The sequence below is a fragment of the Diadema setosum genome, unplaced genomic scaffold (genome assembly GCF_964275005.1).
Source record: "Diadema setosum unplaced genomic scaffold, eeDiaSeto1 scaffold_71, whole genome shotgun sequence".
In the NCBI taxonomy this organism is placed as follows: domain Eukaryota; kingdom Metazoa; phylum Echinodermata; class Echinoidea; order Diadematoida; family Diadematidae; genus Diadema; species Diadema setosum.
Genome location: NW_027307697.1, coordinates 2,745 through 74,833, shown reverse-complemented (window position 1 = coordinate 74,833; position 72,089 = coordinate 2,745). Strand labels below are relative to the sequence as shown.

The 72,089-nt window shown below is 37.8% G+C and overlaps 1 protein-coding gene across 1 annotated transcript; it reads right to left on the bottom strand.

Annotated features, from left to right (window-relative positions):
- Positions 1-18,353: 18,353 nt before the first annotated feature.
- LOC140245939 (uncharacterized) lies at positions 18,354-40,131 on the bottom strand. Its single transcript, XM_072325403.1, has 9 exons — positions 39,753-40,131; positions 38,152-38,326; positions 32,098-32,172; positions 29,648-30,138; positions 28,942-29,177; positions 26,862-27,177; positions 23,773-23,853; positions 19,503-19,568; positions 18,354-18,647 (listed from the first exon to the last, which is right to left on the bottom strand). Exons 1-9 carry the CDS (start codon positions 39,891-39,893, stop codon positions 18,354-18,356), a joined length of 1,875 nt encoding a protein of 624 aa, XP_072181504.1. The 5' UTR covers positions 39,894-40,131.
- Positions 40,132-72,089: the final 31,958 nt, after the last annotated feature.

Below are 72,089 nucleotides of genomic sequence, written 5' to 3'. Positions count from 1 at the left end.
AGAATACCTCAACTTGAGTGTTATCTTTTATTTGAGGGGTTGAAGGAGGGGAAATGGATTTAACTTGCATGAACAGTGCCTTCAGGTAAAGATTGCAGGTCCTGCAAATTAACCTCCATTATTCCATTAAAATTCGTTCATGTAAACATTGAAATTTCATGGACAATGCAAATGTGAAAATAGCTCAATAATTTTCCTTAATACTTCTTCTTTTCTTTAAATTCAACATAATTGTGATACAGTTGTACATTGTGTGATCTGAGAATAGCTACATGTCATTATTTGATGGAAAGATGCATGATACCATGATTAATAGTGTCCACTTTGTTTAAAGTAATAGTCTTACAAATCAAATGCCATTATTGATTCTGAAGGCAAATGCAGATACACCTATATTCTGATCTTTAATTCAAACCATGAACTGTAATTCCATTATTGTAGCAATCTTCTGCAACAACACAGTTAAAGGAATCAGAAAGAGAAATGATATGAAGAGATCAATACTATTTAACACATATAATCCAAATCAAGCATCTACATGTACGTATCATGAGAGATGCACATCTCTTTAGCCTAATTAGGTGGAGGGGAAGACTGCACCTCCCTGTGAGCAATTCAGCAAGAGCTTTGAAACACAAAGAGATGTAATACATCATATAGTTTTTTTATAGTCATCACTTTTTTCTAAGATCCTGCAACTCAAAATGGAGGTATGGTTTGGGGTTTCATCAGATTTTCCATGACAACCCTCCTCAAAAAAAAAAGAAAGAAAGAAAGAAAGAAAGAAAGAAAGAAAAAGCTGCTTCCAATGATTTGTGGGTACATAGGGAAAACTGAATCAATTATATATACATGTACATGTATATTAAGGTAAAGTACATGAACACCGCTATTCAATGAGTTCTCAGTAATACCAAGGACATTTTTTGCGGTTTCAACTTTCCTTCCACACCAGGCTGAGTACGACGCTACTGGTACTCTTGTAGCAAGATCAGAAATTATGGATAACTACAATTGTACTATAACAGGATGAATCTTGTGAGTTCCAAACAAAGAAAACATGCTAATTAAACCTCTTATATAGTGAGGCAAAACTTTGCTTAACCTTCACAGTCATGTTCTAAGATTCTTCAGCTGGATGTCACACATCTGTGTCTCATAATTATGTTCTACATCACACCAGAGTTGGATAGCACTCAGTTGTTGATAGCACTGCATGTTGTTTGCCTAAACCACGTGTCAACGGTGTGTATACACACACGTATACACATGCAAAGTTTGTATCTGTTAGGTTTGAATTATTTGTAACAGATATGAATATTCTACACACTACACAGCACACTTACAGAACATGACATCAGATACCAATTCACAATCATGACATGACGGTCTTTATATTGACTGTAAACTGTAAGAATGCGTGGAATAGTTAAAAAGCACATTTCAAACAGCCCTCAAAACCTTATTTCACAGGCAAACATCAATGAAAAATAAAACACCTTTTTGTAATGAGAAGTGCTGTCTAAAAAACATTTTGTGCTTGGATTGCCTCAGATAACATCGCCTGTGACTATCATCAAACATTTATGGTAACAATCAATGAATGGAAACATGGATACACAAAACTACACAAGACATTGAAAAAAAAATACTTGAAAGTTATCTTGCCACTCATGTTGTATTCTTTGATTATTCAGTACAGTGATAACCACAAGAAGCTACATGGTACATATCAATTTGGATACCAAATTGCAATGAACACTTGATATTCAAACATGAAAATCAAACAGTGATTTTCTTTTCTAGCTTAATTTTGACATTTGAATTGCCAGACTCACAAAACAGGCCACAAAATGAGGAAAACATTCACAGAAGGGCAAGATAAAAATTAGAGGAACATTAATTTGACTGAATAACAGTTCAATTATTGATATACAGCATCAGGAATGAATATATTCTAGCATTATAATGTATGAGATCATACATGGAACAATCCAATTCACTGCACTTATTTCCAGTAAGAGTACAATTGAGCCACAAAAATTGACACATTTTATGCTTTATAAACTGTTTGCAAGCCGCACAGCACATATTCTGACATCATACAGTGACCTTGATTTATTCCTATAAACCTACAGTGAGAATTACAAGTCATACATCTTGTAAAATACTTTGGTACAGGATTTTTCATGATGGCAGTTACATGTAGATGTCTACACACTGTTGAAATACAATGGGATGGTACTTTTTACTTCTGTTGTAGTATTACACCTAAAAGATAGAAGTTGTTTGCATTGTCAAACATGTATAGAAAATGATTACTTAGGATTCGGTTAAAGTACAATGAACAAGAAAAATAGTATTTATGAATAAGGTGAATCATACATTTCTGGAAAGCTTAAGTCTCTAGAAATATGAATAATTTAGGTTCTCAGAAGGTGAAATTGTCTCTAGAATGATGTACAGATAATGTTTTGAGACCCTTTTTAGACCATGTGAACCCAATCTGACAGAAAAATTTGGGTGACTGAAATTATGACGTCACGCAAGGAACAATCGAGCCCGGCACTGATCTGTTGCTGCTACTCTTTGCTGTGGTTCAAAGGGTGAATTCTGCATTCGTAGACACATTTTAGCGAGATATCTTCCTAAAGAAGGAGGTACATGAACTTTGTTGCATATAATTTTCCCAGATTTTTACTATTGAATCTATCTTGCTAAGAACTTATAGAAGAATATAGCTGTATTTTTAGACTTTTACTTCTGCTTTTGTGCCTTATACATCCCAGGTAACATGCCCATATGGGACCCATATGGGCATACTCCGGGCCACGTGGGCCATCTGGGTTAGGGTGAATCCCATATGTATTTAGCATCAGACCCATATGGGATAACCCATATGGGTTTTTTAATGGGACTGCCCATGTGGGCTTCATAATGGAAATGAACTGGGCAAACCCATCTGGGTAAGATTGTTAAATGCCCATGTGGGTTACACATGTGAAAAAAATGGGTAGACCCATCTGGGTGAGATATGTAAATACCCATATGGGTCTCATATGGGTATAAAATGGGCAAAGCTACCTGGGTAAAATATGCAATGCCCATATGCATACCATATGGGAATCTACTGGGTGAACCCATCTGGGTAATAAATGTAAATAATCCATATGGGCTTCATATGGGAATGAGCTGGGCATACCCATCTGGGTAAAATAAGTAAATGCCCATGTGGGTTTCGTGTGGGAAATAAATGGGCAAACCTATCTGGGTGAGATATGTAAATATCTACATGGGTTTCACATGGGAATAAGCTGGGCAAACCCATCTGGGTAAAATAAGTAAATGTCCATATGGGTTACACATGTGAACAAAATGGGTAAACCCATCTGGGTGAGATGTATGTAAATGCCCATATGGGTTTCATATGGGTATAAATTGGGCAAAGCTATCTGGGTAAAATATGCAAAGCCCATATGCATACCACATGGGAATCTACTGGGTGAACCCATCTGGGTAATAAATATAAATATCCATATGGGCTTCATATGGGAATGAGCTGGGCATACCCATCTGGGTAAAATAAGTGAATGCCCATATGGGTTTCGTGTGGGAATAAAATGGGCAAACCCATCTGGGTGAGATATGTAAATATCTATATGGGTTTCATATGGGAATAAGCTGGGGAAACCCATCTGGGTAAAACAAGTAAATGCCTATATGGGTTACACATGTGAAATAAATGGGCAAACCCATCTGGGTGAGATATGTAAATATTTATATGGGTTTCATATGGGAATGAGCTGGGCAAACCCATCTGGGTAAAATAAGTAAATGACCATACGGGTTTCACATGGGAAATGAATGGGGAAAACCGTCTGGGCAGTACATGTAAATGCCCATATGGACTCCATATGGGAAGTAAATGGGTTAACCCACCTGTGTAATACATGTAGCCTATATGCCCATATGTGCTCCGTATGGGCATGGAACGAGCAAACCCATATGGATGAGATATACAAATGCCCATATGCATACCATATGGGATACAACTGGGCAAACCGATCTGTGTGAGATCTGTCAATTTACATATGGGTTTCATATGGATATGAAGTGGGTAAACCCATCTGGGTAAGAGCTGAACATATCTTTTTTGGTAACATATGGGAAAGAACTTGGCAAACCCATCTGGGTGACGGATGAACCTATCTATGTGGGTACCATATGGGAATAAAGTGAGCAAACCCATCTTGGTAAGAGCTGACCATATCTTTTTGGGAACCTTATGAAAAAAAAAAAAAACCAGGCAAACCCATCTGGGTAATAGATGAACATATCTATACCATATTAGAGCGAACTGGTCGACCCATCTGGGCAAGAGATGAACAAAATCATGTGGGTACCATATGAGCATAAATTTGGCAAACCCATCTGGGTAGGAGATAAACATATCTATTTGGGTACCATATGGGAATGAACTGAGCACAAATCTGGGTAGGAGATAAACATATCTATGTGGTACCATGTTGGAATGAACTGGGCAAAATCTTGAGTAAGAGCTGAACATATCTTTTTGGCTACCATTTGGGAAAGAATTGGGCAAACCCATCTGGGTAATAGATGAACATATCTATGTGGGTATTATTATTGGAATGAACTGGGCAACCAATCTGGGTAAGAGATGAACATATCTATGTGGGTGCCATACGGGAATGAACTTGGTAAACCCATCTGGGTTAGAGATGGACATTATCTATTTGGATACCTTATGGGAATGAACTGGGCAAACCCATTTGGGCAGGAGATCAACATATTTATGTGGGTAAAATATTGGAATAAACTGGGCAAACCCATTTGGGTAGGAGATGATGTGGGTACCATACTGGAATGAACTGGGCAAACCCATCTGGGGAATAGATGAGCATATCTATTTGGGTATCATAGGGGAACGACCTGGGCTAACCCATCTGAGGAATAGATGTAAATGCTTATATGGGTTTCATATGGGGTCAACCTGGGTAGAACCATCTGGGTAAGATATGCAAATGCCCATATGGGATTTGCATGGGAATGAACTGGGTAAACCCACCTGCTCATCATAACACCCCTACTTGAAAATGGAACTGACCCAGAATTTGAAAAGAGGGTCCGGTTCATGCACGTTATGCAGTGCAGTATATGCATTGGCATTAGGACTGATTGATCTCCTTCAGTACAGTCAGAGCTTGGTGATCATCTGTCTTCGCCTCATTTTAGGTAAGTAAATAAACTTATTTTTGTCAGCATGTTGTATTTAAGGTACCTAAGATGTTGATTGCAAGTTATTGAAAAAGCTAATCCCAAGTCGGTAAGCTATAAAGGCAATAACAAATATGTAAGTTGGGATGGTATGTGAGCATGTTGCCTCCATGGATCATCCATAGAATATTATACATGGTGATAGGTGTATTCAAAGGTTGTAGGCCTGCTATGTTATATGATTTTGTTTAATTCTAAATATTGCTTTATAGATTTGATTTGGGGTTTAATCTCATACTCTATGTATAGAAATTAATGCTGTTTAGCATTATTTCATTTTCATTTCAATACTTCATATCATTGAGTTTCATTTAAACAAAATGGAGTAACAGTATTTGAGAAAACATTTACGCATACAGAATTTTACAAATAATTGCAATAAGGGAAAACACTAGCTGTGAGATGTATTGAAACAAAGGGAGCTGATGAAAGCACTCGATCAGTGATTGTAATTGCAGTTCACTCATAGTTTAAAGTGTGCATTATGATGATATCAAATCAAAAATTACGTTTTTACATGGAAACAATAACTATAGGATAACTAGACTCGCTATTTCCGGGTTCACCACGAAAGCCCAAGTGGAGAATTAAGTTTATGCGCAGTACTGTGTAATGGTTTGGTATGAACACGTCCCACACAGTATTGGTAGTATACAGCTTTTTAGTATTGCAATCCTGAACCATCTAAACACACCCACACCGTACGGTACTTAGTATGAGGAGCTTGCAAGGTCATTCAACCTCCCCAACTCCACAGCATCTCTGCAGAAGGCTGTGGTCAGTTGTTTGGGTTATAAAGTCACAAAGGTCACATTCCATCAGGGAGACTCGCCTCCCTGATTCCATAAGAAAACACCAATTCTCAAATGAGTGGACAACATGCATATTACCTAAAGCTTGGCTCTATTAATGTACGTCCTGACAACTGGAAAGCACAAGTATTTTTGCAGTTACCATAACCAAATACTTAGCGTGTGAGAAAGAGTCTGAATTAGCTTCTGAAATATTGCAATTAGTTTTACTGTGACATGCATAAAATGTATAGGAGGAGATCTGAGTGAGTGAAGCCTAACTGCGATTTTCATGCTCCTGTATTATCAGAGATGTGTATATACAACGTGTACGTAACACTTTAAATAAACACACGTATATAGGCCTACGTTTCACAGTAGTAATCAGTATAGCAGTGGCATTTGGAAATAATTATATGAACAGAAGTATATACATATAGGCCTACTGATATTTGTGTCATCATAGCTCTAGTTGGCATATTTTTTTCTATCTACTGTAAATATGTTTTAATAGTTTATGTTGTTAAAGTTGTATTACTCCTTCTCAAAAGAGGTAATTGATAAGCATAATTTTCCCTCTTATGATAGAAGTACAATTGTAAGATAGTTTGGGGGTTTAAAGGCTATCTAGTGTATTGTTATGTCTCAAATTCCTTCTAAGAAATAAGTCATGTATAGGTTTATAAATCATACCAGATTATGAGCTTAAATAGATTTAATTTATAGGCCCTACTGGTAGTCAATATCGAGTAAATAACAATCAATTGTAGGTTTAACTTCATATCGTTTGTCCAAAATATTTATTGACCACTCGCAATCTTTTTTTTATGTGTACACATATTCCTTTCTCCGTGTCTGCCTTTCTGTTCACTTAATCAAATTATACTCAAAATTTACTCAAATTATAGCTTCTTCTAAATCTTCATTATAGCTTCTTCTAAATCTTAATTGTCATTTACTGTTTAATGGATAATCAAAACTTGTCCTTTGATCTTCCTGGGTTTGTTTTAAAATCAAATGAATTAAACGATTCATTCAAAAAAAAATCTTCGTAATGAGATGAGGTGTAAGTTGATATCTTTCTACTCACCCTCAAGCAGTAACTTATTTTGCAATGTTCTAAGTCGTTTATCCTAATTCGTAATTGTTCCAATTTCCTTTGCTCTGGATGTATTACAACTATATTTATCCCTTGACTGATTTTGTTTTCTTGTTTCACAATCAAATGAAGATTGAAATACAGCATTTGCAAAATATTCTCTAGTGTATAATTCGATATTATTTCCATTATATGAAAATGAAAACCAATGGTAATACATGTACACCGAAAATATTTCTGTCCCTCTCTTCCTCTTTCTCTCTCTCTTTCCCTTTGAGGCTTATTCATTTTGATAGTTTTAAACTACGTATATGACCCTCTAGTTATGAAGAAAGTTGAACAAATCCTGTAAGAGTAGGCTAACAATGGTATACTGAATTTTTTAAACCCATGTAACTATGCATTCCTTTTTAGTACAGTCATGTATTCAAATACTGTAAAATGTAATGTTGCATGCCTGTATCTCTCAATAATTGAATCTAGCAATATTTCTGATGAATAACATGTGTAACACATTTTATATGAAGATTGTAATTCCATGAATATATTTCTCCCTCTGTCATTGCAGATCTGGTGAAGAGAAAAGATGGACAAACACAGCAAGACTTCACGCAGCACACATTTTAAGGTCTACACAATAAGAAATCAGAACAGTGGAATAGAATAGCTGGATGGACAAAAACAGAGGCGGTTTGCAGCACAGGTTCAGAGAGAATTAAATGGCAACACCTAAATTTCAAAAGTGCATAAATTTTGACAGAATTGTGCAATTTTCTTCAAATCTTACTGAACTGTTCTTTTCATATTGCTGCATTCACTCAACGTTTAGTTTGGGTATTCCCCTTACAGAAGCTGTTAAAAAGATCTCACCATTTCTAGCTTTGACGCTTGTCTATCAGGTAATATTATATGAATGCCTATATTCAGCTGAGGGACACAGGACAACAGATTTCAATTAGAACAATGCACAAATATATCCACTTTGAGAATAAGATACTTGATCTATTGAGTACATACATTCAAGAGTGAATTGAGGGGAACAATACTTCTCTATGTGAAGGTCATTGGTGGTGGTGGATGTACAGTGTATACACAGTATGTTTACATGGTATTTAGGTTGCTTTCGAAGATGTGCCACCTTACTAGGGCTGTTCATCGAAGAATTAAACAAACATTCTACACGCTAAGTGGACTGCTCATAAAAGAGGTTTGATGTCAGTTTTCCATCAACTCAGTGTGCCAGTGTCTCCTGCCATTGCTGCTGGGCAAGCTGTGGTTAATCATAATGAGGTAGGCCTATTCACAATATGGTAAACTCACCGTTGGCAAAAATATTAGCCACGTTACCCAGATGGGACCCACGGTGTACCTATATGTGCTATCTTGGAGCCCCCATATAGGTCCCATGTATATCTTGGGTGCAAATTCCTAGGGGCCCCATATATGCATACCCATGTGGGACCCATGCTAAAACCCCATCTGAAGCCCATATGGGAAACCCACATGGTGCCCACATATTTACCACATACATTACCAAGATGGGTCCCATTTGGAACCAATATGGGTCATTTTGGATTGCCCATATGGGTCCCATGTAAATCTAGGGTGCAAAATCCTAGGGGGCCCGTATGGGCATACCCATGTGGGACCCATGATGAAACTCCACACAAAGCCCATATGGGATAACCCACACAGTGCCCACATATTTACCACATACGTTGCCCAGATGGGTCCCACAAGGAACCCATATGTGTCATTTGGGATCGCCCATATGGGTCCCATGTAAATCTTGGGTGCAAAACCCTAGGGGCCCCATATGGGCATACCAATGTGGGACCCATGATGAAAACCCACACAAAGCCCATATGGGATAACCCACACAGTGCCCACATATTTACCACATACGTTGCCCAGATGGGTCCCACAAGGAACCCATATGTGTCATTTGGGATTGCCCATATGGGTCCCATGTAAATCTTGGGTGCAAAGTCCTAGGGGCCCCATATGGGCATACCCATGTGGGACCCATGATGATTTCCCAGCTAAAGCCCATATGGGAAAACCCTCATAGTGCCCACATATTTACCACATACATTACCCACATGGGCCCCATCGGGAACTCATATGGGCCATCTGGGATAGCCCATATGGGTCCCATGTAAATCTTGGGTGCAAAATCCTAGGGGTCCCATATGGGCATACCCATGTGGGACCCATATTCAAACCCATATTGGGCCCATATGCAACCCATATGGGCATGTTACCTGGGATGTTGTAGTCTAGACTCTGGAACAGTCATTACCTGCTAACTCGTGGTTGAACTAGAAGCAGGACGGGGGACGCCGTACTTTGCACTGCACGGTTGTCCACGGTCGGGCTGGTAATCCCCTTGAAATTTTGCACATCCATCTTCGTCTGTAGATCTAACATGTTATATACATCTTTAGGTAGAGCTAACATTAGAGATCTAGACTAGCATTACTCCTACAAGAGTCCTAAAAAGAGTGTTCCCAAGACACCATCGACACAGTGGAGATTTTAGGATTCTAGCTAAATATCTGATTCGAATCCCAGATATACGATATTTTACCTTGGGTTTGGCTCTAGTCCGTATAAGTGTGTCTGCATGGAGCAAGAAATATGTAGGCTTAAATGAGACTTTAGAGGTGTAGAGGTTTAGCTACTGCAGAGTGGACTGATACTTTTGTGAGACATATTTGTAGGCCCTGCATCTAAAACATGCCTTGAGTCCTAAAAGGCATCTGCTGCTAGAATGGATCCACTGAACAAGCTTTATTTAAGAGCAGGGAGGTGTAAGAAAAGGAGAGACAACTCTTCGTAATTCATGCAAACTCATGTTTGGGTTCAAAGCATTACAATGGGATTTCTAGCATTCCACTAAACGATTTGAAGTCATGCTTGGCACCGCTCTAGTTGCAAGGCAAAGTTCGGAGACGAAGGATGCATTTAACCTTTCATTGAAATACAAGCTTATTTCCCCGTAAAATTTTAGGTATGATACTCAAAATGATTAAGAGTAGTTTAGGAAAGAATGCAATATCCTAAACATGAATTTCTAGTTTTTTCGTAATGTGCAAATCAAAATGAAATCAAACTTAGGCCCTCTTAAAAACCTAATATTTTACTATAATGCGCACATTTCTGCATGTAAGATTTCTATCCTTTAATCTGGGATATTTTGATCTTTCAAATAGTTTTCTACTAAAGTGTGCTTCAGCGTGCTTTTAAACTATTTGCTGTTAAAATTGTCAGTGACTGCATTTTGATTCGCTGATCCAATTCAAGGTACACAAATTCAGTGTTGCCATCACATTGAGAGAGAGAGAGTGAAATGCAGTAGGGGCAAGTATTTCTAGATGTGAAAGCGCTTTCTCGATTATTGATGCTCTCTTTTGTCAAAGCACCTGATTTCCACCTGTAGTTAAGCGCATAAATTCTCAGCAGTGCCGTGCATCCTTCAAAGAAGAGCAGGAGTTGTCTCTCTTTTTCTTACACCTCCCTGATAAGAGCTAGCTAGTACGGTCCTTTCATCCGCGGTGCTCATAACCCTAGCTGCACAGCTCAGGTGTGTACTAAGTAATATAAGAACCCACATACTAAGTACTTATAACCGAAGAGATGGTTGTGAGAGTATGTTTACACCAAGCATGGTAACAGCAATCGTCATGATTTGTGCTATGGTGCTCCAAAGGGAATTATGTCTGGTTCTGTTGAGAAAAATAGTATTTCGGCACAAAATCATCCAAGATTTTATTCTAATGTCAAACTCAACAGCAACAATCAATTACCTGTAGAAGTTTAATTTTGTAACAAAATTATCAGTACAGAAGTGATACTGAAACAGAACCAGACATGGTTCCTTTTGGTGCACATTAGCAAAAACCCGCCCATACCTTGCTCGTTATAAACACACCATAACAGTTCAATGAGTGCTGCAGCTTTGAAGCACTGAGATATCAACATGAACATACAGTGTAAAAGCAAAAAAAAAAAAAAAATGTAATCACCATACTCCATCATCGCATTGCCCTTGCTTCTTCTATCTACAATTGTACTTGACTTCGTCCCTGTTGCTCTCAGTGTCATTTGTTACTGTCATCACTCCATTCACCCTCAACATCAAACTTAAAGGCTTTCAGTACAATGTAAGGTGAGAACCGGTCATTTTAATGGCTCATTTGCTCGCCTGGAAATACATACTTTATGAATGACGGCCTCGATGTCCCGCTGCACTTGCAAAGGGTTTTGAGCCTTTCGTGACGTCATAATTCAGGGCTAAAAAAAAGACAGCCGTTTCTGGGCAAAAATCAAGGAAGTGAATTCTCAATGACAAATATCCTTTTATTAGTCATCATGATAATCTGATTCAGGACATATTTCCCTCTGTTTTTATACCTTTCTTCATATGATTTTCCTAATTTGAATCTCTTGTTCATTGTACATTAAGTTCCCTATTCCAAGGGTTGATTTCTTACGGTAAGTTTGTTACTTCAAGGCTCCTCATTCCAAAGTTTCACCATTCCTGGGAGTCCGAAGGTTTGTTCATTTGAAACTTTGCTCTTCTGAAGACTTGTTATTCCGAAAATTCATAATTTAGATAGAAATATATTGTTTGTTTTCCAGAGGTTCATTGATGGGGAAATGAAATGAGGTTCTTCATTCTGAAGGTTTATATTTCATTTCTGAATCAACAGACATTTAAGTGTATCAGAATCTGTGTGTTTTGTCATTAAGAACCTTCAGAACAATGAAACCAATCTTATTTACATTTTCAGCTGATTGTATAACAATAATACAAGTTCCCCTCAGAAACTGTGGATGACACATGGAGGAAACACATGGTGATGTGAAGCATTCTCCCATGCAGATACACTATAAATGCTTGTTCCACTACCTACTGTATTTTCAAAAGTAATAAAATTATAATGGAGCACATTCTTTTGTTTTTCTTTTGTCAGTGGCGCTCGGAAAAGACTTTGTCATAACAAAAATTTTACTATAACTGTGTTAAAAGCAAATATTGTAGCATGGAATTTAATGGAAATAATTTTGGGACCAGAAGTTTTACTTCATTATAATGCAATTTCGTTCTAACTGTGTTTGTTATAATGGGAGTACACTGTACAGTGTGTCCCAGAAAAAACAAAACTGAGTTTCATTGCAATTCTTTGCGATCATAATCATATATTTGCTCTATGAGATGTACATCGATTGAAAGATACTCTTCTCTTCTTTCATTTGATGCACAACACATTGTTCATAATTCATGCCTGACTGAGTTAGAACAATAGACAGTGGTGCTACTAAATTTTCAGTTGCATGAGCAAATGGTGACTTTGAAAGAATTTTTCAGTCTTTTTCAGCAATCTTTTGCAAAAAATAAAATCATAGCTTTAACATCCATTCTTTCATATGATATCCCATGCATAAAAAATGATCAACGCCTGCTCGAGAAAACTTAATTTGAAAATATCCTTACATTTTACCAAGATAGAAAAAAGGAGCAGTTAGCTTTCCCGACGCCTGCCCGACTTGGCAGATAACAATGGCCTTCATGCTTCAATGAATTTACACAAACATGAAGGGAGGGGGTAAAAGGGAATGTTACAGATGGTTCGGTTGTGAATAGGGTCGTAAATTAGCTTGTGATCATGAGCTTGCCTGACCATGTAGCTAAAGGCGGTGTCACACCTGTCCGGGCAAGCTACGCGGGCTTGTGGCGAGGAGGTAGTTTAAAGCACGTAGAAGATTTTCCGCGGGCGGACAAGAATGTTTGCAATTTTCGCACTTGTTTCTTACTTACTAGACGCGTCCTACTTAGCTTCTACTTGCGTGCGTTCCGTGTGACTCGCGTGAGAGGTTTGAAACCGATCCATTTTCTGTTACGAGAGACTTACGGGGATTGCGAAGTACCTGCTTTGGAGTTGCCTGTGAGGTGCTACGGGTAAGGGTTTCCTACTTGTGTTCTGCGCGTACCTCTACGGGCAACTCCCGTGACTCTTCCGGAACAAGTTTTGAGCATGCTCAAGGCCTTGTCATACCGTATCTGGGGAAGTTTTGCGGCTTGACTTGCGGGGAAACAAATTTGCTACCCGGAGCTCTCCGCAGTTGGCCCGAACTTGACAGTACCTAGCACTTATCTTGTCCTTAGTTGCCCGAAGGTGCGCACGCTAGTCCAATTTTCCCGCAGCAAAGTTTTGAGCATGACCAAAACTATTTCCGGATGAATCGTGACGATTGCCCGAAGAGTTCCACGCAGAACACCCGTAGGAGGGCCGTAGCCGCCGCAATTCACAGGCATTTGACCCACTTGAAGTAGGTAAGTTGTCCGCTGATCTATGCCTATATGAAGGGAGTGCGTGCCATTTGTGGGCTCATTCTCTTCTTTGTCCTCTGTCCTCTGTGGCGTCGAGGACTACCTGGTCCCTTTCGGACAGGACTTCATCCGCCGAATGGACTTCAGCAGCAATATGATGCATTTGCTGTTAATCTTCCGGGCTTTGTGGCTGTCCATCCACTGGACGTTCTCTGCCCTTGTGCACTTTCCGTCTACGGGGCATCTTTACTTCTTGAAAGCTAGTTGACAAATGATTGTTTGCCCATCCACTCGAACCAGCCTATTGTTCAGGCTAGCACTCACCTCGCAGGCGACTACTACGCAGATACCACGCAGTTGTGGCGCAGGTACTTCGCAGAGCCCGTATGTCGCCCGTAACTGACATAAAAGAAGCTATCACGAAGCTATCACGTGACACCCACGCGCCTAACATGCAGTTCAACGGAATACACGCAAGAAGAACTTAGGTATCACGCGTTTATCATATAATACCCACGCCAAACTCGCCCTAAACCTTGTCCGGCCGCAGAAATTATTCTGCGTGCTGAAAAATCCCCATACGCAATAAGCCCGCTTAGCTGGTGTGACAGGGCCTTTTTTGGCAGCGGGTAAATAGAGCCAGCGTGCGCACCTCCGGGTAACTACTTTTGAGATACATGCTAGGTACTGTCATGTGCGGGTCATCTGCGGGGACCTCCGGATAGCAAAAATGTTCTTCGGAAGTCGCACGCAAGGCTGGTGTGACACGGCCTTAAAGGCCGTGTCACACCTTTCCGGGCAAGCCACGCAGGCTTGCGGCGAGGAGGTAGTTTCCAGCACATCTGAAGATTTTCTGCGGGCGAATAATAATGTTTGCAATTTTCGCACTTGTTACTTACTTACTAGACGCGTGCTACGTAACTTCTACTTGCGTGCATTCCGTGTGACCTGCGTGAGAGCTTTGAAACCGATCCGTTTTCTGTTATGAGCGACTTATGTGTACTGAGAAGCACCTGTGTTGGAGTTGCCTGCGAGGTGCTGCCGGTAAGGGTCTCCTACTGGTGATCTGTGTGTACCTCTGCGAGTGAACCCCCATGACTCACTCGGAACAAGTTTTGAGCGTGCCCTAGGCCTTGTCATACCGTATCTGGGGAAGTTTTGCGGCTTGACTTGCGGGCAAACAAATTTGCTACCCAGAGCTCTCAGTAGTTGGTCCGCACCTGACAGTATACCTAGCGCGTATCTCACCTGTAGTTGCCCGGAGGTGCTCACGCAAGTCCGATTTAACTGCAGCACAGTTTTGAGCATGACCAAAACTTTTTCTGGGTGAGTCGCGGGGATGCCCGGAGAGGTCGACGCAGAATGCCTGTAGGAGGTCCTTAGCGGCAGCACTTTGCAGGCAACACCCACGGTGCACACAGGTACTTCGCAGTCCCCGTATGCAGCCAAGATAATGACATTCCGTGGGACTTTAGTCATTCCTTCAGAGGAATTCCTTCACTGAGTTGTCAGCCCCTATGCGACTGATACAAAGGTCACATAGTATACCCGCAAAGAGAATTTAAGTAAAACGCGTCCAGCACTGACACGCCCAAATCCTTGTTCGCCCTCAGAAATTTCCGGTATGCTGGAAAATCCCTACACGCAACAAGCCTGCATATCCTGTCCGGAAAGGTGTGACAGGACCTAAACATGGCTGCAGGTAAAAAGATTTGCGTGCACACCTCCAGGTGACTATGGGTGAGATACGTGCTAGGTACTGTCCTGTGTGACCCATTCCGGGGACCTCCGGGTAGTAAAAATTGTTCTTCATAAGTCGCGCACAAGGCTTGCCCGGAAAGGTGTGACCTGGCCTTAACCACAGAGCAAAGGGTGTTCATCAGCGGAATGTTTGGGAAGGTGGGGTGGGAGTAACGGACCGAAAAAAAAACCTTCCGACCCCCCCCCCCAAAAAAAAAGAAAGAAAGAAACTAGAAATGTCGCTATGGCGACTGATGCCTCCGCCATAATGCATGATTCTCCAAACAGGTGTATGGTACACTGTCTTCACAATGTGTGATGACTGACAAAATATTGAAACGTCAGGTTTGTCCGAAATATCTTGAATGTTCACATTCCTTGAACTAGATTTGCTATAATTGTCTACGAGTGCAGGTACACGCATTTAGGGAAGTGAGGATTTTTACTTGACTTCTGACCGACCTTTTTGTAAGTTTATACATTGAGTAATTTTCAAGGTATGAAGAAAGAGCATAATTACAGTATAACATAGATTTTTTTTTTTGTTGCATTTAAACCTGGCCTTTGACCTTTGAGAGAATCTACATTAGGTAATACATGTATATATCAAGTTTAAAAATGATAATGCAAGCATTGCATATAATATTATATACCTCATTTCTAGAATCCTCTCATCTGATTGGTTAAAAGGGGAGTCATGAAGTGAGGACTGTGAGGACTGTGCCCTATTTTGGAGTTACTGTGACCGCGCGGTAAATAGGTTTGGAGACAGTCGCGACCCCATACACATAGATCGCTCATATGTACGCACCAATGATACGACCGCCGCGCATTCAATCAGCATGCTGTAAAAGAGACTAGCGGACTGGTTTGGAGACAATCACAACCCTGTAGTACACGTAACATACAATGTACACATAGATGCTTACAGTATGCACCAATGATACGACCGCCGCGCTGTCGATCAGCATTGATTACGAGTGCTGTAAAAGAGGCTAGAATCTATATTTTCGGTATCTATATTTCGGAATCTATATTTTAACTGTGCCCCTCATAGCAGTCATTATTTGTTTAACATACCGAAAATATAGATTCCGAAATATAGATACCGAAAATATAGATTCTAGTCTCTTTTACAGCACTCTTTTACAGCACTCTTTTACAGCACTCTTTTACACAAGAGACTAGAATCTATATTTTCGGTATGTAAAACAAATAATGACTGCTATGAGGGGCACAGTTAAAATTATGTAGGCCCCCGGTGATGTGAAAACCATTACGGTTTTCACATTACCTTGGGCCCATAATTTTAACTGTGCCCCTCATAGCAGTCATTATTCGTATTAGTTAATGAGGGAAATACACATAGTAAAATTTTGAGTTGACCTTGACCTTTGACCCCTGACTATGGACCCATGACCCGTACATTCCCGAGATAATCCCTGCCAGTCAGTACATGCGTATGTACCAAGTTCCATGAGGATACATTGAACCATTTCCAAGAAAGTGAAATTGTAACATTTTCACCTAACCTTTGACCTTTTGACCTTTGACCTTATGACATGAAACTCTTTCTGGAGAATCTTTACGCAGTAGTACATGTCTACACTAAATAAAAAAAAAACCTTTGGACATTGCATGGATATGAGTAAATAGCAACATTATTAGCATTTGACCTTGACCTTGCGACCTTTGACCTCTTGCTAATGTCACTAAAATCAACTCAACTAATTGTCCCATCATACATCATCCTTGGACCAAATTTGGTGAAAACTGCTTCATCCAGTTTTGAGTTATTACGTAAACAGTTAAATTTTAGGATTTGACCTAGACCTTTTGACCTTTGACCTCTTGCAAATGTCACTAAAATCAACTCAACTAATTGCCCCATCATACATCATCCTTGGATCAAATTTGGTGAAAGCTGCTTCGTCCAGTTTTGAGTTATCACTTAAACAATTAAATTTTAGTAGTTGACCTTGATCTTTGACCTTTGACCTCTGTCCAATTTCACTCAAAAACTAATCAAATAATTGTCCCATCATACATCATCCTTGGACAAAGCTTGGTGAAATTTGCTTGATCCAGTCTTGAGTTATCGCGTAAACGGATAGAATTTCATGATTTGACCTTGACCTTTGAACTTTGGCGGATTTCACCCCAAATCTAATCAACTAATTGCCCCATCATACTTTATACTTGGACCAAGTTTGGTAGAATTCAAGTCAATATTACTCAAGTTATCGCGTAAACATAAGCGGACGGACGTACAGACGTACGTACGGACGGACGGACGGACGGACAGCCCGAAAACATAATGCCTCCGGCACCACTTCGTGGCGGAGCCATAATAAAAACAGTGATATAAATTTCAGGTATTAAATCATTAAAATGTGTATCACTGTTGTAATGTTGATTTCCTGTAGCCATTGGACTGCATGCAGCCTGAGAATACTCACCATATTAGTCTTCAATTATTGGTTGTGTCTCATAGCTTCTTCTAAATAAATGACAACAAAGGGCTGTCCGTCTCATACAGCATTCTTTGTAAATCTCCCCCCCCCCCTCGAACAACATTCACTGTAGCATTGCGGTTGTTTTGTGTGAATTCAATGGTGCAGATGAGCCCATTGTCTAATGCTAAGTTGGGAGAGCTGAATGCTTGTTTCCTTCGACTATCCGTAGAATTGGTAGAAATGAAGTATGTTTTCATACAAATTTTTCTCAAGCATGCGTTATTCATATTTGATGCGTAAGGTCTCATATGAAAGAAGAAAATATGAATATTTGGGTTATGAACTTTGTTTTTTGACAACATAATGCTAAAAGTTTGAAAAATTAACTTAAAGTCACCATTTGCCCGTGAAAATGAAAATTTGGTAGCACCACTTTTCATTGTTCTAACTCAGTCATGCATGAACAATGAACATTTAGTTGTACATCAAATGAAAGAAGAAAAGTTTATCTTTCCATTGATGTATATCTCATAAAGAAAATGTATGATTTCGATTGTAAAAAAGTTGCATGGAAATCCAGTTTGTTTGTTTTTTCTGGGACACGCTGTATAGCAAACTAAGCATGATGAGATTTACATATATGTCTTTATGTACAAATCTGTGTCTCTTTTAATGTCTTGCTGGACACTGCGGGGAATGGAAATGATGTCTTTCTGAATATCGTGCTGTACGGCCACGGGACATATTAAAAATCTGCTGTGCACTTCTTGAATATCCCTTTTATTTAACTTGTTACCCTTCAAGAAGTGCACAGTGGCAGTGTCGACAGAGGATATGGCGGCCACTCTTCCAACGGATGCTTTTCGGCCGTACAAGACTGCCACCCACTGTCCCTGGCGGCACGTTTTTCCGTTGGGCATGGAGAGCTACAATGTTTGGAATAGGAATACAAATTAAGTAGATTCTAGCCAAAGGTCTTTTGTTTCTACACATAATGAATCAAAAAGTTATCTGAAGGAGAAGTTCATCTTCACTGTAAATGAAGTACATATCCAACATTCAAATTGCTACCTTCATGACCATTTATATTTTATATTAAGACCACACTTTCATTTCAGACTAATATAATGACCAAACTATTTCTGATCATGTTAAATCATTAAGATAGCGAGGTCACAAAAAATACCGTCATACTGCCAAGGCATAATTTGCTATTTGCAGATTTAACAAAAACCCAGTATACTGCTTCAAAATAATTCTAAAATGCGATTTAGGGATATAAACAACGAATGTACAAATTTGATCAATATAATCGATAAGTATTGTTAAATAGACAAAATGTGGACAAGAATAGTAACAATTTTTTTTTTCCAGACTAAACAGTTTGCAGTAATGGTTTAATGAGAAATATAGTGATATCTCCTTATATTTTTGACTTTATTGCAACAAATTTATATGGTAGGATGTTTTGTGATTCAATTGATCTATGCATAATATCATGCTTTAAAAAAAAAAAAAAGATATATCCAGAAAATGTTTCAAAATCGTTGCTACCAATGGTGAATGGGACATTTAAGGCGACATGAAAAACAACAAATGACAGTCCCTTTCTCACAAAGATGGCTGAATAGGTTACAACCGAGCAAGAAAACATTTTGAAATGAGAAAAGCTTGAATTATGTGGATGGTAAGTTTTGACAAGGCTGTGTGTTAAAAGAAATTAAACATGTATGTTTTTTATCAATCTTTAAAAAGACTGCACAAAATTGTTATATCTTTACCTCCTGTGGCACCATTGTTGATGATTCTGTGGCATGGTCCTCTTGTTTCCCACTGCTGCCAAGTTCCTGATAAGAAGGAAAACATTAAAAACATAAAACCTGGGAACTTACACTCACCTGAATATGGAGTAGATAGGGGGGGGGGGGTGCTTGAGGCCTTCTGTGAAAGCATGGTGTCCATTTGCACACTTTTTAACACAGGAAAAACACTTGTCAAGAAATGCATTAAATATGGATCAGATTGGTGTGTGACCATGCAAGAATCTTTGTCAACAGTCTTGTAAAATTGCACCGTGATGACAATAAGATATTAGGACAAAAATAAGCTAAAATCTAAAGCTAAAAACAGGTCGAGTTCCACTCTCTCTACAAACTAAGTAGACCATGCTTATTTTCAAGTTTTTATTGTAACAAACAACATTCCACTGGTCTATCTCATAAAGTTTGTTGTGATAGCCTCTAAATCTAAGATGGCATCCAAGATAGCCACCATATTTACTGAATTTGTTATTTGAATGATAGAATTCGAGAGGAACATCAGATTTCAAGAAATGTGATGTCATGTGAAAGAGAATAACATTTTCTACAAGTTGATACCATATTTGTGGGCTATTGTGATAAGTGGATTGAGATTTTAAGGAAAAAACACTATTCTTTTTTTTTCTGAAAAAAGGTAAAACATGAAATGCTTGATTCAGCATAACTCAGAGAAAGACTGAAGGATTATCTTGAAACGTTTTAAGAATTTTGTGTGACATATAACTAATATTTGGAGAAAATTATGGGTCAGTACCATTTTTGGTTCAGGAGTATGTCTCAAACTTAAAAACTCACTATGTAAAAATGGCCACTTTAGTTGTGCCCAAGACCTTGTTGGTCATAAAAAGGTATGTGCACGTCAAGACTAGTCTTGGCGAATGCAGACATTTTCTTTGACAAACAAGGGTTTGTGCCTGCAAACTAACTTTTCATACTAAGTGGTAGCTCAGGTGACACTGATCTCTATTATTTCGAAGTAGATTGTTCTGAAGCAGATGAGATGAAGCAAAAAATATTTTTCAAATAGAGGTAGTAACTTGAAACTTGGCACCAATCTAATTCTTGTTATAGATAGTTTAAGACAGAATTTAGATCAACCACTCAAAAAATAAATACGTACTGTATAAAGATGGTAGCCATCAAAGTTGACATACTGTATTGTGCCAAATTAAAAGTATTATTTCAATTTTGATACATTTGTCTGTTGTGCTATTGTAAACCGCCTTAGGTTTTTATGGACACATTTTTACAACCAGTGATGTTCTACTCCCTGAAAAAGATAAAAAACTGAGTGGAAGTTTTTACATTTGACGGAGTGAATAACAGAAAACAGTGAATTTAGAGTAAAATTGGAGTGACTTTTGAGTTAAAATGTTCATTTTCACTCATTTTAGAGTGACCTTAGGCAGGGCTCCACACTAACTTTTAGTTTTGGTGGCCCAAAGGCAAATATCCAACCTTTTTTGGTGGCCCGATCAGGCTTCCAAATTCTTAAGTTTTGAAATTTTGGTGGCCCAACATACATTTTCGGTGGCCGTTAGTGTTGAGACGTGCCTTAGGAATCACTCATCACTCTTCGAGTGATCCCTGAGGTCACTCTAAAATGAATGAAAAGGAACATTTTCACTGTCAAGTGATCCTGATATCTAATATGGAAAAGCATCTACCAATGGCATAAGTTCAGATCAATTGTGACACTATAACCCACATGAAATCAGCCTAAAAACAATGTAAGAAAAATCTAATAACAGTAGCTTGATACAGTTTCAGCATGCTTCTTTGTGAATTAATGTGAATATACAGCACAAATAATCAATTTGGACAGTTTTATTCAAACTATATACTGACAACACATTTAAAAGCAAATCTGAGAAATTGCTGCCATGTCAGATTTTTCGGGGGGGGGGGGGGGTTCGGATCAGAAGGGCTTTCAAGGACATCTATGGATCAGACATTATTACACATGTACGTGTACCATCTTCATTCACATTTGTACAACAGCAGAGTAACATATACAAGTAAAAAAGCATATCTTTGATACAGAAGCATTTCTTTTTTATCAAAGATTGGGCCTCACCCAAATACTGGAATGAGCTCCACCCCCACCCCCACAAAAAAAAAAAAGACCCTCAATATGGTTTACACTTGTAAAATATCGTTTGGATGTATATAAGAAACATGTAATAGATAGCAATATAAGAAGATTAAAAAAATATATCTAATTATAAGTTTTAAGTTAAGATCAAACTTTGATGCAACACACTAAAGGTATTGTTTACCATTGGGAGAGATAGTCACATTTGATTTATATGTGAAGGTTAGTTGTATCACAAAACATTCTACCGTGTGAAAGAAAATTATAATAAAGCCTAAAACATAAGGATATATGACCATTTCTTTTCAAGAAACCATAACCATGATGACTGTTGACAGCGTAGTATAAAAAAAAATAATCTTATCTGATCTATTTAGTATTTCTAACAATACATGTATTTAGCATTTATTATACTGACTTAAGTTTGTACATTAGTTGTTCTATCCCTAACTCAGAGCTTAGAACTTGTTTGAGGAATTAACTAAAGCTGGGTTTTTGATTTTTACGTGCACTCTTGGTAAATAATGCTTTGAACGACAACCTCGATTAATTACTGCCATCTTGAATTTTGTGTGGATACTATATTTGTCACTAAATATGACACACTGGCAAAATTTGTTCCAAATTCCAAGCTACTTTCTCTTTTTGGAAAATACTTTCTGTTCAATCTTATCCGCCTCAGAACAATCTGCTGTGATGAAATGTTACAGTAATAGTGACCAGCGTCGTAACACTTGGCATGAAAAGTTAGTTTGCAGGTTCTTACAAGTCACTAGACCATTACAGTATTACATGTGACCAAGTAAACACATCGTATGCAAAATTTATCATGCATAAATATGTTTTTTTTTTCTTTCAAGTCTTAGATTTTAATTTCTCAACAGTGTTTGACATTGCCTGTAATTCCATAAATATGAATTATGCCTCAAGCTCAATAAATCTCAATCTCAATCGCAGGTTTCAAAATAATTCTTCAGTTCTTCTTTGATGAATACTAAATCATGCATTTTTAAATTTCTTCCTTTTTTCAAAAAATATAATAAACAAACAATTATGATAATAATAATTGACAGTGCTTATACAAATGTATAGCGCATAACTCAAAGTGATAACGTCCCTTTGTGCTGAAAAAAAATGAAAAGATTATACAAAAACATACAATTCCAATTACTGTGATGTGGATTTCCTCCCCCCCCCCCCCCCAAAGGAAAAAAAAAATTATCACAATACACATTTCAAGCTGTATCAACTTTTGGGAAGTTTTACTCTCATTCATATGACGTCAAGTTTATTGCAATTCAATGTCTCTATCAAATTTTATATTTGAAATGTTAAATTCAATAAAAATGGCAGCCCTGTCGGACCGCATCTATACTTTGGAGGTTTTTGCAACAAATCTACTGAGTTGTACTCACGGAACATTGCTTAGTACGCTTAATATTACATATGTATGGTCTTGTTTATAGAGAAAGTGGAACTAGAAAAGTAAGCACGATCTCGGATTTGATCCTCTGTGACATCTTTGGGAACAGATGCGTGCAAATACATATTATGTAAAATGTGATAGTTTGAGACATTGTAACTCCTGAACCAAATACAATACTGGCACCTTTAATTTTCTCCAAATATTGATTATATGGGAAAGATATCAATTTCTACATGGTTTTCATAAACATTTTTAAATCTATCTATTTTTTTTTATAGAGAAATATTCATGGTGCATTCTGAAAAATGTCTCCATAAAAGCCTATTATGGTTCAAAATAGCATTACAATGTTCAGAATATATAAAAACCATCATAGACAGCAAAACAGATGAAAGCTTCACCTCAAGCTTCTACCTCTATTTGAAAAATATTTTTTGCTTCATCTCATCTGCTTCAGAACAATCTGCTTTGAAATAATAGCGATCAGCATCACCTGAGCTACCACTTGTTATTAAAAGTTAGTTTGCAGGCACAAACCCTTGTTTGTCAAAGAAAAGGTCTGCGTTTGCCAAGACTACTACACGCACCACTGGCACTGCTACAAGTGCAAAAAAAAAAAAATGATAAAAATTAAATGGTAATGGATAAACTAAAACATCTTTTTATGTAACACACAATATCAGGGTTTCAGAATATCAGAGACTTCTTACCTTGTTAGAGTCCTGCTTATTTGAGGTTCTTACAGGAGGTATGGATGTAGTTTCCATTCCATTGGCATCATCATCTACTTCCTATGAGAAAGATAATATAAACACAATTCTATCCACTTTGAAAGTCACACAAACATGCAATCTTCATGCCTTGATTAAATCACACTGTCCCATTAAAGAAGTAGACCTATACCAGCGACTTCCAGATTGCACTATGACAAAAAGCACATGGATGTGAAACAAGACCATTTTCATGTATGACTGCAAAGAAAACTAAAATTCATTGCACATTCATTACACAGCATACAATAGGTCCTATTGGTTCTACACCAACAAAAAAGAAACAAAAAAATCTATAATCTCTACTATATGGAAATATGAGCTGAAGAGAAACATGGGCTGAAGGAGGGCCTGTTCAGAGCTACCAAGTCTCACGCATTGTGAGTGAGACTCAAGCATTTCGGGTCTGTCTCACGATCTCACACATGACACCCATATTTCTCACGCATTGGGAGCATTTTGTAGCTTAAAGGATCAAAGTAAGAGTTGCAATTGAAGGCAAATTTCCGTTTTGTCTTTCAAAATAAGTAAAAAATAGTCACTTATTAATGCACTAGCTTGCACCATAAAGAGCTAAAAAATTGAAAAAGCTCCCAACCGTGGGAGGGCGGACACTCCCCTCAGACACCCTCCCCTCACTCAATTACTTCGCTCCCTCGCTCACGCACATGCCTGTGCGCCGAGTCACGAAAATCTCACTCATAATTTTTTTTTTTAACTTGGCATTTATGGCCTGTTTTTTTTTTTTAAACATGGCCTATGGAACGCGGGGGGGGGGGGGGAACCTTCATTTTAAAGGGAACTCAAACCCCAATAGCAATGTGGATTGAAGAAAATATAAGAATTTCGCAAAATTTAATTTATCATGAAAATCATACATTCCATCAACTTGATACTGACATACCTGTACTCTATGTTAAGGGTAGCAATTATTTCCCCTGCTTTCTGAAAGCGTTTAGTCAAGTGCTCTGTCATTATGCTAGAAAGGTTAATTTTTGTGGAATTTTGTTTATATTTTCCTTATATTGTTGTCCACATACACATATGTCACAACCTCTAGTAATCTCCTTATCCAGTGGTTCCAACACCAAAAACTTTTAAAAATTCATAACTTTTGCATCGATTGTCCAATTTTCCTCAAACTTTCACTGATGTGTTCTATTAATGTTGCTTCTTTCACTCAATCCACATTGCTATGAAGCTTGGATTCCCTTTAAAGGCAGTACCCATGTGGGTATTATTAGTATGGAGGCAAGACTGCCCCATTTCTACACCATGTGGATTGGTTTACAACAGAGGGATGGCATTAATATCACTGTCATAATGATTACCTGGACATGAACTACAGCCAGCAATAAACATTAGATTCATGCACACAGTGGTAGTTGTAACTATTAAACCTAATTTTGTAAAGCCTCCCCTCCCTCTTCATGGAATGGATCATGAAACTGCCTTTGCTACTATTCATCCCTACAGCAGGCAAATGTCTCAATCCTGCATCAATCAGCTGCTGCAGGGCTTTTTACTAGGTCAACTTGGCTGAGTTTAAATTCAAACCCAAGGACCACTCACAGACATACAAGGCTCCTGTGGACACATACTTCACAAAGAAGAATGATCAGGGAGGTGAGATGAAATTGAATCCCCAGGATGATATCTGGCTTCCACAGAGTTTGTGAATGAACCCTAATCTTCCTCCAAGGTTAATAGCCCCTTGGGCATACCTGCTGTTTATCTTAAAGTGTCACCAACTCCATTCCAAATGCAGGAGCTGGAGAGCAGTTAGTCTCAATCTACAGACACACACTTATGCATCTTGTTTGAGCAGTTGTCATTTAGTTTTGTAGCTTTCGAGTGTTAAAAAAAATACTGTTGAATTCCTACACAATGTTGACCCTGAGTGGCAGAGGCCAAAAAAAGGGTGTCATTTCACATGTACTTCCACATACAATGTACTAGTAATAGTATGCATGATAAAATTCCCAAAATAAAAGCAGTGGAACATTGGTTGCAAAAAGTTCAGAATTAGGCCTATAGATGCAGTATAGACTCATAAAAGTAATGTTGAAAGTAAGGTCTAGAGTAGCCATTTGCTTCATCTCATTCTATGTTACTTGTGTTACCAAAGAGAAAATTTTTATGCTCATCCATTTTTTCAAAGACATATAACACCTATTACTGTACTAAATATCCCAATTACTGCTTGTGTACATAACTGTTCTATAACAGATGCTCTTGATACTATATAGAAGGCACTATAACTTTCATGATGTAAAACATCTGTACAAGTATGTAATGTGCACATGTAGCTACATTGTACCTTATTAAGACTTATACAAACCTGTGTGTAGGTATCTTGTTAGAGTAGACTAACCAACAAGAAGGGGCCTTCTTTTGTGATTCATCAGGGTCATAGAAGTTTGGTAAAGCGGTATACTTAGGCCCATATGTTTGCAACAGAAGTACATATGCTCTTACATTTTGTATCAGGACTGGACAAAATATTTTGAGTGTCATAAACATATCATGTATATTTGAATGAATGTTGGCAGATGTTTACAGAAGATAATAGTTGTACCTCCATGGGGGTACTTGTCTTCATAGACGACAGTATGAAGAAAAAGTGATTTATATGCCAGTCTGAGAAGAAAAGTGTCTGTTAAGTAGACTAATTTTTCATATACACTGCATGGTACCTCTAGCCTATTTAAAACCAGAGTACAGTTGGACAAAGTGTAGTGCAAAACCCTCTTTCCTAAAGCACGTATGCTACATTGCCTTAGCATAAAATCCACTGCATTAAACATATTTTTCTGTTTCTTTTTCCACTTGCCAATGTCTATAGCTATTGAAAAAGGGCACTAATTTACACATGTATACAGTAACTGAAACCAACATCAGAAAAATCTGTGAATAATAGTTATTCTGCTTTTGTGTCTCTGAGGACAAATGAATATAATCTTTTCATCAAGATGTTTTTATTACATTACTACAATTAGTATATTTTATTGATTTACAAAATTTCTTACCATTGGCATTTCTTCATTCTCATAGTAAACCTCGTGGGTCTGGTTTGTATTGTCCTTCTCTCTCTCCTCCAAATTCTTCTCACGCTCTTCAAGTTCCATCTCCTTTTTTCTGAGTTCCATCTCCCACTTTTCAAGCTCCATCTGCTTCTTGGTCAGGTCTTTCCTCTCCTTCTTAATATCCATCTCCCACTGTATTAGCTTGTTCTCTTTCTTCCTCATCGCATTTTCCTGGGACTCTTCTTTCTCCGTGCCTTCATGTGATTTGCACCCTATCTTTCTTTTCTTTGCTTCTTGCAGGTCTGGTTTGGCAGTAGATCTTTGTTTTTATGTCAGGAGAAAAAACGAGATACATGCCTCATAAATGGATCATGCTGGTATGAACCATTTGACTTACATTTCTTTGAAGATTTTTTTTTTCAATTCATAGCATATATATTTGACAATCAGCTGTAAATGACATCAAGAGTTCTCAGTTTGTTTGATTTTTCATTATATGACATACACTGTACCCTTGTAAACACAGTGTCAATCTAAGGATGTGGCCATTCAAAATTTTTATGATGTATCAAAAACCCATAAAAATCTTCTTGACTGAAATTTAAATTACTATGAGATGGTTTTGAGGCTGAAATGGCCTATTGTATAGGACCTAAATGAAATGAATGAAACCTTCCTTTTGATTAACAGAATGCTAGATTAATACAGGCAGGGCTTTTCATGTGGGAAAAACACACACTCAGGTGTTCATGTGTAGGCTTACAGCATGGACATTCAAACTTTTTCGAGAAATGGGAAGGGGGATTTTTGGAGCTCATCTAAAGTCTGCCATGAACAAACTTGAAATCATTCATAAATGTATTAACTCATAGTATCAAATAAGCTCTATCACTTCTGATTCTAGAGAAGATTTTTAAAGATTCCTATAATAATTTTGTAAGGTTTAGGTCCCTTGGGGGCCCTCCAGGTTGGATATGGTGCTAATTTTTGGATAAATTGCGATCCTATCCCCCAAGGGATGCTGCCTGCCAAGTTTGATGAAAATACATCATGAGTCTTTCAAGAAGATGAAAATGTACAATTTAGGCCCCCCTTTGAACCTCCACACCCCCTCCCTCCTGCCCCCAAGGGGGGCACCCATGGATCTGCTATGAACAAACTTGAAACCAGTCATTAATGTAGGCCTACTAACTCATAGTTACCCTTAACTTAGCTTTATCACCTTTGGTTCTAGAGAAAACCATTGTAAAAGATTCCTTAATTTGGAGGGTTTGGGCCTCCCCTGGGTGTACAAACTTTAACCCCCTAGGGATGCTACCTGCCAAGTTTGGTGAAAATAGGTCATGAGGTTTTCAAGAAGAAAATGAAGATGTGAAAAGTTAAGCACATCACATGCCGGATGCCGGCTCAGGTGAGCTAAAAAAATCATTCACATGTACAAATTATAGTGACTGATGTACAAACTTTAAAAGTGTATTTGTCATGTCAGAATCAATACGAGTTTACTTCTTTATCATCTCTCCATCTTTTTTCTCTTATTTGCAAGATGATATCTGAGCTATCTTTGATTTAGGATGAACATGACCCAGAAGCCCTACAGTGACCATAGAAAGTAAATTAGTCATCTTAGAATAGAAAATCATGTCAGTATTCCTCCCCTAGGTTAAGAGACAGATATGGCAAGTACCCTTGTTGTGTCCTTTAAACTAACATTAAAAAGTATCACAGTAGAAGTCATACCAAATTCATCTGCCACAACCTCATCAATAACAATTCCTGTGAATCTGTCAAGGGAGAATACACTTTAAGTACTAAAAAGAAATGAAAATTCTTGATGACACCTAAATTCATAATTCCAAAATGATGGATAGCAAACAATTTGATTGAATTGCCACAGGAGTCTGTATCCAAACAAAAGAACAAAGTTTCGGACTCAGATTTCCCATTAGCTTTTAAAAGATGTTCAATACAACTTACAGTTGTAGTTGTCTCCATGAAGTCAGATTATGGATAGAGTGAAACTGACAACTTTGGTGACTGTGATACACTTTTTACCTGTGAAAGTAAAATGCAATCAACTTACTTTATTTCTTCAAATGACATCTCTCCATTCAGCAGTTTCTTGAGAGTGTCTTCTGCCTCTGTCTGCTCCATCTTTTCAAGGAAGGCAAGATGAAGTGCTTTGAGGGGACCAGTTCTTTGTCCCATCAGAGTGTTCTTTTCCCATGCGTTCATGACGCCCACAATGAGGGACCAAATGTGGGTCGGTTGACTGGCCAACCAAGTATGATGCCTGTATTTATTACGCACTTGTTTCACCTGTAATGGAACGATAGGGCAGATGAATACTAAAGATATTTCCAAGATGAGGTACATGGATTAGCCAGTGAACATCATGCTCAATTATTTATTTATTTTTTTTAAACGACCATAGCGAAAACATTCTACAGTAGAAAGAAAAATCTAAGGCTGCTTTCCAAGACTGTAAACAGACACTGCAAAATTACACTTTTGAAAACCCTTGTTGATCAAAAGAGTGCTGTTCAGAAGCATAAATGCAACTCTTGAACAGTAACATGAAATTGGTTTACTGCTTCACAAGCAAGGATGACAAAATGTTCATTCAGAGTGTGCTACAAGAGTGTAACAGTGAAATTTGTAACACATGTTACCCACACAAAAAAGAAAGTTAGGTGCAGGCCTGAGATCTGCTCTTTTCTTTCACTTTAATGAACTACAAGCATGAAAAACAACAAAGATACAAATACTATACACCAAATACTACTCACATTTGCACCAAGTATTGTGGCCATTATCTGCCGCCACTTTGTCCTTGCGCTTTGGTTCAGCCCTGCATCTGGATCACCCACCAACTTTTTCCTAAAGAGGCACACCTCCTCAATAAACGTCATACTTCTAGAATGTTGGTGTACACTGTTATGTTCGTAGGCCAAGTGGAGGGCCTCATCATTTGTCAGGCCTGCATATACAGCAACTGGAACATTTTTGGTATATTGGAGGAATTGGAGGGCCTCAAATGTATGGTTCCCTCCTAACACCTCTAGGGTGTGTATCCCTTTAAGCACATCGCTTGCACTGATGTACTTCGGCAGGGTATTGGGAATGTGAGCAACAATGGTTGGTATGGGGATGTTTCCGTCCAGTCGCTTAAATGAACAAATAAGCTCTTGTACATGAGCATCATTTTTTGTCCTGACCAGGCGCTGCTTGGGTGGGGTAGAGAGTAGAGACACTGGAATTTCTAGCAGATTTGCTTCATCTGCAAGTTCAAGATATAGAGAAAATGGGAAATGAAGTAAATGGTTTGTGATACCTCAAAGGTATAGATTGAAATTTATAATCACAAAATGTTTCTCTGAAATGCTTGAAGGGCTCTTTTGATTGGCCTAAGTCAATCTTTTCTTTAGCTGTTACTATTTCAGTCATGACAACTTCATGAATTCACAGGGTTTACTGAGCAAAATTATTGTAATGGTAAGTTCTCACTATAAAAGCACTCTATCAAGTGTAGTCTCTCCTAACAATGAAACCAGGCCCCCTTTAATAAGTTCATATTTGGACACAGCCTACTCGGTGCAGATCACATCTAATATGCACCATAATTGAAAGGACAGTTAAGTAACCTCAAGAGCCCCTAATATATATTTGTACAATCAGCATTATTAGCCTGCATGGCCATGGCACATACCAAGTCTGGGCCTACTTGATGTGTGTAACCTCAAATTATGCAAAGTGTCAGATCTTCCCTAGGATATACTGCTACTTCTTTGTCCAATCATTTTTTTTTTTCATTTTGAAATACCAATTTATGGATAAATAGCAGTGGTCTAGTCAAAGGAGCTCTAAACTGAACAGCTATGTAACCTTTTTGAATATTTATCAAATGGCATTCCTTCAGTGTGCATGCTTCCAATTTCAATAGAGTAATATTTTATCTTGTTAAAGCAATTCCTTCTGACATATCATGACATCATTTTGTCGATGAAATGATCAATTTTGTAATGAAACATTCCGTGTGGCACTTGGCACTCCATGGTGTTTGTCCATTTGTACCACCTTTGTGAATTCGGGCCAATGTGTCTACAGACTGAATCAGAATTACAGAAGAGTTGTGTATTGTATGCGTAGTTGAAATAGGATACAAATTTATGCATTTGCATTTCAAAGAGTTATTTTCAATTGTTTGTTTTGCTTACTGTTATTTGAATTGACAGGAAAGGGAATAAATCACATTGATCTCAGCACTGGATGTACTTTTCAAAAACTTGGGAGTGCTTATATTTTTTCTAGCATGAATCAATCTTTTTAAGACAATTGTAGAATCAAGATGTTTAATGTACAAATGTTTGTAAGTAGATGCTGAGGTGTACAGAAACAATTCAGACAGATGCACTATGAAGAAATAACGTAACATTTGAATATTTAACCATGTCATCAGGATTGAGCAATCCAGTCACAGGGTATCATTACCAATATGAAGGCATTTCTAGCTCAAGTTTTGCTATAATGAATAATGGGAGGTACATGTAGTGGAAAGGACAGCACAGAATGTTTGAAAATGGTGGCAATATGAGGTTGAATGTCCATACAAAACTTCTCAAACTAGAAATGCACTCAGAAAGCACAGACCTCTGCAAAGGCAGCAACTAATTTCCACCCAAAGAGATATTTCCATCCTTACACGCATGCTATTTCCCAAAATAAAAGTCTTTTGTTCGGCAGAGCGCGCACTTCAGTATCTGTATCTGAACCTCCAGTAGGACGAACAACTTGAACCCCAAGTTTGTTGATGTTATATGCCAAAATATGAAAAATCTTTCAAAAAATAAATAGAAATTCTCAGATCACTACCAACATTGAATGATGTGTTCCTTGTGTCAATACTGACATTTCACGCAAGTTTCTTTTTAATCCATACACAACACTTTGAGTTATTTTGCAAACAGACCAACACCGATGATCACAAACCTCCTCCTTCTGTAGTTGTCGGAGGTAACAGTGCACAGTGCATCGTTTCTTTTTTACGACATCATTCGTGTATAATGTACTTTATATTGTATTGAAAAAAATCCTTTATCAGACGAGTGTAAGAAATATGAAAAAAAAATTGTATCACTTTGGATTATGTCAACTTTTTCTTTTCTTTTCTTTGTGATGATGGAAATAAATAAAATATTGAACTATTGAACTATAGGCCTACACTCTTAGCTCAACTTACCAAATTTCACTTGCTTTTCCTTAATTGCATCTGTGAGACATGCATGAGGATACAGATTGTCATCGTCAGTGGAATCTGCATTGTGTAGAAGAATGTCAATTTTCTAAAATGCTTTCATCTTCAGAAAATGAGAAGAGGGAGAATGTACATGAACATAAAAACATTTGGCATTCTGAATAGATTTGATTTCCCCATTATTGTATGTGAATCAATTCTTGGTAGGTAAAAAGCATAATTGGAGCATGCAATCACATTTTTCTCACTTTAAACTGTTGTACATTCCAAAAGAATGCACCATCTGACTTCAAAATTCAAATGCAGCATGCTTAGATAAGCCTACATGTGGCATTCACACAGAAGTGATGATTTTCTCACGCTAATTACTGATGATTGACAGCTAGAAAGTCCAGTAAAATACATGTAGTACATCACAGAGTGTTTTAAGAAGATATGTGAAATCATGATTTGAGGTCTGAATTTTAAGACGACCCCAAAAATACCAAATCACTGATTTTTCTCTTCTTTTTTTCTTCCTTTTTTGCATCCCTTAAGTGAAAAAACAAAACAGTGGTCAGCTCTGCTGGGGAAAAAAAAATGTTGTGAGATTAAGTCAGTCATGACAGGAGTGTACTCTGTAAAACAAGGAATGTTCGCATGCATTTTAATTTTGCGAATTTTGCGAAAGCGAAGATTAGTGAACCTAAAATGCATGTGAAAGTTCTTGTCTACACTAAATGCATTGAATGCATTTCGCGAGGCAACCTCGCAAAAATTTCATGCTGCAAAAAAGGCCACATACCACACAATATTGTGTTTTACAGTATCTGGTTTGCAGGCACAAACTCTTGTTGGTCGTAATGGAGTCTGCACCAAGACTACGACATGCACCACTGGCACTGTCCCACAGGCCCTGTACTGTCGCCGACAGTGGTGGGAATATGAAAGAGATGCTTTGACACAGACTCCTTTATGACCGACGAGGGTCTGTGTCTGCCAAGTGTAATGCTGGCTCATATCCATGACCCTGTGACCTATAGCTAACCCTGCCTATAAAGTAGCATACACACGGGACACAGCTTTTTTTCTGATTTTTATGAAAGTATTGAACGCAGACTAATCAGCCATTTTCAGTTTTTCAGCCACCTCCAAATGTTAAAGGGAAGGTAAACCCAAAAAGCAATGTGGATTGAGTGAAAGTAGCAACATTAGTAGAACACATCAGTGAAAGTTTGAGGAAAATCGGACAATCGATGAAAAAGTTATGAATTTTTAAAGTTTTGCTGTTGAAACCGCTGGATGAGGAGACTACTAGAGGATATGACGTATGAGTGGACAACAATACAAAGAAAATATAAAGGAAATTCAACAAAAATTCACTTTTCTAGAATTATGAAAGAGCAATGGACCAACCTCTTTCAGAAAGCATGGGGAATAATTGCTACCCCTAACATATGTCAATATCAAGTTGATGGAATTTGTAATTTTCATGAAAAATGGATTTTTGTAGAATTTTCTTTATATTTTCTTGGTATTGTTGTCCTCTCATACGTCATAACCTCTAGTAGTCTCCTCGTCCAGCGGTTCCAACACCAAAACTTTAAAAATTCATATCTTTTGCATCGATTGTCCGATTTTCTTCAAACTTTCACTGATGTGTTCTACTAATGTTGCTGCTTTCACTCAATCCACATTGTTCTTGGGGTTTATCTTCCCTTTAAATAAAATAAGTACAGCTGTTATTTCATATTGTCAGTGAGGTGTAGACCCTTGCTTCACAAGGTGAAAAAATTTTCTTTCAACATCCTTTTTTTTAAAACCATGAATTGTACATATGGGATATGACATGAAAAAAGGGCCCTTAGTATATAAGGGTGTAAAATACCAAAATCAAGTTTTTTTCTAATATTGTTATTTCTTTCAACAAATCAACCTTTATCAAAGAAGATGAATACTTCTTAAGGACGCCCAACATACATGGTGTAGATTACATCTGTTATCTATAGTATTCTTGAAAGTTCTCTGAACAAAATATTATGAAATGTATGAAAGTGGTTTTATCTACATTCAAAGTATTGCCTCAGAAACTTCGCATCCATTCTGATTATGGCTTTAATTAACATTTTGTAACGCCAAATACAAATTTACGCAGATGAAACACAGATGTATTTGTTGCTCACACCTGAAGCATCACTCACATAGAAATGTGTCACTTATGTACCTGAATGGATGCAGCAAAACAAACTCATGCCAAATGACAGTATGATGACTGAATTGTTGGAGAGAGGTAATCAAGCAGCTGTGAGTGCACTTTACATGTTTTATGGTACACACATTGTACACTACATTTCTTTTTTCTACCCCCATCCCTCTCATTTAAAGAGCATAGAGACACCATGGTAGTGATGTGCGCCACCATAGGCCTGAGCATTGTGTTAAATACATATCGAATATACTGTATTCACAACAGCAGGTCAATATAAAATCTCCGTTAGAGATGTAAATTTGACAAATTTTCATCCATAGGGCTTTGTCAAGTCAATACATTTGACAAATGTATTAACAAATGTATTGACAAATGTATTGACAAATGTATTGACAAATGTATTGACAAATGTATTTGACAAATGTATTGACTTGACAAAGCCCTATGGGCAAAAATTCATCTAACGGAGTTTCTATATTGACCTACTGTTGTGAATCCACACTTTCTTTTGACTTCGAGCAGAAACTAATTATTGTTGTTATATATATATATATATATATATATACACATATATACATATATATATATATATATATATATATATATATATATACACATATATATATATATATATATATATATATATATATATATTGTTATTGATTGGCTCATCCATGCAAATATCTAAACTTTCTTTTCATGGGATATCGGTTGGAAGTAATGTCATAAAAATCATCTTCCATTGTTCTTGGAGTGTGTTTTGACACACATCAGATCACAGAAACACACATCACAAATGTGTGTAAATCATCATATCATATGATATACAATCTTTTATATTTGTCAGGAAATATTTTGATAAGAATACTGTATGAGCTGAAATTTTCACGGTGGTTTTATTTTCGCGAATTGCGTGAATCGCCTTTAAACCGCGAAAATAACAACACGCGAATATAACAACGTGCTAATAGCTAAGTTCAGTTAGACCCTCGCAACCGCAAAATTAACAACACATGAAAATGTCCTCCAAGTAGCAATTCGCGAAAATATCTGTACACAAAAATTTCAGCTCGTACACTAGTAGAAACTCCTACGCAAGGCTCATTTGTAACAAACCAAGGTTCTCAAGTTGATTACTCCTTTTCTGAAAGACCTCCACTGGCCCCGATTTGTAAACGAATATTGTTTAAGATTTTGTTGCTTGTATAGTCGTAAGTCACTCATCAGTCAAGTGCCCAGATAAATGTCCGAATTATTAGTATGTAAATCTGGAGAAGATAATTTATAAAAGATTGAATGACTTTTTTGGTTCTTAATAATATTCTGATCCCCCAGCAATTTGGCTTTGGTAAAAATTGCTCCACTAGTATGGGTATTTTAAATTTAGTAAATACAATTATTAGTGCAATTGATGATGGGAAGTAATGCCTTGGTGTATGTATTTTTAGATTTGTCAAAAGCATTTGACACTATTGACCACAATATCATTAGTTATCCCCTGCTTGTTCACAAAATACGGGCAAATATCTACGGTCTGGTGCCATATTCCATGAGGTCGAAGGCCGAATGGAATATGGCACCAGACCGTAGATATTTCCCGTATTTCGTAAGAACAAGCAGGGGGTAACGATTTTATCTTTTAGTGTAAGTGCTAACCTTCTTCTCGCTGATTTCCCTTCGTGACTGATGTTGAAATCGCCGGCTGTCAGCCATGACCTTGTTGACTTATTTCTACGTCTTACGAGCTACTGTACATGCGATGCGCGCATACAAATACGTACACGTAAACGCCATAAGATACTGCAGTGCAGTAGCCAGATAGATGTTGCTGTTGTTTATCAAGCGTCTAGTGGTCTCGGGTTATGTGCACAATACGCTTGAGGACTGCGCTGTCCATTTGTTTTGTACAGGATTAGCGCGCACTTCCCTATAAGCGTCTTTGGTACACGCGCAGCTGGCTGTGTAATACAGTATCATGACGTCATATCCACGTAATACGGGATATATTAAGTGGTTGATTGACCAATAAGATTACAGAATTCACGATCACTAAAAGATAAACTCTTAAACAGGGGGAAACAGTTCTTGAAGAGTTAATACGAAAATGCAAATGGCAAAGTGAACATGTCATTTACTCACAACTTACCATACATGTATTTGTACATGAAATTTTGAAATTTTTCAGGTTTTCACTCAAATGCAATTATATGCCCAAGGCTCAAATCCTTGTATATCCAACTGATCACTATTCTGAAGTTATTCAACCAGGAATAATATTATGATTTAGACTTCAATGACTAAAACATTGAATTTTCATCATTCTTTTTTTTTTTGGACACAACCAATGGAAAATTTTACGAGTATGACATGGTTAGCTCACTCATTTGCATATTCATATCCACTGTACAACAACTGTTTTGCTAAAATCTGCAAAACTTCCAAATGTCATAACTTCGTTAGTTTTCATCCAATTTTCATGAACTTTTTACCGTTGAACTAGTAAGATTTCACTCTTTTATATTTGGACTGGATTTCATTTTTAATTTCATGGTACTGCATTTCATTGTTTACAATTTCTTCGATTTTGAGCATGACAGTCAATTTAAAGGCAAATAAATGCCATACATTCTCACTATGAATACTTTAGAATACAATGTCAATATACACAATGGCAAACCTTCAAGCAACACAAAATGTCAAAACAATTCCTATGCACTGTCTTTAGGGTGAATGGCAGATGATTTATGCCACTTCAGGCATTTTACCACCACTGTTCCATTCCCATGAATATAATGAGGTATCAGTCTGTACTCATGTCAATGCCTGTAATGAGATTACATGGGATCTTTATGTTTAAAGGGGCATTCCGGACGATTTTCATAATTTTTCATGAAGTACATAAATCAACAGCTCCATGTATAGATTCGTGAAATTTATTGTGGTCCTTGAGCAGAGAAACCAATAAATTGAAAATCTTAAACAAATTACACTGAACAGTGTTTATGACATCAGAGCCTCATATATTTCATAAATGTAGCAGTGTAATTCCATTACAATACTACTTGTTCAACAAGTTCACCTGTGAAAAATCTATGCATGCCTTTTTCTTTTGTTCTGCTTCCTTGAGCCCCAACTAATGCATTCTTATCATGCTTATGGTGAGGCTGGCATGTCATCATCCTTGTTCATTGCAATTTGTTATAAATTTTGTAAACATTCTCATTCCTTATCCCAATCACTATAAATTCTGAAACTCTGTACTCAGTTTAACTGATTTATAGCTGTTCAAATCTAAAAGTCTGAAAATCATCCGGAGGTCCCCTTTAACATCAAATTGATATATGTGTATTACAGGGAACATAAGTCATATCGAAACACAAAAAAGCAAATTTACATTTACATTTATCATTCATGAGTCTGTCTCTCTTTCCATGTTCATATGTACATGTACACATGTAAAGAGAGAGAGAGAGAGAGAGAAAAAAAAAAGAGTCCAATCATCAGTGTATAAGGATATCATTATAGTCAACATGATTTCAATATTTAGCATTTGTTTTTGGATCTTGATGATTTCCTGATCCGGGGAAGGAAGATTTCTTCAGAGCATTTGTGAATAGGCCAGACTGGGAAAAAAAAATACAATGTATTACAAATTGTGTCACCATAAGGATGATACCTGCACTGCTTTCACGACAATGAGTAAACCCTTGTGCATGACAACAAATATGTAGTCATCACAAAAGTGAGCTGACAAAAACTTTTCATTTTAAAAATGGCCTACACTGTACACAGTATGCAAACCAAAGAAGAAAACAGAGAAAAAGTCTGATTAATTTCATTTTTATACCTACCTTTAGTGGTCATGTCCTCTTCTGCATCTCTAAGTTGTTGCAAACGCTGCACAAACTCTTGGCTACCATCTAGAAAATTTGCCATCATCTTTGATAATTCATTTTTCTCCCAGCAGAACTCACTTATCTTGAAAGGTTTTTCAATTGATATGTAGTCTGGGTGGGGAACTTTCACCTGTAAGAAACAAAAAAAGAAAAAAGAGCTCCCTTGTCACTGTTTTTTCGGAAAAAACACAAACTTATAAAATGCATTGCTTTAGATTGGTGATATTGTTGAAAGAGTCAACATTTCTTAATGTGTTGCATCAAAGAAAGTCTCTTGGAAACAGGAGTGACAGTTTACATAGTTATCAGTCTGCAAATTGGATATCTTGCTTTATATTATAAAATTCTACCACTGAATAGCTGTTGAACTTACAGCAAATTCCCACTGTCTCCACTTCACAGCATTTTGAAAAAGAAGAAAAAAATCTGTGCTCATACATTTTTATTTACAAATGTATATCAATTATCCTCTGTAGCAAACTTACTTCATGGTTCATACTGTGATAAACTACAGTGATTAATAATGATTAAATAATGTCTTATTTCCAAAGGTACCCTCTTCACTGTTGCTACTACTCTACCAGAGGGCCCTGGCATTATATTAAAGTACCCCAGCATAGCCAGGTACCCAATTACAAACCCAGTTAGAGAGTTGTGGTGGATCAACACATCTTGTCCAAGGACGTAAGGCACTAGGAACCTGTGTCCTCTGATCAACTACGCCCCAGCACCACTAACGGATTGTATTTGTTATAAAGGATAGTCAGTTTACCTTCTTTCTAGAAACTAATTCCACTGATTTAATGAAGGAATAACATATATTAGTTCCCAAGTTGATGATATTTAGTATTAGTCATTTCTGGTAAAAAAAAGGCTGATGCTCCTAATAAAATGAAATATTGTAGGAATCCTCTCGATGTGACATTCACTTGATTTTTTTTTTTTTTAATTACATACCATTTGGGGAAATTTTTACTACATACTCTTTTGTTTTGTATGTGAAACCTTAGAGACAATCTTTCTTTTTTTTTACTGAAAAAGCACAATGTTTTGGCTACTTGTTCATTTGCTTCTGTTAACATAGTCACATCAATATATTATATTGTAATTGCTACTTTGGGTCTGTTTAGGCTGTTCATCAAATGTATTATTAGGTATGAGAAATGGAGACATGTGTCTTTTGTTGATCACATACAACTCTCAGTCATTGTTTAAGGTTGTTTTTTAAGACGCAGGCAAGACATGTTTTCTGAGGATACATCTCAACATAATGTAGATTTATACAAAATGTACTTTCACTGCTTGGTAGATAGTAGACATGTGATGGAAGAGCTACTGATTGTTAAATGACTGAAGGCTTCCATCTAGAAAACATACGCAATTTCTTCTTTACCATTGGCATAGGAAAATTATTCTTGATAATATATTGTAGAGGATGTGAAACCCTGGAAAAGAATGTGAACCCCTAGAGACAATCAATCATCAATGAAAAAGCACATTAAAGAGAAGTTATTCATAGTTTAGTTATCTAAACATAGATTGAGAACAGATCTTACCATTAACACATTGGAGTCTGCGGGTTCAGCCCTAATACTTTGGATTGGGAGGAGCACTTGTTTGTCATGCTTTTTTCTGTGTACAGCATACTCTCCATCTTGCTTCTCCAACCACCATTCACATATGTTGGATTCGGCCATGGGTGCAGTTTCTCACTGTTTGTATTGGTCATAATAAAATAAAGAAATTGAAAAATCATTGTCTCATATTAAGCTATTATACTGTGTACATTCCATGCAATTTTTCTTTACTGTTGAAATAACATATCTTATGGCAAAAACCATGCTTTTGATTGGCACAATGGGATGTTATCATATCAACACACATCATCAATACATGCCTTTAAGAAATAATAAAACAGCACTCTTGATATATCGTAAATACTTATTTCATCATAGAACAAAGAAAGAGTAATGCTCTCGAGAACAATCTGTATAAAATAAATGATTATAATGACTCCTTGAATTCCAAAAATGTGTACTTGCGCAGATCCTGCACATATGACATAGTTTAATATGCAGCATTTGCACAGCTAGCCTCATGCTTAAAGAAGACTGCAAGATGAGTTTTGCCATATTAAAAAGATCTATGAAAAAGTCTATGAATTGGTTATACTTGGTACAATTTCAGAATGCTAGTGTTCTGTATCAAGAATAAGAATGTTTACAAAATTTATAACAAATCAGCAGATTCCCAAGGAAATGCATTGGGTGCTTATCAAGAAAGAAAGAGAGAGAGGGGGAGAGCATGCACATTCCACTCAGGTAGACATGTTAAGCAAGTATAAAATGTATTATAATAATAGGCACTAATTGCTACATTACTGGAATATATGTGAGCCTCCAACACATTTGTCATCATCTTTGTTCAGTATATCATGTTTATAGGGTTTTCAGGGTATTGATTAACATACCTCATGGACCACAATAAATTCCACAAATCTGATCATTGCATTAATTCCCATTTTAAGTATTACATGACGTTGAATTATAAATTTTCTGCAATCACCCTTTAAGTACACATTTTCTTGTACCCAGAATGAGGCAATTAAAAGTGCTTCTGCTTTAAGACATTTCACATTTTGTATCATTTATCTATATTGTATTACAATTACAAAGGGTTGCAAAATCAGTTGGATCATAATATTATCAGTGATTATGAAACTTGAGCAGGGCTAGTTAACATGCATAAAATAAATTTAAAAAAAAATGCAATTTCAAGCATTTCGAGAATATAATATACAATTTGAATGTATTTAGTGTAAACTTACCGTAGTTTAAAGTGGAGCAGTAAAGTTACACACACAGTTGTAAGCTGGATTATCCACTTCTTGTTCCTGAAGACAATTAAGCCACCATAGTAACAGTGCGTTTGTATCACTACCCAAAATGAAGAAGTCTGCTCTCCTCCAAAGATAATATGCTGGTAGAAATCATACCCAATCATTTGTGGTGACCGACTGCACAGAATTCATATCCACAGGGACACTCTTGGCAGACAGTCAGTCGCCACCATGAATGAGTTATCATAGCTGAGTTGTCGTTGGTTTGTTGTTTGTTCCATATTCCTTTTATTCAGTAGAGTCTCCTTCCTCAATCCTACCCCCCCCCCCCCCCAGTAAGACATGTTTAATGTTCCCAGATTTTGACACCGCCAAGGTCTGTCCTTGCCACCAACATTGGCTGTGCACATGCACTTACACTTTTGTTTCTCCACGGTGAAATTCACCTTGCAGCCAATTCTCAACTCTCTATTAGGGCAGAGTGGGGTGAACTGGGATGCAGGAGAAGCAGGACACCTCTCATATCTCTAACCCCCCTTTCAGACTCGAGAGTTCTTGTTTTGGTATAGCACGTTTTTATGTGTTTGAATGCTCTTATAATATTGAGTGTCGCATCAATATACGTCGTATATCAAAACGATGGTTTGAGCATCATTTTAAATTGTTATCCTATATCCATACGGTGTATATTTGTGTCTGAATGCTCTCATATCCATACATTGTATGAGTAGGCGGAGCTTTTTCACAGCGCATGTCAAGCGCTGCAGCTCAGGTATTCATGGTGCGAACTTGTAACGGGCGGCTGACAGATTGATTGTGATGCAATAATGATCTGGCGCATACTACCACATGAATCCAAGGCAGAGCATGAATACTGCGCAAAGCCTGTGTAAATTACATAGTGCGCATATCAATGGAAGAGATTTACATATACTCAAGAAATATGGCTTGTGCACTAAGATTGAATGCTCTAGCTCATATCGAAATGTCGTATATATCCATAAGTCGTATGAATGTATGACAACTCGGTGTGTCTGGAAGTGCCATAAAGCGCTTTTTACACATTTTGCAAATTTTTGCTTAGTCTTGTACCAACAGTGGGGCTATGCAACACAGCAACACTTACAACATCTTTGTTAGTGTTGCTTTGATAACCACATTTTTACTTGGCAAAAAGCACAAAAATTGCAAACTCCCTCAGTATTTCAACATTTGAGTAAAAATTTGACACATTATAGGCCTTAAACCACTATTTCAGCGCAATTGGTAAAAAATTGTGTCACTTATGTTCCTACTCACCTAGGAGAGATAAAAAGCTCTTTCAAAATGCTCCTGTGATTTTATGTGATGCCAAGGGATATGTAAACAAAAACTGAAATCATTTCCAAGGCGAGATTATACCACTAAGCCATTGGTGGAGGGTTAAGTTCGGCCATCAGGCTTAAAAGTGCATGTCGCCAACAATGATTTTTTTAATGTTTTCTCAACTTTGTGGGACAATATGAGCATAAAGAAGAAGCTTACTCACAGTTTTAGAAAAGTAGCTTAACGTTCTATGAAAACCTTACACAACTTTTTCAGCTAACCATTCTTTAACAACAACATACCTGATGGAAATGTGTCGCCGGATCTGCTGAAACATACGTTACCATCTTTGTACTGCAAACTTGGTTATGCTATTACAGTGAGTACTACACAATTGTATTGTTTTTCTGACCAAAAGGGGTCTAAGTTTATGCTAAAAACTATTTTATTACTCAGCTTAAAGAGACACATGCTAGTCTCGCAAATATAGATTTTCAAAAGGTAGATTTAGGAGAAGTAACATACGTTACCATCTTTGTAAAAAGTATGAAGGTGCATGGCTCTGAATGATTGTTCTCGAGTTAAGACTAATGGAGTAAATTGTCCTCATACGTATGGGTAGCTTCATTAATGGGTAGATTAATTATTATGTTGCTAACTTATATGATTTAATTCACAAGTGTAACGTACGTGATGTAACTTACATTACCACTAAATAACAGAAAGCTTGTGAAAAATAGTCTCTAAAGTGACTTACACTTCGACTCAGAGACTGTATGTTTCAATATTCCACTAAAGCGCTAACCTATTCTTGAGGATCGCGCCGATATTTTCAGGGGAAAAAATGGGCATCCGAAGCCGTGCTTCAGTGCAAATGCGCCGTCAACGAATTGTGGGGAATCTGCACATGCGTCAGCGGGTCTCTCTTGTCAACGTAAACCCCTGAAGGAATTACCAAGTATAATACCTTCTAAATGTACATTTCTTGAATCTGTGCCATCAATTTGAGGTCATGGGATAGCTCAGCAAACTCTTTCACTGGCATCTTGAGCATTGGCAGTGCACAAAATACCTTTACATGATGTGTTGAAAATTGTTAATGTTATTGAAAAAGGATATTTAAAAAGGATATTTAGAGAATGTGCGTGGATAAAAATGATATCAAATTGTTCTAGATCTATTGTTGGAGGAATTCCGTAAGGAAATATGTATTTTCTGTTATATTTATCTTTGGTAATCATAAACCAATATGGTGACTTTTAATACTACTGTCCGTCCGTCCTTCCGTCCGTCCGTCCGTCCGTCCGTCCGTCCGTCCGTCCTTCCGTCCGTCCGTAATGAATTTTGTGGACAGGGTAACTACCAAAACCTTTTGAGGTATCCTAATGAAACTTGGCATGTATGTGTATTAGGGGGTGAAGTTGTGCCTATCAACTTTTGGGTGCACATGCTCAAGGTCAAAGGTCAAAAGGTCAAGATCAAATGCTTAAAATTTTACTATTTCCCCCATATCTATGCAATGCCTGAAGATATTTTCTTGAAACTTAGTGTATACATGTACTACCCAATTAAGATTCTCTGGTGAAAGTTTGGGGTCATGAGGTCCAAAGGTCAAAAGGTCAAGCAAAATGTTAAAATTTCACTTTTTTCTCTGTATCTTGGAAATTGTTCAAGGTATCTTCATGGAACATAGTATATATGCATCTACTGACTGGCAGTGGTTATCTAGGGAATTTAGGGGTCATGGGGTCAAAGGTCAGGGGTCAAAGGTCAAGGGCAATACTTTACTATTTTCCTTATATTTATGCAATGCCAGCAGGATTTTTTTTTAACTCGATGTATGCATGTATAACCCAATAGAGATTCTCTGGGATTTTTTTTTTTTTGCCAAGAACGTCAAAGGTCAAAAGGTCAAAGATCAAGTGAAAGTGCTGAACTTACTTCTTTCTCCATATCTCGGAAGTGGCTCAAGTTATCTTGAAACCTAGTACATGCTGAATTTATGTATGTTCTGCCTGACAGTGATTCTCTTATAAATCAAAGGCCAGATGAAAATGATAACAATTTACTGTTCAATACAGAAATTGCGCTTTTTCTCCATACCTTGAAAATTACTCAGTGCATAAACTTATGAAAAGGTCAATGTCAAGGTAAAGTTCTTAACTCCTATTCATCCAATTAAACATAGGTCAAGAAAGGTAAACATTCAATACATTTGTGACAAACATGTTATTTTAATATTTTGCCAATTTTGTGAAAATGTAATCACATTGTCCACATGTACTATAGACCTATTAGGAGAATCATGCATTATGGCGGAGGCATACCAGTCGCCATAGCGACATTTCTAGTTTAAAAATATTTTCGCGAACCTGGTGCTTTTTGCGAATGTAAAAACACGAGAAAATATTAACTCTCTTTCCGTATATATTTCCCCCTTCTGTAGTGTATCCCAGTACTCCACAACCACGAATTTAAGCACTCACAAAATTATTGGCAAGTCTCGATTCGCGAAAAAAAAAGACTCGCTAAATATATGGCATACACAACTGTAGTACTACCGAGGAACTGCTGATTTGGACCCCGTTTACAGTGCGGGGCCGAGCCCCGCAATTTTGTCCGTTTACCCTGCTGGGCTCGGCCGCGCTTTCGATTCAAACCTTTCAATATTTTGTCGTAGTGGCGCTCTGCTTGTAAACAAACGCAATTTGGTATTGTCTGGTTTTCAGACCCTTTGTCAACTGAATTCCGTGGCGAGTCGCCGTTTGGGCAAAGGCCTTTGCCGAAGGAAAAAATCCTTTACAAGACAAAACCACCTTAAACCATACTAGTTTTCGGCGTTGAGGGGGTTATAATATCCTGAATAGCAAAGTAGCACAGGCAGAGGGTTTGGAAGCCAGACTAAAATTGGCCGCGCATTTGGCCCAGTTTGCGTTTACACTGAGAAAATGCCGAGACCACCTCCAGGGCGTAGCCAAATGCGAGGCCATTTTGGCCTCGCATTTGGCCTTTTGCGCGTTTACTAGTACACTGCAATGAAGGTGGGCTGGGCCGCGGCTCGGCCGCGGCCGAGCCTCGCACTGTAAACGGGGTCATAGTACATTGTACGTTCCAAAGAGGTACGAAGCCCAGACTTCTCCGCTCTTTGATACAAGGAGTATCACATGCATGTGACTGATCGACTACAAAGCACCACTACAGGCACTAGGCCTGACAGCTTCTGTATTCATGGCCTAAATAACACGTAACAGACTCTATTTAAACGAAGAAATATGTGATTTCACAGGAGACTTTCACAGAAAACAATTTTATTTCATTTTTTATGACATTCTGATTAAAAAATGTCTTGGGATTTCGGGGTACGAGCCTCAACATCTCGCTCTCATCGAGAGCATACATAGGTAAGCTTAGGCTGTTGTGTGATACTTTCGGGTTTGCCCTTCAACCCATGACGTCATGGACACGCCCCAAAATAACCAGGGATCTTCTAATTGAGCATGATTCAGGAAACAATTTTTTCTAAGCAGCCGTTCTCCAAAACGCAATTTTCTAAATGTATGAATTAAAGGCCGCTGTGTTTAACATGCTCTAAGCTTGAAATGGGAAAATAATCCAACAAAATATGCGTTTCCTTTAGTATTCTGCTTTAAAGAAATGTAATTTCAACTATTACTGTGAATAACATCTTAGATCAGACTTACAGGATAATAATAATAATAATAATAATTCTAGTAATGTATGTTTCAGTAAGTTATATGTGTAAGACATTACTTTTTTTTTTCCTTCCTTCTCATTGAAGTTAATACAGTTACAATGGGGAAGAGCAGTGCTGAGATTCAAACCGCATACATGTATATAGAGAACGTATAAGCTGCAATCAGATTGGCGAAAAGCATATCTCTTATAGGCAAAGATTCAAGAAATAAAAAAAATGTACCCGCCACATAGTTGACAAAGAAAAGAAGCAAAGTCACACTTCTTTTTTTTTACCCTACCACATCAGGGTAACCATAGGGGAGGGGATTCGGGGTCCCCTGCCCCTTTGCCAGCAGTCAAAATATAAACAAAAAGAAATAAAAAGAAACTAGAAATATCGCTATACAGCGACTGGCATGCCTCCGCCATAATGCATGGTTCTCCTAATAGGTCTACAGTACAATGTCTGGGCAATGTGTGGTGACAGTTTCACACAATTGGCAAAATATTAAAATGACAGGTTTGCCACAAATGTGCTGAATGTTCACTTTCCTAGAACAGGTTCAATTGGATAAATGATTAAAACGTCAGAGTGCAGGTATTTGGGGGAACTGATGATTTTTTCTTGACTTTTGACCCTTTTGTAGGTTTGTGCATTGAGTAATTTTCAAGGTATTGAGAAAAAGTATAATTTCAGTATCAAATGGTAAAATAGTATCATCTAAACCTGGCCTTTGACCTTTGCCCTCACAGTTCCAAAGAGAATCATTGTTAGGTAGAACATGCATAGATATGTAAGTTTCATGATAATACCTTGAGTTACTTTTGAGATATGCAGGAAAAAGCAATTTAGCACTTTCACTTGACCTTTGACCTTTTGACCTTTGATTTTTGCAAGAAACTTCCCACAGAATATATATTGGGTAATACATGCATACATCAAGTTTTAAAAAAATCCTTCAGGCATTGCATAAATATAAGGAAAGAAGTGATATTTTAAGGAGTTGACCTTGACCTTTGACCCCCTGACCGTTAACCCATGACCCCCAACTTCCCTAGATAATCACTGCCCATCGGTACATGCATATACACCAAGTTCCATGAAGATACCTTGAACCATTTGCGAGATATGAAGAAAAACATGAAATGTCAACCTTTTTTTCACAAAATAACCTGTGACCTTTGACCTTTGACCATGTGAATCTGAAATCCAAAGATAGTATCATCCCCCCAGGATATAAGCTCATACCAAGTTTGATGCAAGACTACCTCACAGTTCTTGAGATATCGACAAAAACAAAACGGGACGGACGTACGGACGGACGGACGGACGACCCGAAAACATAATGCCTCCGGCCACTTCGTTGGCGGAGGCATAAAAAAATGAATCACGGAATCCCCCTCCCTGTTTGAAACGAAAAGAATACATGAAATTGGGCTTGTACTGGCAGCATAGAATTGAGCTGAAGCCTTTTTTTATATTTCTTCCATTTTCTTTTCTTTCCTTTTTTCTTGCTTGTTAGCCGATGAAACCTGGCAAAAGAAATGAAAAAGAAAAACAAGAAATGGCATGGGAGCTTTTATTTTTCTGCCTGTCAGGTGATTAAACCTAGAAGTGTTTGACTTTTTTTAAGTCTGACCCTATCCCCCACACCATAAAATCCTACTTATGGGCCTGCCTGTAATCATTATCAGTACCTTTGTTGTGCATGTATAGGAACTTGTCCTTTCACTTTCCTTTTTAAAGATTCAAAACATTTTTCCAGGAGTCAATTTTTCACAAGACAATCTCTGCTATTGCAGCAAAAATTCTTGTTACCATGGCAATGAGGTCTCCACCCACACTAAAAATAATAGGTGGCTTCGCTTTACCATAATGGACCTTTTAAAACAGGGGTGGTGTTCCTTGACCGTTTTATCTCAATTGTTGTCTATTGTAACAAATCGGTATTCTGAACACTGTTTTATCTCTGATGTAAGTCTATTGTAACAAATTGGTATTCTAAACACTGTTTTATCACTGTTGTAACTTCTATTGTAACTTCTGTTGTAACTTGTTTCTTTTTTTTTCTTGCGCTCTCTTTGCCTGTGCATACCATTGTCTTGGGGTATGCATACGCGTGTAACTTTTGGCGCAAATCTATGAACTAATTAGATTACACGGTATTCTGAAAATTATTTTATCTTCTGTTGTAACTCACACCAAACACAAACATATGCTTCTGAGATAAAGGTTAAAAACAGCATGGGAGGTGTTTGAACTCTGTTGTAACTGTCATTTAACTTCTGTTTGTATAGTCAGATTATTCATTAACTCAGTATTGTGGGATTCGAGTCCAAAATAAAAAAGAATACCGGTATACAAAATATAAAGGCAATATATGTACAGAATGGCAAAAGATAAAGCAGTTTGACAAAATGTAGACTTCTTCCACAATACAAAATTTGGTAAGAGTAACATTGCAAGTACATTCGCGTAGCATAATATGCACATATAATAGATAAACACACAAACAAATGAACTGAAAGGTTACCGGCGGTGCCGGCAGTTTGTTTTTAGCACTAAAGCACAAACTCATAAATACAAAACTTCCTATACCATGCCACAGACTTTCTTTTAAGAGGTTTCCTCTGAATTATACTTGAAGAGTTTGTTCGCAAAATCGATAAGTCCATTTATGAAGATTTTGAAGTACGGTCTCGGTCATAAAGTACAAAATAATACCTTTTAAATGACATATTGGTCCTATATGCATATAAAGGTACATTTTTGAAGTTATGGTCAAAAGAAGCAAATAGTTTCTTATTAATTTCTTTATTTTTCCTGACCTTTAATCACAAATATTTCCATTTGGCAAATATGTACTTATTGTTTTTTTGCGAACAAACTCTTCAATTAATTGTTATAAAACAGTAAAAGTTATTTACTGTATTAGCTTTATGGTATCATCTATGACCATTCATCTTTCAAATTATTAAACTTTTATGATTTCACTATCTTCACCAATAACAATTCATTTTGAGTACCTTTGGGTGTTTCAAAAGATATTTCTTAAGTGCTTGTTCTCAGAGAAATTTCAAAAAGCAGACATTGGATATTAAATTTTTTTCCAATATCAGGAAGTCAATTAGATCTAATCTTCTGAATGTCATGAGTGCCGTTAACAAACAATGAGTTAACAAAACACAATAAAGCATGATAATTTCCCATTCTTCTAATAGACAATCCTGTGCAAATAATAACTAGAGAAGCACTCTGGGAGTGCTGACCTCCACCAAGCATGCAGCCCATTTCCACCCGCACTGATCTTGTTCTTCCACAGAGATCAGTGATTTCCACCCATACGTACTGTATTGGGTGTGTTTATGCTCAATTTGCAAAAGCAGAATCAGCGTTTTGAAACGCTGATTCAAAACATCATTCACGGGAGCACTGTTTATGCTCACTTTCTTCGAGTCTTGAAAAGAGCATTTGCGATTGCTTCTCTGACCTCAGCAGAGTAAGGTCACATTGGGGCACGCCCTTTTTGTGAAGTTCTGGCCTGAGTGTGTGTCTTGTTCATGCATGTCTAATGAAATCTTGATTGCTTTAAATACTAATACACATGTACATGAACAGTAGACAATAATGGGAAATACAAGTATTTATTTCATCTACAAATTGTTGACAAAATCCGAATGCATGACATAATAGTGAGCTCTTCATGCATTAACTCTGTCACCATGTGCAGTAATGTACCAACAGTGAGCTCGAAGGATCAGCACTTGCAGCACAGTATAAGGTCGGCGTCCCTGGCGCGCAAATTTCAAGTGAACTGGAAAAGCGATGGAGATGACGTAATTTAAAACACGTTTGTGATGTGAGTTGCGTTAATTCTTTCTCTTGAACAGCGTTTCTGTAGGAACACCAATCATAAACGCACTATTTTGTGCATTTTGAAACGACGTTTTGAAACGGCGTTTACATCAAAATGAGCAAGGATGCAACCGCGTTTTGAGCTAAACACGTATCAAAGCGCTGATTCTGGCCAGAAAAGGGGAAGCATAAACATGGCCATTGTGTGCTAAAAGCCGCCCAATATCCCAAAGAATATGGAAGCCTTTGTTACATCATAAACCCTCAGCTGCACAGCACGCCTCGCCCTAGCAGAAACTAGAGCACGCATTTAGTGCGCACATGCAAACCTCAAATACGCGCAGCCTGAACTCCCAATAAGTTCATTGACCCTACCTTCCAAAATATAAAATATCCTTCATAAATTCCAAAAAAATTCTCGGATCACCACCAAAAGTTAATCATTTGTTACTTGTATCATTCTTAACATTTCCTGCAAGTTTCATGCAAATCTGTTGACTACTATTAGAGTTATTTTGCACACGGACAATCAAACTAACGAACTAAGTAACGAACAAACCAGCGGTAACGAAAATGTAACCTCCCCCCTTGGAGGAGGTAATAATAACAATAATAATGATTATAATAACAAAAATAACATGATACTGCAAGGGCATATTTTAATTTAGATGAAGTGTCTAGCTATATAGTTCTCCATAAACCATGAAATTTGCATTCCTTTCATGAACGACAAATATCTTTTTGATTTTCAAACAAAATTTGAAGTAAGGGGGGGGGGGTAGGCTGGGACGCATATTTTTTTTAGATGGCACAGATTGGGGCATGGCAGGTATTAAACCTATGGGAAACATGTTGGGTTACGGTTAGGGTTAGGGTTTGATGGTTAGGGTTAGGGTAAGGGTTAGGGTTAGGGTTATAGGGTTTGATGGTTAGGGTTAGGGTTAGGGCTAGGGTTAGGGTAAGGGTTAGGGTTAGGGCTAGGGTTAGGGTAAGGGTTAGGGTTAGGGTTATAGGGTTTGATGGTTAGGGTTAGGGCTAGGGTTAGGGTTAGGGTTAGGGTTGTAGGGTTTGATGGTTAGGGTTAGGGCTAGGGTTAGGGTAAGGGTTAGGGCTAGGGTTAGGGTTAGGGTTAGGGTTAGGGCTAGGGTTAGGGTTAGGGTTAGGGTTACGGTTGTAGGGTTTGATGGTTAGGGTTAGGGTTAGGGCTAGGGTTAGGGTTAGGGTTAGGGTTAGGATCCCCAATCTGTGCCGTCTAAAACAAGAGACCCGCGGTTCTAGCGCTCACCTGAGTATCGCAAGTTCACCTTTCACGCAGTCACTAATCTAAATTATTCACAGCTCTACCAAAATTTGACCAGGCATTCTCAAGTAGAAGATGAAAATGTACAATAAGGGCCAAATTTTTTTAAGATTCCTTAATTTGGGGGGATTGGGGCCCCCCTGGGGCCCTCTGGGTGGGGCATGGTGCCCATTTTGATAAATTGAGATCCTGACCCCCTAGGGATGCTACCTGCCAAGTTTGACAAATATCCATCATGAGGTTTTCAGGAAGAAGATGAAAATGTACATTTCAGGCCCCCATTTGGACCCTTCCAACCACTCCCCCCCCCCCCTACCCAAGAGGGGCACCCCTGGATCTCCTATGAACAAACTTGAAACTACAGTCATTAATGTACTCACTCATAGTATTATTACAGCTCTATAACTTCTGATTCTAGAGAAGATTTATAAAGATTCCTTCATTTGGGGTTTGGGACCCCTGGGGGCCCCCTGGGTGGAGCATGGTGCCCATTTTAACAAATTGAGATCCTAACCCCCTAGGGATGCTACCTGCCAAGTTTGGTGAAAATGGGTCATGGGGTTCTCAAGAAGAAGATAAAAATGTACAATTTAGGTGCCATTAGGACCCCTCCTCACCCCCTCCCCTGGGTCCCAAGGGGGGCACCCCTGATTCTGCCATGAACAAACTTGAAACTACAGTCATCAATGTACTAACTCATAGTATTAACTTAGCTCTATCACTTCTGGTTCTAGAGAAGAAGATTTTTGCGGATTCCTTAATTTTGGGGGGTTTGGGCCCCCTGGGGGCCCCCTGGGTGGGGCATGGTGCCCATTTTAACAAATTGAGTTCCTAACCCCCTAGGGATGCTACCTGCCAAGTTTGGTGAAAATGGGTCACGGGGTTCTCAAGAAGAAGATGAAAATGTACAATTTAGGCCCCATTAGAACCCTTCCCCACCCCCCTCCCCTGGGTCCCAAGGGGGGCACCCCTGATTCTGCCATGAACAAACTTGAAACTACAGTCATCAATGTACTAACTCATAGTATTAACTTAGCTCTATCACTTCTGGTTCTAGAGAAGAAGATTTTTACAGATTCCTTAATTTTGGGGGGTTTGGGGCCCCCCTGGGGGCCCCCTGGGTGGGGCATGGTGCCCATTTTAACAAATTGAGTTCCTAACCCCCTAGGGATGCTACCTGCCAAGTTTGATGAAAATCGGTCTTGGGGTTTTCAAGAAGAAGATGAAAATGTAAAAAGTTTACGCACGACGCACGACGGACGCCGGACGAAGGGCGATCGCAATAGCTCACTTGAGCCTTTGGCTCAGGTGAGCTAAAAAAACACCCGGCTGGGACACCGCAATTTGAGCTAATGGCTGCGCCCATTGCCACAAATTGTCTGCCGCCCTCAACGAACCCGAATCGGTCTATACCTGCACATACCATTGTCCTTATTTGTGCACACGCCAGAGAATGAGCGCTTATTAAAACGCACCAAGTTTAGCAAGGCGCATTTGCCCAAGGGAGCAATCTTATTGGCTAAAATGTCTTAGCTGCTACTTCTAACAATATCTATTGGATATGATCGTTGCAATATATGGGCTTGGTTTTCATGAATTACAACACCATCAAAACAGTTTTCAGAATACCGATTTACTACTGTTCAGCGGTGTTGTTACTTGCAGACTTACAACACAAGTTACAACAGAGATAAAACAGTGTCAGAATACCACCCCAGGTCCATGAATCTCACTACTGATGAGTCATACAGCCCAGGAGTTACAACACTAGGAAAATAAAGCCCATGATTTTGACACTCGGTAAAACAGTCCATGAGTTCAACAGATACATTTATCGAAATAATGGGCTGTATGACTCGTGAGCTGTATAAATCATTGGGTGTTTATGACTTGTGAGCGGTACAATGTATGACTTGTAGGCTGTAGGGCCTATGACTTGTCGATGTTGATCTCGTGATATGCATCCATATCAACTTGTGCAAAGGCAGAAGCATCATCCTTTGAAATTCAGTTCAGTTCAGTTCAGTTAAAATTTATTTCATATTTCCATTTTCTCAATGATGAGATTACCAGGTACAAAATTATTGACAACAAAACAAGAATACAAAATATATACAATCATGTCTTTTGATTGTAGAAGAAAAAGAAAAAGAAAATATACTTGACACAAATGTACATGGTCATATCGTGTGAAAATGTCACTAATAAGTATAAGAAATATGATGGGGCCTACATAAAAGCTTTAAAGCTTGTAAAACTGTAGGTTCCCGAGTTCATAGGCATACAATTGTACATGGAGAATGGATATATTTGTCTTGACTAACTAAAATTACACCAGTACAAAAAAATTGATGAGTAATAAACTAATGAACTGCATAGATATCGCACAAACCAGACTGCATACAAATCTCGCAGTGTTTGAATAACAAAAATGTTATATTATTAAAAGATGTATCGGTACCATGAAATAACTTGAATAACTTGGTGTTGCGGACAAGGACAAAAGACTGGGAGCATAAAAAGGTTGCTAAAAGCTTGGTAGTGTGTATCCACTAAGTAATAACTGTTTTAATTTGCGTTTGAAGGTGAATAAAGATAAGGAAGAAGTGATATTTAGAGATAGATAATTCCAATATCTGGGTCCAGTAAATATAATTGTTTTCTTTGCAAAAATAGTGCGAATATGGGGAAGGTGATAGGCGTCACTCTGGCGAGTGGGATAACAGTGGATAGAGCAATTCCTTTTGAACATGTGGATAAAATCAGATGGTAATTCATTAGTTGTTAGTTTATACATGAAAATTCTGAGATTGTAATAAAATAGGTCTGAATTTTCAGAATTCTGTTTTGATGGAAAAAACAACTGGTAACAGTGGTATGAGCAAAATAACCGGTGTGGTTTATTATGCTTATTGCACGCTTTTGAATACGGAGAAGGGAATCTAGTAATGAGTGAATTGCATTTCCCCAGCCCAAAATTCCATAATTAAAGTGTGGAGATATTAAACAAGAATATATACTCTGCAAAATATGAACAGGATAGAAATGTTTGAGCTTATTCAAAATTCCAATATTTGTAGACAAAATTTTACTTACAAAAGTAACATGAGTTTTCCAAGATAATTCTTGGTCAATCCAAAACCTTTAAAACTTTGTGTTATTAACCTGCTTTAAACATAAATCATTTATTTTGATATCATATTGAACAACATTCAAAGAATTACTGAATACCATATAATGAGTTTTTTCTATGTTCAAGGATAATTTGTTCGCATAAATCCAGGATTGTACGGACCTGAGCTCAGTATTCATATTTATAATGCATTAGGGTCTCGATATGAAAAAAAAAACAAGCTTGTGTCATTGGCAAAACAAATGAATGACAAAATTTGCAATGATTTTGGAAGATCATTTATGTATAAGATAAATAAAAGTGGGCCTAAGAGGGAGCCCTGCGGGACTCCACATGAAATAGGCTTTAATTTCGGATCATGGCTATTGATATTAGGTTTGATATTGGTTTGAAAGTGAAGGGTGTGTAAAGGATTTATAAGAAAAGAAAAGATGTCACTGCGACATACCTAGTCTCACTATTATACAACATGAGTATCCAGAAAAAAAAAAAAGCTGCTAAAAATGAAACTTCCCATTTGTCTCATTTTGATCCTAACTTGTAGAATTGTCGAAAAGAATTGCTTTTTCCAAAAACATACAAATTGAAATGGTTGTCTTGGTTGACCTATTTTACCTATTGAGTCCTTTTAAGTGAAACCAGGAGTGCAACTTTTTGTTAGTTTTATGCTGCACGGTCACAATTGTAAACTAATTCACAGTCAAGACTCAATTTGCTGGAGACAATTTTGCTTAAGTGACCAATGTGTTACTTCCATGACAAGTCACAATTATGTACCCTGAATGGACACAGTGCAGTCATTAGATAATGTGCTCTATTTTTAAATGTCTTTATAAACTGTATATTACAGGAAGATGAATTTGCAGAGGAGTACAGATCAGTCCTGTAAATTGGCCTTCACATAAGTAGGGACATAAAGGTCTTTCTTGATCTGTAGATTTAAACAATAATATCTGAAATATGACTGAGTCAAACAACTGGTATTCCAACTTCCATTTATGTACTTTAGATGAAGGGGAGTCTTCATAGTATACATGCCATGCAGGTCTATTTTTTGAAAGTAGCCCACAGTCTATCCTGATTTCTGAAAAGGAGAACATCTCCAGTCCAACACAGGCATGACAGAATTTAGCGTCTACGGCTGTAACCCTGGTCCGAAACAGTGCAATGATCTCAAGGGATTGCACACGATGAAAGCTAAACAGCAACTGTCAAACTTTTTGCCTGGGCAGTATCATTGGCAGTTTACCTCAGAAGGACAATAATCCTCCATCTTATGAGCTTGTCATTGACGGATGGGGAAAAATGTTATTTGTTGCTTCAAAATGAAGGATATGACCTGATAAGTGCTCCAGTGTCCCAGTGAGAATGGTCAGTGGTTCTCACTTAGATCAAAATAGTGGATTCCATTATAAGAATGTCTGTCTCTTAGCTCTGTGGTCTATAGGAAATATCTTCACTTTGGTGGTAGAGAAGTGTTTCTTTTTTTTATACAAGAATATATCATCACTGCATATCATTGTCTATGCTTGTCATAGAACATACTTTGGATTGATATTCAACCATGGCAGGAGCTTCACAAGGAGATATTCGTGACATATCTATGGATGATGTGCAATTGGACTCAAGCATTCAGTTGATACAAGATATCTCACAACTAAGCATTGATGATGCAATAGTGAACGACATATGCCCTCTTGCTTCTAGTACTCCTAAAAAATATAAAGTCATGGAAGTTGGCAATTCTGTGTATGATTTTTGTGGAGACTCAGCTGACAGCGATGGCCACTGTACCTCACCGTTATCATCCATTAGCACCAGTCTTGATGAGAGTAGTGATGCTAGTATGCTGTTATCTTTTAGTGAAGGTGAGGATGACCCTGCTCTCTTAATGCCATCATCTATTGTTTCTGCACGTTCAGTTGGTAGTACAGAAAGAAAAAGCATGAACAAGCTTTACTGCAAGAAAACTGGGAGGTGGGAGATTGAGAGTGCCCGAAGGTTTAAATGCAATTGCTTGAAACCCTGTCTCCAAAAACTGTCTAATGCAGACATTAAGTCTGCAAGAAGACTCTTCTGGGCGAAGAATGCTAATCACAGGAGGGAGTGGATTTGTTCACAGACCCTTGACTCCTCAAAAAGTGATAAAAGACTAAGAATTCCAAATGGCCCAGTGGTATGTGTACCAGCATTTTTACGCTATCTTGGTCTTTGCAGAGCATCATACTACAAAATGAAATCTCATGCCAGTAAAAGAAGTTCTTTGAGTATATCATCTGAAAGCAAGCACAAACTTAAGTCCCCAGCCTCAATCATATGCATGAACTGGTTGGAAAGCTATGTAGCAAAACGATGTGACACTATGCCGCACAAAGATGAGGTTCGACTGCCATATGGACTTGCAAAAAGAGACATTTATGCAGAGTACTTGAGAGATATGGCAGATTCAATGGACCCTGCAGTTGGAAAGTCTTCATTCTATGAGATCTGGAGGAAGCATTACCCTCATGTAAAAGTGAAAAAGGTAAGTTAGGTTATTTCATTACATTATAATTCAGTGAACCAATTTATTTAAAAGAATAAAGGTTTGCCATATAATCTTACTCACTTGTCATCAGAAGATTTTAGATGTAGTGAAAAAGGGGCCTCGATAGAGATATTACTTAATCACACTGAAAACCAATAATTTTCTGTAACAACTGCTGAAAATCCAATTTTTTATGTCTTTCATGAGTCGGAATGAAAATCACACAGAAGAATGTTCTTTGAAAAATGAAGGGAAGATGACTATGTGCCTCCATTTAACTTTTTCTAGTCCTCATGCAAAGTCAACGGGTGCAACTTTTTGGTTTTCTTTTTTTTTAATGATAGTATTACACAATGCGTCACATTATACACTTGAATGTTTCTCTTTTAAAGGGAGGATTGACTCCTCTGTTAAAAAAACAACAACATTGATCCACTGATCTTCTTTCTGATGAAAATGTAAAACATTTAATGAACTTTGAATAGAAAAGATTAATCTTTACTGTCTGAGGTATTGGTTAGAAATACTCCTTGATGTTGAATAATTTATAAACTACATTTATGTCAATTGTTGAACTTAATATTTTACCACTAACAGTCTGGTGACTTCTCCAAGTGCCAGAAATGTGTTGTGCTGCAAAGGAAGCTGGATGACGAGATGAATCAGAGTAAGAGAAAGGAGATAAAAACAGCACTGAAGATGCATAATGATCGCCAGATGTAAGTAGAGTCATTTACATACTGTGGACTAATTATTATTGACAGGATAAAGGTGTTCATGTAGAGCATTATAACATAGTATAGTACAGTACTCTCCACGTAATGGGGTATCACTTGTACGGGTACTCCGTTTAATTGGATAGCAATGTCAAAATCAGTTCCAATGCACATTAAAATTACCTGGTAATCGGGTTGCCTCTCCACATAAATGGGTAAAAAATTTTCTTCCAATCTAATTTCTACCCACATATTATCGCAGATATGACACTTCAAGAAATTATGAATGTCAAAATTTCCACGGCTGATCGCTTTTTCTGTTTAATTTGCAAAGAAGACCGATCATTTGGGGAGTGATTAAACATGAAAACACATGTAGAGCTGTACCAGTACCGACTTGCCACACGCAAACGAACATTACACATGTAGCTGGCACTGACAATTTTATGGACAGACATGAGTTGAACACACTTGCGCTCCTCCCTTGCTCAGCAACAAAATTCACAACACGAGATGTTTGCAACGAAAATCAGGCCATGCACCAGCTCCAAAATTTTGCTTTTCCCCAGTCACTTCTCGAAAAGTAACCCGACGTTGTACGTGACTAATGCACGCAAAGAGACGTGTTAATTTTGGAAACCGCCTGCATGTTGGCGAGGAGTCTGTATAGTCAAACGGCAAAGTTTACTGAAGACACATTGTCCATAAAAAGAGTGTAATGCTCGTAACTGAGCAAGTGTAAGGTATGTATAATGTGCCGTGCAAGCACGCGTGTTAAGCATACAGTGTAGATGTTTGCTGCACTGTACATGCATGTACATACACATTGTGTGTGTCAATTGTGAATGACATGTGTACTTCTGTTAACCAGGTACTCCGCTTAATTAGGTAAGAAACGCTCTGCTCGAAACTACCCGATTATGCGGAGAGTACTGTATTGCATACTCCCATTAGAAGGGACATGTGTACATGTCTTGCATCCATGTACTATCCATTTTGCACATGCTATATAAAAGGCAATATAGGCCTAGGCCTACATTTGGACAATGCCACAGTGTGGAATTAGTTTCACACCTAGGTGAAAAACAAAGAGGTACAGAATCTCATCATACAATGTACCATTGTAAATCTTCATACAGTGTACATTCACACATTCATACAGTTGTGTGTATTCATCTAAAAAAGATATTAAAAGCATTTGAAAACAAATACACATATGTGATCATACTCTTTATAATACATTGCATGATATAGTATAACTACAGATATTGACTGGTACGGGGTAAATTATAACATTCTTTGGACCGCCACGGAGTTATATTTTCCCGAGGGAAAATATGATAATGAGGGAAAATATAACTTCCTGGCATTCCAAAGATTGTTACATTCCATCCCCGACCAGTCAATATCTGTTATATTAGATGACCTTGCCCTTGATTACGCTTTACAGAAGAGTACCGGTACAGTATTAATAGTCAAGAGCTACTGTTAGGTCTACACTAACGGGTGCTGTTCGTTATTCCAAAGGTTCGCTATCGTGAAGGTTCGTTGTTTGGAAGGGTTGTTAATCCGAAACACACAAATTCCCTATACCTAAGAGGTTCATTTATCCGAAAATGCAAAAGGGTTTGTTGATCCGAAAATTTGTGGCGTTATTCCGAAGGTTCGTTATTCCGAAGATTGGTTATCCGAAAATGAAATTCGGAATATGAACCTTCGGAATAACGAATCTTAGGAATAAAGAGCCTTCAGAATAACGAGCTGTAACCACACAAACAATGTACGTATAACAGTTATGCGCTGTTAGCCCAACCAGATGATGTGTGCGCCCTGTCACAATTTTGTACAGCGACTGGGCTGTGTACCTTATGTATAGTTAGGCTCATGTCCACTAACATACCAAGTCTCACGCATTCTGAGTGAAACTCCAGGTTCCTTGTTCCGAAGGGTTGTTAATCCGAAACACACAATTCCCTATACCTAGAGGTTCATTAATCCGAAAATGAAAAAGGGTTCGTTAATCCGACTACTAGACTACTACTAGTAGTTTTAACTTGTTAGCGCCGGCCGACGGGCCAGGCCATGGCCGGGACGCTCCCGCTTGCGGCGGCCGGAAGTGACATTTTGATCGATCTTGCATTTTTGCTCCTAGATTATCAGTTACTTTTATAGTACATTATGGGAGCAAGGATTATAAGACATTCTACACAATCATACCCAAGAATATTTTGCTAAGGGTCTCTCCTACAACAAATTTTCCCCCAACAATTCTGTTATCAGTGATAAGAAACAAGCCAGATTGTTCCGAGTTAACATGGCTTGTAATTCCCCTGACCATCTATTACACCAGGAATTACAGGTATATATTAAGATTGTTGAAATTGTCATTCATTGGAATAAAGAAACCTTTCTTAATGATTTTACAGCAAACAGGAAATAAAGTGCTTTTGTTTTTAAATGTAACCTCAACCAAGTTCCATTGTGTGCTCTAGATACTAAATTTGTTGTGAAAATGGAGGGACAGATGCAGGGAAAATCAAATGTTCTACATCACTCTTGTGGTGGAGATATAACAAACATATTTATGTCCTACTGCTCAGGTTGGAAAGACAACTCTACTACAGGAAGAGAAGTGATGCAAGGAGAAACAAGGACAAATATCTATCGATGATCATTGATGGTATGGACCAGAGCAAAACAAACATCCCAAACTTTATTGGTGACAAGGCCAAGGTAAATATGAAAAGGAAAATATTTCTGAAGAAGGCATCAGCTTTTAATTCAGTGGTTATGATGGATGCGACAGAATACATGTATCTTGTATGACTTCACAATATTTGGAATTTAAGAAGTCCAATAACAGTTCTCTCATACATTGTACCCTATGTATGTAATCTTTGTTAAAGAGACTTTACAGTACTGATTGAGCTGAGGATTCAGGTTTATAACATCTTTTGGGAGGATAATGAGAAACATCTAATGAAATTTGAAAGAGCATATAATTTCAAGAAGGATTTTAAATTTGATGACAATTGGCCTTGGCATGGCCGAGATATCAAAAAAGCAATCATGACAAAACTGACTGGCTACATCTTTTATCTCTTTGTTTTGCCTTGTTTTTAAATATCTCAGTCATTTCAAAATCAATTTTTATCAAATAGACTATTGATTCTCCTTAGAATTGTATGCTGTTTAACATTTCATTGAGTGGGTATCTATGTACAGACTGTATCTCACAAAACGATAAAAAGCTGAATCTGTACCTAAACTTGGGCCCCGTTTTATCCAAAGATAAAATTGATTTTAAATTTCCTTACTACACAGTCTCCCATAGACTTACAGTTGAAATCAACTTTATACTCAATTCTAACTCTTCATAAAGCAGGGCCCCAGTACTTCACAGTCTATTTAATACAGTTAATTGAATACTGTAAAACATCACATTTTTAATAGCAGCATTAAATTTTTTTGCAAATTGGGGCTTACAACCTTTTTCACAGCATGAAATTTTCACAAAGTGCCTCTGGCATTTAATACATACACATGTAGAGTAGACAAAAGCCTTCACATGCATTTTATTTTCACAAATCCTGGCTCGTCCGAAAGTTTTGGTACCTCAAAAGTTGCCCTGAATTTCCTTGTCTACTTATAGTTTGTGTTTCAGGTTAAAGTACCTTTCATATAACTAACACTGTGAGACTTACTCGCCCCAAAGTGCTCTCATGTCTTAGTAATCATGCAATAATGGTTTCGTACCAGAGCCGTTTACTAGTATGCGATGCCATACGGCGGCGAGGTAGTACACGTATTGTACGAAACCATTATTGCATGTTATAAAATGGGTTCAAGAATGTAGCCAATAGGAAGCGCTGAAATGAGTCACATGGGCGTTGTTTATTTTAGTTCCATTGCACTTGCGTGTTATCCAATGGTAAATTGCCGATCGTCCGTGCGCACGGCTCCTTTGAATCGCATGCAATGCTTATAAATATGCAAAGGTTGATATCGCGATATTGATTGCCAGCGAAACGAACGAAAAAATGGCTGCCTCCAGCTTGGACCCGTTGCAGGCGCAGTTTGAACTGTTGAATGACAAGGAATTAGAACTGATTCGGCGAGCATGAAGCGATATCTGAAATTCGGATGGCAACTGATTTGAGGCCAATTAGTGAAATTTACCAAGACTTCGTTGACAGATATTTCCCATGAAAATTTGGATCAGCTACTGTCAGCAAAACGTAGTAACAGAGACTCCAACCCCAAGCACCTTCTCATCTGGAGATTCTCCCACCTGAAACCCCTAGCAAACAGGAGACCCAAGTTTATGTGTGCGAAGTTCCTAGGGTTATAGATGCTCTGTGGTGTATATCTAAGGCTTATTTTTGCAACATACGATAGCAATAAGTAAGAAATCCTTTCCAACGGGAGACATCGAGCCAGGGCGGGAGAGATTAAATCTCAAACGGGAGAACGGGAGATTATGCAAAAATGGGTTTTCGGCGGGAAATCTCCCGTCGAAAACGGGAGAGTTGGAGTCTCTCATAGTAATGTATTCAGACAATCAGGTATGCAGAACAGTTACACAGTACAGTGTTAGATCTACTGTTGCAGGTGAAGAACAGTACAGTGTTAGATCTACTGTTGCTGCAGGTGAAGAACATAATCACAGACCCATTTTATAAAACAAATGATGCACAGGATTATTTCGTGGCGTTAGTGAAGGTGCGGCGCACTCTATCCTGTGCATCATTTGTATAATAACTGCAGGCCCATAAACGCATACTGTAAAAGTGGATATTTTCGCGCGACTAATTTTTTGTGCTTGGCCGGGTCAGAAGAGTTTCGTATGTTTCTAATTCCGCGGAATCAAGACACTCACAGGAACGTATGGCAGGCAAAAATGTTCATGTGCTTTTATTTTCGCGCTAGTTTCTGGTTGCGCGAAATGCGCAAAAATTTCAACACCGCGAAAATTTCCACTTTTACAGTAGCCAACTGCGACCAGCAGCCCCATACGCATGGGGCTTCATATTGCAGCATTCAGGATCCTAACAGATTTAGTACTGCGGGCAAATATCAACTTAAAATCCAAAAATTTCTTCAATTTGAAGACTTACCAGTTAAGTTGAAGTATTGAAACAGGCTTTGGGCAATGTTTGGTTTTGCCAATAGTTCCTTTCTGTTCGAATTGATGACTGAATGTGACTCTGTCAAGAGGACTTTGGGAGAGCTACACCGAATTGATGGCCAGTGCATGCGCACACAGACATCTTATCCGTTCATGGATTTGAAATTTGTGCGCATGTGATGTGTGCACATGGGCTGGCCGCAGTATTCAGTGTATGTAGCTCTCCCAAGGTCCTCGGTCTCGACCGAGTCACATTCAGTCATCAATTCCAACAGAAAGGGACTATTGGCAGAACCAAACCAGAACCTAAGTTGATATTTATCCGCAATCCTAAATCTGTCATGATCCTGAATGCTACAATGCGAAGCCCCATTACGCTATGCATATGGGGCTGCTGGTCACAGTTAATTGCAAGATTACTAAGACATGAGAGCACTTTGGGGCGAGTAAGTCTCACAGTGTTAGTTATATGAAAGGTAACTTTAACCTGAAACACGAACTAAGACAAGGAAATTCTGGGAAACTTTTGAGGTAACAAAACTTTATATTTAATTATCTTTAACCTCTCAAATCAACTCTAAGTCCACTTACTCTATGATTAACTTCCAAATAAACTTCAAGTCCATTTTATCAAGAGTCCCAGAGCTGAAATCAACTCCATCTTCTTCCCAAATCAACATATAGGTTTTCTCAACCACTGCAAATCCATGATAACTTTACAGTTGATAAAATATTAACTTTAACGGTAGGGACAGTCTAAGTAGACTCAATTGTAAGGCAATTTACAGAAAAAAAAAAAAGACTGTCACACTTTCCTTGTCTACCTGGAGTGTTGTCACAAATGTTTGTCTGTAACTGCTCACTTTCTCTAACATTTAGTTGCATTTCTTTCATGTAATTATGGTCTTTTCCTTGCATGAAATTCATGATCAGCATGCAATGCTTTACGTGACTGCTGCACGCAAATGCCCTAGACAGCAGTCTCAATCCCAGCCTGCCCACCCGGCGCCTTGGCCCGGCGCCTCGGCCCGCCCGCTAGCCAATCAAGCCATACCAGCAAGGGCCTCGTAGGGCAATTATAAGTAACCGAGTAAATGGAACCGCGTCTTTGTGCAATTTTGCCACAGAACCCATATGCGAGGAAACCAGTGATTTCTGACGTGCGTAGGCCTACGTAGAGCTACATGTAGTTTGTCAATAGATACCAATTAAGAGTTCAGTAGGCGTTTACAGAAAATAAAGAGTTTAAATTAATTATAATTATAGCACCGAGTACGACAGTAACTTAAGATCTAAGTTCCTAATCAGTGGATAGGCCTTACGTTAGGCCTAAGTAACATTACAGCGAGTCGTTTGCACTTACCGTAACACTGCATGACTAGCAGCGTCTACTAGGTCTAGAATTTCAACATGTAGACTCGCGATCTATTCTTTACAATGCCGACCTGTGCCGTAGAGGTAAAAGAACAAGCTTTAACTACTGTAGTCACCATGACACACTCTCACAAGTTTTCATAATCCTACACGTACCGGTAAACACACAAGACTTGAAACAATGGCTACAAGACCTTCACCTTGGACAGTCAGTTACTGTACGTTTTTCACAACGTATCCATGTCAATGAATACCATTAGAACGTTAGATTTTAATACTGGGATCCTACGTAGTGCAGTGTGCGGGATCTTTACGGTACGCGCGTACGCAGATTTTCGTTGAGCTCGAGATGTGCTAAATCTATGGACCTACGTGCTTTCTTCAATACAACGCAAAACAACTGCATATTTTGCGGTTCTGTTGCAAACATACTGCTAATTCAGTGGCTGTAGCACTATTAATCATACTACGGCACACTAGCAGACTATGCTTCTGTGGCTGTGTTACAAGGCAAACATCTAATATACATGTATATTTGTACTGTTTTTGTTTGTTTTGCTTTATGTATTGTATTGTTTTTAAGCAGACAGTACCAGAAACCAGCCTCGTCCTGTGTTTTTTGTTTTGACTAAATCAATAATTTAGCCATGGTGATGAACTATCACTATAATCGACTATTAAATCTCTTTGTAAAACGGAAACTTAAAATTGATTTAAAGCTATATAGCGGACTTTAAGTTGGATAAAGTTAGCATTGATTTCACAATCAACGCTAAATTTATCTCAAGTGATAAAACAGGGCCCAAAACTGCTTGCCTCTTTACTTGTTATTTCAAAAGTCAATAGGTCTCATGAAATAAAGAGGTCATCAGAATATGAACTTATATGCTCATGACAAAGGCATGTTATGCAGAGTATTGACACACCAAACATTGGGAAAAATGAAATGAGTTTAACTGTTGTTGTTTTTTTTCAGATTCTATATTTCCCTATGAAAAAAGGGCAATGAATGATTTCATCTCAAATACCCGATGATGAACACTAGTTCATACTGGAATTTGATTGCCTGTACATATGTCATAATCATTTTAAAATTTAGATGCAGCATTTTATCCTCCTTTGCTCAACCGATTTTAGTGTGTTCCCAGCAGATTCATCTAAGTCAATGGTACAATAATCTAAAGGGCATTAATGCATTCATATGGAAGCTTCCATGTCCCTCCTTCAAGATCATCATTTTTATAGGAATATCAAGTACTTGTATTCACTGGGTTAGAAAACTATTTCTAGTATACTTTGGATTTAAATAAGCCTTTTACAATGCAACTGCAAAAGGTCTGTTTCAACTTCAATTTTTCTTCTTCATTTTGTCTCAATCTCCAGGGAATCAATGACACAGACCTGCTCAAAACTCATGTCACTGGTGTCGTGCTACATGGACAACAAGAAAGCCTAACATTTGTTGACATTTGCCAGCACAGCCACGACTCAAACATGACATTGAATGTCCTCATGAAAATTCTTGCTTACATATCACAGGTAATATATTACAGCACTTTTTTTTCTATTTTACACTACCAAAGAGGATACATTTTGCCAGCAATGGTTTACTTTTCTGTTTGCAAAATAATTAAAATACAAAATATATGTAAAAGGGATTTACATGAAACTTACTGAAAAGGATGATAGTGACAAAAGGTAGTGATCCAGACAATTGTCTGGATCCAGGACACTTTAAAATCACTATTTGTTACTGTTGTTGTTGTTGTTGTCGTTGTTGTTGTCAGGATTATCTTTGGCGAATAGGGGGGGGGGGGGATGAGGAATTTCAGGCTGCATTTATAGGAGGTACATAATGTATGCCTAGTGAACACTTTGAATACTCAAGGTACCATGTGCAGAGGACAGTAAGCTACTGATGCTATAGACACACACACACACACACACACACACACACACACACACACATATTCTTCTTCTTCATTGGGAAATAAGGGCTATTTGCAGCATGTGTGTATGAAATCTGCTTGGGGGAGGGTGCATTCTCAGAGTACTTTTAAAGTTAATTTTAGATTCATTCAAAATTCAAATATTCACATATGGGCCTATATAATCCTGATAATTTTATAGGTGGTCAGCCTGGGCACATACAATTATAACTCAACTTTTAGGTTGAAATACAGGTTGGAGTTGTCACTGGCATCCATATTACTTCCAACATCGAGCCCTGTTTTAGGTACAATATACCATTAATATTGTCTTCGAATATGTATGGAAGGAGACATTACAATTTCTCAATGCACATTTAATAAACTCCCTACAGGTTTCTATTGCCTACATGTACTTGTCCATGTACATACATTACGGTGTAAGCCTATCACAAAGGAAGGCTCGTGCAACTGACAATTGATGTACATGGTAACTCGTTGTCAATCGTAAACAACAATTATAGTACATCAGTACACTTGTTTGTTGCAGTAACCACCTGCTCTTCATACTTTTGCACTTTTATAGGGACAGTCTCTTCCTCCAATCTTGTACCTGCAAGCAGACAACTGCTGGCGTGAAAACAAGAACAAATTTGTTCTGGCCTTTTGTGAAATGCTTGTGGGAAAGAAGATTTTCAGTGAGGTAAAAATATCAGCTTTGTTTTGCATGTTATGCTTTAACAAAGACCTTTTAATGGAAAGTTAGATTTGTTTCAACTTTCACTCATGATGTAAGCAATAGTTCATTGTGCAGGAGCAATTGTAGATCATGAAGCAGATATGAAATGAGGAAATTTGAGAAGATACTGGACCAAGTTCATTATTTTGAATCTTCTAAAATGTGTTGTGTTTATCATTATGTAATGTTAGGGATGCAATACTGTAAGGTGGATATTTTTGTGGGAGTTATGTTTCGTGCTCGGCTGGGTGAGATGGATTTCGCATGACTTTAATTCTGCGGAATCAGGATATCAACTACTGGAACATAATCAATTTGATATGCAAAAATATGCCCATGCTTTTAATTTGGCACTAGTATCTGGTTGCGCGAATTGCATGAAAATTTCCACATCGCAAAAACTTCCACTTTTACAGTAGGGATTTTGTTGTCAAATGGCATTCCATCAAGATATATACAACAAAGAAGGTTTTTTTTTTTCTTTTTTTTACTTGTAGAATTGCTACATCAGTTATTTAAATATTCATGATCATAATATTACATATTAACATTTATGCTAACAGTACATGAGCTAACACTTTGTTCTTCACCAACAATGCTAAACAGACTGATATGAAGGAAAGGAAGTACATGTAGACTCCAATTCACTAAAATTCATCTTGGCAGCTTAAAACCAAATTTAACTTTTTTTTTTCTTATTTATCAGGTTCAGCTTTCATTTCTCTTGGTTGGACACACTCATGAGGATGTTGACCAGTTGTTTTCACAACTTGCACGGAAACTGCAGAGGAGGCCTGCAGAGACCATGCCACACCTGCTGGCTCTCCTCCCAAACAGCACAGAACTTGCTGGCCTCTTTGATTTCAAGTCATGGATGATCACTAACATGAATGCTGTGCGGGGTCATACAAAGCCTCATCATTTCAAATTTAGTATGGATGATAATGGAAAGGTGGTGGTGTCCTACAAGGGAATAAGGACACAGGAGTGGAAACATCTACATCAGAGCTTTTGGAAGCACACTACCTCGGGTAAACCTGTCTACCCTCGCGGGAAGCCTGCACTCTTGGTCCCATGCTTTGACAAGGTGAACTTGGAGAGATTGACAGAGAAAGTGGAGGATTGGAGTATGCTGTTCCAAGATGAAACCAGCCAGTATTGGTGGACAACATACTTGCTGGAGCTGGCAAAAGCAAGAGACCAGAGCAAGGCCAGGAGAGAATACATGGCCAAGAATGCTGTTTGGGCCATTCCGAGACTTGTGCACTACAATCCCCATCACCTTGAAGAGGATGAGCACACAAGTGCTGGACCGGCAATTGCTCCACAGTTGCAAGAAAAGCTAGATGATGAGCTAAAGGAACCAACGGTATGTTGAGTTAATAACACAGATCCATGCTTACTAAATATTTGACCAATTTGAAAATAATTTGCTTATGTCTGAATTACAAAGGTCAAGCGAAAATACTAAATTTTCACTTTTTTTGTCATATTTCTGGAATTCTTCAAGGTATTTTCATCTAACGTAGAGCATACATGTATACGCGTAAGCCTACTACCTGACAATTATCATCTCAAGAATATTTAGGTCATGACGTCAAAGGTCAAGGTCAACCCTTAGAATTTCAATATTGCCCACCTATCCATGCAATGCCTTGTACAAGACTGATTTTCTTGAAACTTGGTGTATACATGTATTTTACCCAATATAGAGATTTCTCTGGGATAGCTTTTGGCCAAAAGATCAAAGGTCAAGTGACAATTCTAAATTTTACTTCGTCCTCCATATCTTGGAAGTGGCTATAAGGTATAATCATAAAACTTACTAAAAAATGTATGTTTATGTAAAAATCCTCAAATCCCTAAATACCTCCTCTCCTGAACAATAATAGCCACTCATCCAACAAAACCCAGTTCAGGGAAAGCTCACATTCAGCACATTTGTGACAGACATTTCATTTTCATATCTTGCCATTTATGAAATAACACATTGTTAAGATGTACTATAGACCTAGGAGAACCATGCTCTGAAGACAGAGGCATACTAGTCACCATGGCAACATTTTTAGTTGTTGTCTTTTTCTTTTGTGTCCCTTTTACATGTGAAACCCACCTTTTTGTGGCTCTTGGTAAAGAGTGGAGCAAAATTGTGAGGTGATTCTTTGCAGGAACATACAATGATTTTAAGATGTCATTTCACTATTTGCAACTTTACTACATGTGTATAAAGCATCATAAACACATGTGAAAGTATTGAAGAGGGACATATGGACATATGGTTTTAAGTAATACTTACAACAATGAAAGGGCAGTTAAAGTTCCAGATGATGGAAGACTACATGTTTATTCACTTGAAAGGGAGTATTTTTTTTTTAAACCATGAGTAAAAAATCTCAGGTGTTGGCAGTTTAAATCGCATTTTATTTCCAATAAGAAGCAAATACAAAGAAATATGGCTACAATTAAAACAATCAATGCAATGCAAAACATTTGAACACAAATTTTAAAAGGTAAGAAAGTATGTGCATTTCAACTAAGTAAGTTTGTGATGGAACTAGAAATTGGTACATGTATGCCTGTGCCACAGTGCATGATTCTCCTAATAGGTGTATAGTACATGTTGACAATGTGTGATTACATTTCACGAAATTGGCAAAATAGTAAAATGACACGCAAGTCATAAATGTGTTGAATTTTCCATCGGATGATGCTCTGAAGAGACCTTGTACTTGCGGATTTTAGGACTTTTACTTAACCTTGACCCCTTCATAAGTTTATGCGTTGAGTTATTTTCAAGGTACAGAGAAAAAGTGCAATTTCTGTATTGAATAGTAAATTGTTACCATTTTCATCTGGCCTTTGACCCTTGACATTTGAACCTAAAATTCATAAGAGAATCATTGTCAGGCGGAACATGCATAAATACAGTGTGTATGCACTAAGTTTCAAGACAACTTGGGCCACCTCCGAGATATGGCAGACAAAAAAAAAAGAAAAAAAAAAAGAAATGAAGATTTTGACAAACACAGTAGGTGATATGCTGGTAGCGTATCACCTAATTATAAAGTCTCCAGAAAGGAGTACAGTTGAACCTCTCTTATCCGGCCTCCCTTTATCCAGATCTCTCTATTATACAGACGCAATCTCGCCGTGATTTTTTTCTTAATAATTATGGGAGGAAAGGGGGATTCCCAACTCCTTGAGAACTCCTACACAAACACACATGAATTACATATTACTTCCAACATGATTAACATGTACATTACATCAAATTTCTTTCCAAATTGCTTACCTTCAGACATTTTAACATCCCCAAACATCTCCAAATGTAACAATGAAAAGGTTGCAGTATACACATTACTACATGTGGTACTACAATGGGCTACATCAGTACATGTGTATGTATGTATATGTATGTGTATAAAGCATTGAGTCTCCAGTATCCGGCCAAATCCCTTATCCGGATGAGCCCCGGTCCCGACTTGTCCGGATACGAGAGGTTCAACTGTACTGTAAAACGAGGAATATTCGTGTGCATTTTAATTTTGCGAATTTCACGAGTGCTAAGATTCACGAAATTGAAATGAGCGTTAAAGTTCTTGTTTACACTGTATGCATTGAATGTCAGTGCCAATTGGCGAAAAATTCATGCCGCAAAAAAGGCCATCAGCTCCAATTCACAAAAAATTCATGCCGCGAATATATGCTTTACAGTACTAGTCAGAAAGCTCCCAATACCATTCTCCATTTTAAGAAATGGGAACACTCATTTGGAACATCATTTTGTAATAGTCATTATATTCCATGAACAGACCCTTTATGCAGACTTTGCACTGACTCATAGGATGCTTTACAAAAGGCAAAGAAGCTCACATTAGTTTGGTGTGAGATGAAAACAGATTTCTGGATGAAGTTAGTAAAATCATGAATTTCCAACAAAGAGCAAATGTTCATCAATCATGAAGAAATTCATGTGAGTTGATACACAACATATTACTGAGGCTTGACAAGCCAAAGTAAAAGAAATCATCTACTGAATCTTGTCTTCTGAATCATCATGTATGCTCAAATTTTTTAAACTTAATTCACTTTTGAATTTATGTTTTCTAATCAAATATGTGATTACAGGTTCATGTAGGAGGAAGGTCTGGCCAGAACAGATAGGGAAGGTCTGGCCAGAACCGATAGGAGAAGGGGAAAGAGGGGAAGGCGAGCTGAGCAACACCACAAGCAAGTTTTACAAGTTGGCATTCCTGTATCCAGTCCTGAAACTTTTATGGTACAGTGGCTGTGCAAAAGTCAAAGAAGTAGAAATTTGACATGAGATGAGTGCAGACTTGTGGAAGGAATTGATAAAGTCGTGAAATGACAAATTACTGTAAAAGTGGATATTTTCGCGCGACTAATTTTTCGCGCTTGGCCGGGTCAGACTAGTTTCGCGTGTTTTTAATTCCGCGGAATCAAGACGTCACGCACAGGAATATATGGCAAGCAAAAATATTCGCGGGCTTTTATTTTCGCGCTAGTTTCTGGTTGCACGAAATTTCAACACCGCGAAAATTTCCACTTTTACAGTATGGTGCTAATGCTTCTTCGAATGCATGTGATTTCAATACACAAACAGCATTTACAATATCCTTTCACACCTACAGTGTATGATGAGTCATAGTGATGGTCTACAGAATCAGAGGCAGAGAAGATTCCATGCTAGGACTCCCTATATAAAAATATAAAGCAACTTATGCCATGGTACTTTACATTGTATTCTCTATCCTCTACAGGAACTAAATTTTAGAACCCCTGGCAGCAAAAGTGTTTAAGAGGCGAAAACTAGACTTTCTTTGCGTAAAAATCTCAGGCTGCCTAGTCATAAAATCTGTGTTGAAGGAATTCATCTAGTCATACTTGCATTCTTCTGCTAAATATGTACCATACCAGTTCATATTCTTTTGAGAAACATTTTCTTATCGTTTTTATAATCAAACTTAGCAACTCGTGGAAGTGAATGCATAATACATCTACAAAACGTTGTAGATTATGTAGGCAGTTTGGAAGTTTATCAAGCCTAGAATATGATAGACCTATAATGAAATTTATGTACTGAATACATGTATCTTACGGTTTGCACCGGTCCTCTTTGAATTTGCATGTACAATTACCAATTATTGGATCCAGATTTTTAACTCGCATATCACCCAAGTACATGTATTAGACAGTGTTTTTTACCCACTCATTTCTTGTTTATGAGATTGTCTGTGGATGGTACGGTGTACATGTGTTTACACATACACACATACACATGCATGCATGTCATCTGTCTGCTACGTGCGCATGTTCATCACTGACAAGCAG

Coding starts and splice junctions, on each gene's coding strand:
- LOC140245939 (XM_072325403.1), bottom strand. CDS start 39,893: ATGGCCGAATCCAACATATGTGAATGGTGGTTGGAGAAGCAAGATGGA. Junction 27,178..28,941: donor ATGTCATTTGAAGAAATAAA/GTAAGTTGATTG, acceptor ATAAAAACAAAG/ATCTACTGCCAAACCAGACC. Junction 18,648..19,502: donor CAACAATGGTGCCACAGGAG/GTAAAGATATAA, acceptor CAAACATTGTAG/CTCTCCATGCCCAACGGAAA.